Source organism: Schistosoma haematobium, chromosome ZW (assembly GCF_000699445.3).
Source record: "Schistosoma haematobium chromosome ZW, whole genome shotgun sequence".
NCBI classification, from domain to species: Eukaryota; Metazoa; Platyhelminthes; class Trematoda; order Strigeidida; family Schistosomatidae; genus Schistosoma; species Schistosoma haematobium.
This window is the reverse complement of record NC_067195.1, coordinates 5,110,611-5,182,699: the sequence shown is the minus strand read 5'-3', so window position 1 is coordinate 5,182,699 and position 72,089 is coordinate 5,110,611. Positions and strand designations below refer to the sequence as shown.

The window sequence follows — 72,089 nt, the reverse complement described above, 5'->3', positions numbered from 1 at the left end:
ATATTCATGGTAGATCCCTCCTTCTTTGCTTTTTAGGATGCTTTGATGATCTTGGATCCATGAAACTTACATCTTGTATGAGTACATTTCGTGTTTTCTTTGGACAGCATCAGAGAAATTTCCTGAGTTTGTAAAGCGTTTTTCTCTTCGTGATCTGAATCTATCCTTTTCTGTCTAGCTTGGGTCTAATGGGTTTCGCTTGTTCCGATCATTATCAAGTTGTATCTCCTCATTTCTGCAGCTATTTGACTAGTTCTTCTAGTCACCCATATTGTCCGGACTGATTCCATATACCTATAAAAATTGTTACTCTGGCTTTTAAAAGGAGTATCGGCTTCGTGACTTTCGAAGAATCTCAGCTTTCACCATGAGGCGTCATAATTCTTCTGAATGAAGATCCTTGAACACTGAGGTCAGATTATATATGGCTTAATATGTTCATTCTGATTGGTGTTTTTTTCAGCAAGGTCGTTTTCTAGAGGATGTGGTTGTTGATCCCACGCCCAAATCTACCCCTCTGACTGGGCATGGGACCGGCAGCAACCCTAGTAGAGCTACAGGCGGAGTTTCAAAAGTAGTATACCTTTTATTTATTAAATTATTAATAGTATATCTGTCTATTATTTAAATGGTTTAATGTAATATTTTACGAGGAGTATTTTTTAGAGAGTCGTAAATATTTGTTTTCTATTATTCGCATATACTATTCGAGAATATATAAATTTACTAACATATATATAATGATGATATTCCCCCCTCTAAAAAATTCAATTATTATTAAGTTACTAATAAAAAAAGAATTTCGAAGCAATCTACTCATTGTCCATATTCTGAAAAATATGTTAAGATCTTGGCATCACAACTCAAAAAATCTCGATCGAACAACAAGATTTAATCTTCAAACTGACAAGCTATGAACAGAGATGGATGGTGGCTGGCAATGTAATCCAAAGAACGTATTTCGTCCTGTTTGAGACTCGTCAGCTAAATGTAACGGAATCCATGAGTTGATGTTTGCTCTAGGACTCAGTACCGTTCGCTTCAAATGCCATCACGATATCTACTTAGCCACTGAATTCAAATGGCCAGTTTATGATGTTTTTGTTTGTTAATAAGTTATTAATTGACGTCTTGCACATAGGGAAAACAAGATTCTCCAATCGAATCACACTTGACGGAGAAGCTCTGGAAGATGTAAAAACCTTTACATATCTGGGCAGCATCACTGATGAACACGGTGGATCTTATGCAGATGTGAAGGTGTGGATCAGCAAGGCAAGAGCAGCATATTTTGATGAAGGTTTGTTCATTGAGCTGGATGGTTTGGTCGTGAATCTTTCATCATTCTTCTGAACGATATCATCGGCACAAACCTCAGGTAGAAATCTGAAATTACCGTATGGCCGTTTCGTCCTAGTATGGGACTCCTCAGCAGTGCACATCCACTATCCCGCACCAAAGGAACTTGAATCCAGGACCTTCAGTCTCACGCGCAAACATTTAAACTGTAGACCACTGAGTCATCCGGGATCCAACGGTGTTAAGACGGTCACGTAATTCCGTGGATTGGTTGAAGTTAGACATTAACAGAGTTGGATGTCGGCTCATTGGTCCAAGGGTTAAGCGTTCGCGCGTGAGATCGAAGGTTCTGGGTTCAAGCCCCTTTGGTGTGGGATCGTAGGTGTGCACTGCTGAGAAGTGCCGTACTACGACGAAACGGCCATCCGGTACTTCCAGGTTTTTAATGGTGGTCTGACATCAATCGATTCATGATCTCAATTAATAATACACTATGTTTCCACTTAAGCTTTAATGAAATGAATAATGAATTAAGAAATGTTTTATTAATGATTATCATTGATCACGTTTAGATTATGATATGGTAACATTACATTAAGGTAATTCAAATAATATCATTCAGATAATTAATCTCATAACTAATAGTAACATAGTCATTAATTGTTTATTTGTTTGTTTCATAAAGAAAAAAAAACATTAAACTGGGTGTGTACAATGAAGATGATTTGATCTATTTCGGAACTAATAGTAAATTATTTATAAGCACTGACTTGATCATACTATTTTGTTGACTTCAATATATGTAAATACCTCTATTAACCGATTATATACAGCGCTGACTAGTGTTGGAAACGGTTAGAAGAAAGTTAGGGGTGGCCAACCCAAAACGTGGTATCAGTGCTTCAAGTAACTAGCTTCTAGTCTAAGTCATGTTAGTAAATGCAGACTACTTGATTGAGGTCCGCGTGACTATCGTAACCAATGGTTAGAGACTCTGAATCACATATTTCTGAATCGATCACAATAACGTACGTGTATACACACTTTGTCTTCCCTTAAACTGTGAAATTAAAATTGTTCTATATCTTTCTTTCTTTCTATACTATATCTTTATATAAAATCTTTCCTTTATATAAAAAACCACTGAGTTAACTGTTTCTAAGAATCTGGTGTTTGTCTTGCTGTGTCAATGAGGTTTGGCAACTTGAACCAATGCATATATGTACCTGGTTCTACATTGTTACTGACTGACTGTATATAAATTGTATGAATTATGTTAAAGTAATTTTTTTTTACTTATACAACATTGAAATGGGTAAGGTTTATTGTTGAAAATCATTTTAACTCAATTAAAGTGTGTATTATAGTTGCCTAGATAGTAAAATACTTTAATCCTTTAATATAGATACAAATTACATTTAAAATGAATTCAATTATATAACAATCATCTTTAAATTACATAGTAACTAATTTATCATTACAAAACGTTCGGTTAAATAGTTAAAAAGTGATTCTTAAATGGTTAGTTTATAATGAGAATGAAAATGTGGGATATTTGATACTTAACATGATAGTTTAAAGAAAATGTACAAATAGTAAACTTTAAAGGGGATTGGAATTGATTTGAAGGTTGTTATGTGAATTGAAAGCCTATTTACCATTAGAAATATACAGTTAACTGATGATCTGTGATGTAATCAATAATTTTTTTTTAGTTAAATTTAACTTATGAATAAAAGTAACTTTAGTTGTAATATCAAGGCAAACAACATAAGATGAACATATGCTAATAAGTGACTGGTCAATAACAGTCCTAAACATCAATGGGAAGTTTCAAGTAAACATTACTAAGTGAATTTAAACTTCATCACATTGCACAATCAAGGAGCTATTAGAACTCAATAGCTAAGTGAATAACGTGATAGTATTCAAGCAAATGATACTGTGTTCAAGTCCCAGACTGAACATCAACTCCTGGATACAGTTACATCCAGTTGACGAGTCCCAAATAAGAGGAAATGTACCCTAAACTGGATTTCACCACCTCAATCCGAACAAGATACATATATGTTAATAAGTGACTGACCTATTACAGTCTTATACATCAATGGAGAAGATATAAGTAAACAATACCAAGTGAATTTAATACAGTTCCTTTGTTTGTTTTCTTTCAAATAAACATTTAAAACAATGTCAATTAGATTTCGTTTTGTTCTTTCTTTCCAAAATCATTAACAAACCTAAAGTGAATAAATCGTTATTGGATAGCTATTAAATGTATTTCAATTAATTTATTTACCAAAATCCTATTTAGTTGTTTATAAGATAAAATAACGATATAATGGAATTTTTAGCCTCATACTTCTATAGTACATTTGTAGCTTAGGTTGTGATGTGAGTTACTTATATCCATATAAGTAGTATATAACAGTGGTCAGACATTGAATGTATTTCAGTAAAAGATCGAGAAGAAAAGAACGGAAACGGAACGGGATGCGATCGGTATGAAAATGCATAAACAATAAAATATGAAACAATGGATTGATATTTGAAAAAGGAAGAGTGAAGTTTGAGACGATGGACTGACATTTTGCAAATCAAGTATTTATTGTATGGTTCTCAGATTCTATTGAGATGCTGTGTAATTTCGTGTCAAATACATTCGATTGTCCCCCAGTTGTGTTCTTGTTAACTACAAGGTGTTTAATTTGAAATTTTGTTGAATTCTTTGAGTTAGAATGACTTGATTATGAAGATTTTGTTATTGTTGAGGAAAGCATAATCAATGATTACTTCAAACAAAAGTGAGTCTCCCAGTTGTACCACAAACGTTTAGCCATTTTGTCCTGATGATCTCGTTTGTGACCAGTTATGTTTGTAGGTTTCATCGTCTTTATTTATTTTAGTATTTCTGCTAATTAGATTGTTCGATTGATATTACATCGTATGGTTAATGAATATCCTTCTTAAGGTTTGACAGATCAGAGGAATGTCGTTATTTTTATTTCAGTCAGTCATTAGTTTGAATTTCATGCCTTTCTTTATGAATTCTGTAAAGCTGTTAGAATTCACCTAATTTGGAATTTTTACCTTTTTCTAGCCGATTTCATGTTCACGGTTGTTATTGTGTATTGATACTAGTGATAGTTTAGTGAACGAGAACAGAAATCGAATGCACCGCATGACAAAATTACAGAATGTCTTAGTAAAATCTGAGAACTATGCAGTAAATACTTCATTTGGAAAATGTCAATCAATTTTCTCAAACTTGATTGTTCCTTTAGTAAATATCAGTCAATCGTTTAAAATTCAATTATTCTTTTGTTTCTACACCAGTCATTTTTTTGTTCTCATTCTTTTTTTGATATTCTTAACCTTCTACCATTAGACATTTCTTTTTCGATTGATAATACATACTACTTATATTTGTCGACATCCGTAGTATACACCACGATAGTATATCATGGATTTATTTACTAACTATTCATGATTTAAATAAATTATTCAAAAAATTGAAGTGATATTTTAGATGTTAATTCATTGTTTATTGAGTAAATAAAAAAACATCCTTCTTATTTCATTTCTCAATTAAATGTACAGCATTCATTATCCATTTGACTATCAAAGGAGTACTACTTTGTTTGTGAAATAGTTATCATGAGCTTAGATATTGAGGAATCAGGCTAAGAGTTTCCTGTCATTTATCTTCAACCACCAGCGTACGTTTTATTATCCTCTCAATCGTTAACAAGGTTTACCTGTGATCTTGAGGGAACTAATGCTATCTAGAGGATTCTGTTCCTTGTCACCCAGTTACACATTGAGAGATACTACCGTTGAGCTGCTTGGGGCATGAATGATTACTTCAAAAACTGAAATGTATACAAAATGGATCAATAGACTAGGTTGTTGTTCAAAACATTTCATCCATGTAATCATTAATTGCTTGTTAACATGAAATTTTGATTTGAGTAATACCAATATCTAGAAGAGGCTTATTTATTTATTCGATATCTTTTCACAAAGTCTTCAATGACTATAAATTTTCATTGAGATCCTGAACCGATTAATGTTAGGCCACCATTGAAAGCCTGGAAGCACTGGACGGTTGTTTCATCCTATTGTGGGACTCCTCAGCTGTGCCCATCCACGATCACGCTCACGGGATTCCAATCCAGGGCCTTCGGTCTCGCGCGCGAACACTTAACCTACTGGACCACTGAGCTGGCATCCAATAGTTTTCAGTTTTGTCGTGGAACAGTTTCATTGATTTATTTAGACCCGAATTTTCTATTGACCACATAATAATCGTGTTGTTTTGTTGTACTATTTCAGCTTTGATTAATTTTAATTTGGTTATTTATTTACTGAAGAAGTGGCTTACACTAAGTCACAAAACGTCAAAAAATCTAATTTTTCTACTCATTGGGATATTACAAATATACATATTTATTTATAACCATTTATCCAATGCTCAATTTATTCAAAATTATCAAATCAAACCTTTATAATGATACCTACAGTCTCATTTCATGCTATTTTTAGCTTACTATGTAAAAAGCATTCAAAGTTTAGTTATTTCACGTTTTATGTGTCTCTGTTATATATGTAAATATGTATATATCCAAGATAATTGCCTTAAAAACATGTAATTAGAGATGACATAGGTATAGATTATAATACCGAAATTTGTAGTTGATAATCCTAGTACTGCGTTGTTTCAGAAGTGTTTAAAATGTTTTACTGTTTTGCAAAAACCAAAGCTTCATTAAAAAAAAAGACATTTCAGCGAAGAAGCTTTTCTTTAATGCAGCTTCTTCTCCATTCATTTTATTGTTTTCTTATAATATTTTGGATCTTTAAGTTGTAAATTTGTGAATATTTTTAATTAAATAATTGTGTGTAGTGACATGTTGTGAATTTGCCATTCTGCGAACATTCATTCTGTACTATAAACAAAGATGCATAATGGTTAGAAGTGCAATTCTATTTGAGACTGGTCAACTGGATGTATCTGTATCCAGGAGTTGATGTTCATTCTGGGACTCGAACACAGTATCGTTCACTTCAAATACCATCACGTTATCCACTCATCAACTGAGTACTCATAGTCACTTGTTTGTGCAATGTGGTGCAGTTTGAATTCACATAGTATTGTTTATTTAATTATTATCATTGATATTTAGAGACAAAAGTATTTCGGACCGTTTGTTCGTTCGTTTGTTTGTTTGTTTGTTTATATTTTCTATTGAAGAAATACCATGGAATCAACGTTATTATATCAAGGGAAGTAAATTTTAGTTAATCAGTTAATTAATGATTATACTTTGATGAGTTTTCAACAATAAAACATATAGGAAAGGAAGTTAATTATAAACTTCTGTACATGCCATTTAGATAAGAATAAACAAATAAACAAAATCAATCAATCGTTCAATTCACTTAGTATTGTTTATTTAATTCTTCTCATTGATGTTTAGGACTGTAATTGATCAGTCTGTTATTGACATATGTGTATATTGTGGGTATTGCCTCGATATTCCTATGAAGTCATAAGCATTATTAACAAAGATGGATAGTGACAAACAGTTGAATCCAGTTGAAGACACATTTCGTCCTATTTAGGACTCGACAGATGGATGTATCTGTATCGAAGAATTGATGTTCAGTCTGTGAATTGGAACCAGTATCGTTCACTTCAAATACCATCACGTTATCCACTCATCAACTGAGTACTCATAGTCACTTGTTTGTGCAATGTGGTGAAGTTTAAATTCACTTGGTATTGTTTACTTAAATCTTCACATTGATATTCAGGACTGTAATTGATCAATCACTTATTAGTATATGTGCATGTTGTGGTTATTTCTTCGATATTGCTTTAATTTACACCCGACATCAATCGGAACATTTCACTAAACAATACCAAGTGAATTTAAACTTCACTCGATTGCACAATCCATTGGTTATTAGGACTCAGTAGTTAAGTAGATAACGTGATGGCATTTCAAGTGAACGCTATTGGGTTCTAATCGCAGAGTGTACATCAACTCTTCAATGCAAGTACATTCAACTGACAAGTTGAAAATACGATGAAACCCACGTCAAATTGGATTCCAATCCTACTCGATATCCATCTTTGCATACAATCAGTCACTGATTGATTTTAATGAAAAATACTCTGATCTAATTTATATGATCTGGTTGATTGTAATTTGAAATGATCTAGAATGTGATTTAATTTCTTTATTTAATTTTTTCTGCAATTTATCATTTCTAATTTACTTGATGTTGACATTGATTCTCTTGATGTGTTATACAACATGACAGACAATTCGTAAAACGAATTTGTGGAGATATTTATAGATGCTTATAGTGTGCATTACAAACTGATCTTGATAACAAACATTAACAAAGATGGAGGAACTCCGAACAACTGATTCTGTTTTTAGTATAAAAGTACTGACTAGTGTTCATCTACGACACCGATAGGAATCAAGATTAAGTAATTATTGTCTGTTAAGCACTTAACTATTAGGAGATCGAGTTTACATTCAATATTTTATGTGACAAATATCACAGCGTTCCGGAAATATACAGAAGCCTGAAGTCATCCAAAATACTAATAATACCCTAGATTTTCTGTACATAATCGACTCTTGTAGTAAAGCGTTTTCTTTTCTTTACAGTTCTCGCCTTTTCTGTAGTGTGAGATAGTTAATCACTGATGACAGTAAAGGACGTGCCGCTCGATTTCATGGATTAATTTAAGTTAGACATTAACATCGTTGCATCTTGGATGGCTCAGTGGTCTGGAAGTAAAGCGTTTTCGCGCGAGATTGACAGATCCTTGGTTTGAATCTCGCGAGGTGGGGTCGCGGATGAGCACTACCGAGGAGTCCAACAATAGGACGAAACGGTCGTCCAGTGCTTCCAGATTTTTCATGGTGATCTAGTTTCAATTCACTCATGATCTCAACTATCGAAATTACTATAATATCCACATTAACTCCCTCTCATTTTATTAACTTATTCAAAAACATAATCCTTTATTAAGATTCAGAACTGATAACTAATTGTTGAGAACCATAGAAAACTTGGAAACACTCAATAATCAATTCAGTTTTGTATTGTCTAACTTAGATAGATTCACAAAATTCAACAATTTTATCAACTTAGTTCAAGATAAATTTTTTTTGGGGGGGTTAGGGTTCTTTACAAAGTAAACTTTCAAGCACATATTCTTTTTCCGATGAATTATCACTGAATTACCAATGAGTTTAATTGAATGTTATGAGTATGTACGTGTTATTAAATAATTATATCGAATGGATTAAGTGATAGTTGCGAATACTTAATCCGTAAATTATTGAAAATTTTATTCATATCCTATTAAATGAATATTTGATGTTATGGTAATTGATAATTTAGAAGTAAACAAGATTATAAACTAGACCCAAATTAGACGACTACTAGAAATCTGAAACTACCAGACAACTGTTTCGTCTACTTTAGAATAATTACATGCCTAAGTTTGATTTACTCTTACTATAAGTAATTAACTTCAAAAGGAAACTCTCAAGATCCTTGTCAGTAATTGTGATTAGTAGAATTCAACTGTATTATATATGAGAAATGTATCCGTTAAATACAACGGAACACGGTCACCCAATTTTGTGGTTTAGTTTGTATTAAACACACACATTATTGAATTTCAGTTCAGTGGTCTAGAGATTAAATGCTTATGTACAAGTTCAAGGGTTTTAAGTTCTATCTTTTGTAATAATGTCATGAGTACATACTACTGAATTGCTTCATGCTAAAATGCAATAACTTTCTCGTATTTTCAAGTTTTCAATGATTATTTCACTTAGATTGGTACTGTAGTGAATAACAACACAAGTGGGGACAATTGACTGTATTTGACACGAAATTGCACAGCATCTCAATAAAATCTGAGAACCATACAACAAATACTTCATTTGCAAAATATCAATCCATCGTCTCAAACTTCACTGTTTCATTTTGCAAATATTAGTCCATTGTCTCCGATTTCATTGCTCATACATTCTCATACAAACTGCGTTCCGTTCCGTTCCCGTTCTTTCCTTATCGATCTTTTACTGAAACACTTTCAATGTCTGACCACTGTTATATACTACTTATATGAGTATAAGTAACCCACACCACAGTATATGTTCTCAATAATAGAACAATGAATACATATGATGTAACGAATTTAAATGAATGAATTCATAGTATGAAAATATTTTTTTGTTGTTGTTTTTGTTTTTTGCCTTCAAATAGTTACTACCAAAAATCTCTTAATTCTAACATCCACAAACAAAATACAACTATTCATATTACTTTTATATTGTTTAAAATTACTTAAACAATCCATTAATATAACAAAATAATGTTACATATAATTTATTCATTGCACAATATATGATGATGAATAAGATATAAGTTTTATTGTATCTTCTTTCTCTTTTTCTTTCCCCCCCCCCTCGGTGTGTGTCAATCTCTTTCTCTTTGTCTCTAGGCCAATAAATAAATAGTGAACAATAGTAAAAAGTCATTGTTGAACAATTAACTTTTCTTCTTTCATTCTCTTCTGTTTTCTTTTCTTTATTATTACAAGAAAAGTAAGAAAGAAAAAAACGACAACACAATTTGAATGTTACACTTGATTATGAAGTCGATTGACTGATATAACTACTTATATTTATATATTTATTTAAACACATAAACATTGGTACAAGGAGGCACCGAATAGATATGCGCCAAATATGAGAGCTGGGACACTGAGAGGGTGCCCAAACCGAAGCAGGCTTTTTTCCCAAGGAGCCACACACGGAGCCTTTGACCTAAAGGTCTAATCTTCAAGACATTGGAGAAACGTCAGGAGATGCAGTCCCATGGTAGCCGATGGCGAACGTTAGGTTCATATGCCATTAGTTCCTTCAGGATAATAGAACCCATGTGCATTAATGGTTTGAAATCACGGTTTTCCAAATCCACTGGGTTGGTCCTCCATATCCACCAACTTGGTTATAGCGACAGACGTTCGCTTTTCGTCCTCTCACTTTCGTAAACAACACCCTCACCATGGGAAGGTAATAAGTAGGAGTTCTCTGGAATTGGTTGTATGTACGTGGCCATATGAGAGCATTTCAAGAAGGAGGGCTGACTCTTTCAACTCTCGGCCGTACCAGGACATTTGGGGGCTATACATATATATTCTGTATTAAGAAGAAACAAGTAAACGAGATTATCAAATTATAGGCTTAGTCCCTATAGATTTTAACATTCTTCCGTTTTTTTCCCTTGTGTAAAGATTTTGAATAAAGATGGACTATAAATAGGATATAAGAGATGTAAGTGATACAATGGTTAGCTAATTGTATATTTATTATCTTATTCTGATTATTAGCCACTTATATAGTGAAATCATTTTAGCTTGTTTTCGTTAATATTTTTTATTCTATGGACAACAAGATGATTTCGTATTGAACAATTTTGATAAAGAAGTTTTAAGAAGTGGACAGGATTATTCATTTGTTTATATCATTTTTTGATCTTTGTTTTGTTAAACTTATATTACACTATCAAATGTAAATAATTGTGGATTAGTTAAAGTTAGACATTAACACCAGTGGATCCCGACTAGCTCAATGGTCTAGAGGTTAGGCGTTCACGAGTGAAACCTGGTTTCGAATCTCGTGAGGCGGTATAGTGAATGCGCACCGCTCAGGAGTGAACAGACTTCAATTGACTTATGAATTCCGCTATTATAATTTAAATAGTTGAGATCATAAGTAAATTGAAGCTAAACAATAATATCCACAATAAAACGCTTCTAACATTGATCAACATATGCTCACTAGTGACTGGTTTCAAGAGGTATTTCCTGGAGTTCTAGTGAGGAGCGATGACCAGTGAAGTTCTGTTGTGAGATAGTCACTGATAATAATGGTGGATATGTCTCTCAATCTTGTTTTGTCCCAGCCGGCTCTGTGGTCTAGAGGTTAAGTTTTCGCCCACGAAACCGATAGGTCCTGAGTTCGAATCTCACAAGGCAGGATCGTAGATGCGCACTACTCACAATGAAACAGCCGTCCAGTTTTTCCAAGTTTTCCATGATTATCTAGCTTTAAATGACTCATTAATTTCAACTATCAAAATTACTACAATATCCATAAAACCTCTCTCTGTTAATAATATCAAGATTGGCCTAAATTTATGAAATTAAAACTTTTGTATACAGGTTATTGTAGAAGATATAATTTCTATTAAGTTCAGAAGAAGAAGAAGACGACGAAGAAAGCTTAAATCGAATATACATATATGAAGATATACTTCTTTTTTTAGTTAGGCATTGAAGTTCAATTATTTTAATATTATGACTTATACTAAAAAGGTCAATTGTTTAAATCCTAATAAGATTAAAGTATTTGGCTAACCTTAATTCATTATTCAAATTTGTTTAAATACTGTTAGTTTAATATGAAATGAGGAGTTAAATGATTCGTTAGTCAGTGGCAAAACTACAATGTTAAGATGAACCAATCAGATTTATGATAACAGGTCTGAAATTTTAGCGCGAAATTCATCCATTCATTAGGTTAAATAAAATTCTCGCATTATAAAGCTGATGTTAGTTCGTGATTAAAAAACTTTAAATCTAATTCCTAACCTTAACCATCAACTGTAAATCATAATCCTTATTCTTTAAACTTCTTTATAACTCTTATTTAGCCCTAGTAAGTAAGTAAACACTCTCAAGGTCACTCAAAGGTCGTTCATAAATTATAATCTTACCAAATTTATCATAATTAGATAATTTACATTAGTGAAAGGAAACCTGAAAAGAAGTGAATATAGAATAATTTCCACATTTAATAGTTAGATTTCTTCTTGATCAAATAGTGAACGCTTCGATTTTGTAACGGACATGACACTGTTAAACTAATATATTAGAATGCATATACCATTAGTTGCAAATTCAAACAGTTTTTAATATTCTATGGTTCATATTTTGTATAGCCGGTCAGTGCTTGTTGCTTGTTGACATTATCAACCACTACTGATTACCACTTCATATTTGACTTTCAGTTATTAATATTATAACTAAGTATTAGTGATCAGTATAAAGGTTGCAGAGATTATTAAGCTTTTGATTGAGATCATAAACAGATTGATGTTAGACCACCATTTAAAACCTTGAAGCACTGAACGGCCGTTTCATCCTATTGTGGGATTCCTCAGCAGTGCGCATCCACGATCCCGCTTCACGAGAATCCAACCCAGGACCTATCAGTCTCACGCGCTAACGCTTAACCCAATAGACCACTGAACCGGTATCCAATGGTGTTAATGTCTAACCTCAAACAATCCACGAAACCGCGCGACTATCTATTGTACTGAGGTAGAAACCTGTCTCTACCCGAAACAGATTAGCTCCACTGGTCGTTACTTCTCACTAGAACTCCGAGAATTCCGTCATGAAGCTAGTCACTAGAGAGCACATATTAATTATCAGTATAGGGTTATGGAGATTATTAATTTTTTTGATTGAGATCATGAACCGGCTGATGTCAGACCGCCATGGAAAACCTAGAAGCACTAGACGACGGTTTCGTCCTATTATGGGACTCCTCAACAGTGTGCAACTAAGATACCGCCTCACGAGATTTCAACCCAGGACCTATCAATCTGACGCGTTAACGCTTAACCACTAGACTGCTGAGCCTGTCGGGATCCAACGGTGTTAATATTTAACTTCAACCAGTTCACAAAATTTCGACACCGTTAACCATTATTCACCATCGAGGAATCCCATACTAGGACGAACAGGCCGTCCAGTACTTCCAGGTTTTCCATGGTGCTCTAGCTTCAATTGACTCATGAATTAAACTATTAAATCACTAAAATCCTTTTGATTACCAACATATGAAATAGTACATTCATCTAACTATTTCGAAGACTAAATGTTTTTTTCAAGAATTTTTTAGTTAATTATAATAACAAGGCTATTACAGATAATAATTACATTCAATTCATTGTACACAGGAGGTGGGGGGAGGGGAAGGAAAATCTAATTTTTTTTAAAAAAAAATAGTGAAAAGTATACATAATAGAAATTATGTAATAGTTACATATAATGAAACCTATAGGAACCTGGAAGTGCTTCCAAATTTTCAATGGTGGTCTAACATCAATCGGTTTATGATCTCAATCAAAAGCCTAATAATCTCCGCAACCTTTATACTGAGAATTTTTGTTTCTTTTTGTTTAGTAAACGGAATACGTCCATTTAAACATTAACCTAAGAAAGATTGATTCAGTGAAGAGTACTCTTTTCGGTGAATACATTTTCAAAGTTATACAATCACACGTATATATACTTCCATATTTTTTCATGATGATAAGAATTACAATTAGAGTGATAATAAACTTTTGTTAAACATGGTAACAATGAAGTAGAATAAACAAAGGTATTAAAAAAATTGTAATCAAGGAAACTAATAATTTCACTTGGTGTTGTTTTACTTGTATCTTTTCCCATTGTTATTTAGGACTGTAATTGATATCAGTCTCATATTGGCATATGTGCATCTTGTACGGATTGCCTCGATATTGCCTGAAGTCACAAGGTTTTTAAGCAAACCCTATTTATCATACTTTTTCAAAAATTGTTTTTTTTTAAAATTAATTCATAAGTTTTATTGATTATTTTTGTTTCTAGCTTACTTCAAACACTAATAGCCAATCTATTTCTTCTGAAAATATCCTATTACTATATGAATTATCTAACTGAATACTGGAGCTTTAGTATCTATTAATTACCTTGTAAAATTGTATGGTATCTGTTTGTGTTATATACGGATGAGAACAATGTATGGTAATTTTTGAGAACTATTTATGGACCATATACGATAGATTGTATAATTATTAGGTAGATTAACAATGCATAATCATGTTCCTCTTATTATAAGCGTCATTTTGACCCATAGACTATTATTATACGATTTACTGTTCTTGAGTTCCGTCCAGTTTACTAGTTACAGTCTCCCACATTCATAGCCACTTTTGGATAGATCATGTACAAATGTTGTTTTCCATTTTATGGTGTGATGTTGCCTATTTGGCTTGTATATGAACTCAGTATATTTGAAATAAATAATTCATATCACAGAGGCTGAGATCGGTCTTCTGATCTTAACAGGCAGAGTTAGGTGGGAAGTAGGACCGATAAGGACTCTAGAATGCTCGTACTTGTTTTATGCGTGATTTGTTCATTCGACAAATCACTGTTCTCTAATTGGCGATATCATTACATTATATATTGATAGGGACACAGGGTACAATTTATAACAGTTTGATGTATCATATCACTGAAATATCTAGAAATCTCGCTAGTAACAGTCTTCATTCTATTTGATTAACAAACAAACAAAACAAAAACAAAAGAAATGAAACACATTCATGGAATTCAAAATAACTTTTTTTTAGCTTTGTCTACTAATTTCCCTCTAAAGTAAAGATTATGACAAGAATGAATTTCATACAGTGTTATTTTGAATATATATTTAAAATAGTTTTTGAATATTCACCTGACAACTAAATTTCACAGATTGGAATCATGAGTCAATTGAAGCTAGACCAACATGGAAAACCTGGGAGCACTGGACGGCCGTCTCGTCCTAGCATGGGGGTCCTCAGTGGCAGTGCGCATTCACGATCCCGCACCCCGCAGGGTTCGAACTCAGGGCCTATCAGTCTCGCGCGCGAGCGCTTAACCAACTAGACCACTGAGCCGGCATCCAATGGTGTTAATGTCTAACTTCAACCAATCCACGAAGTTGCGCTACCGTATACCATGCTGAGGAGTCCCATGAAACGGATATCCAGTGCTTCCAAGTTTCCCATGTTGATATAGCTTCAATTGACTCATGATCTCAACTATTGACATTACTATAATACCCACAAAAACCCCTTTTGATACTAAGCTCTATATATTAATTGCTAAATTATAATAATTGAAATCACATTAATAGCCAACCACCTTTCGTGGTTTGTGGTTGGTACTTTTAAATATTACTCACTCAATAAAGTGTACTAAAATGCTTATAAAATTTATTTATCCGGTGTAACTAAACAATTTCGATTCTTATGAGTATGGGGTTGTGGGAGATTTTTGAGTTCTAACTGAGATCAGGAATTGATCAATGTTAGACCATCATTGAAAACATGGAAGTACTGGATGACCGTTTCGTTCTAGTATGAGACCCCTCAGTAGTGCACATCCATTACCCCGTATATGGTGCTCAAACGCAGGATCATCGGTCTCATGCTAGGCGTACACTTAATGGTGTCGATGCATACCTTCAATCAATCCATGATACTGCACGACTATCTTCCATTGTTCCCGGTAGATGACTGCCTCACACCCGGTATGTATGGACTCTACTGGTCACGGCTGATCACCAAAACTCCGGGAATTACCCCTCATAGCTATTCACTAGTCAGCACATGATAATTATCAGTATGAGGTTGTGGAGATTGTTTAGTTTTAATTAAGATCATGAACCGCGTGCGCGATCATGGATGCGCAGTGCTGAAGAATCCCATTGTAGAACGAAACGGCTGTTCAGTGCTTTCAGGTATTACATTCTCAGTACCAATGAATATATCAAGTGAATTACGAAGATAATCAGAACATTATTAAAATCGGTAGACAATTTCAATAAATTATTGTGTAATCCAAATACTATCAATTTTTAATCTTTATTAGGAATGTTAAGGACCGATGAAGAATCATTTTGTGTAAAAACTGTCCTAAAATAATAGATCCTACAAATTTTACTAATTTCGATATTTTTCAAAGTCCAACAATAAGACGAAACGGCCGTCGCGTGGTTCCAGATTTTCCATTGTTATCTAGCTTCATTTGACTCATGATGTCAACTATTAAAATTACTATATTCTCCACAAAACTTTTGATATTTTTCAAAGTGTTCATCATTTGAAAGACTTCAAATACATTAGTCGCCATTTAAAAGCTTAGGACTAAATTACATATTATCTAGCCAATATGTGTTAAAAGAATGCTGAATAATTAAAACTCTATAAGTACCAACAATCAGTGTCCTCAGGTGAATATATTTTGTCAGCCGAAAGAACTGTTTACTAGATACAATCCAATTATCAGAGAGGGGTTTTGTGGATATTACGGTAATTTTAACAGCTGGATTCACTAGTCAATCGGAGCTAGATCACCATGGAAAACTTGAAAGCACTCGATAGTCGCTTCACCCCAGCGTGGGACTCCTCAACAGTGCGCATCCACGATACCGCCTCATGAGATTCCAACCCAGGACCTATTAGTCTCGCACGCGAACGCCTAGCCTCTAAACCATTGAGCAGACCGGGATCCAACGATGTTAATGTCTAACTTCAACTAATACACGAAATTACGCCACTGTCTACCATTTTCATCAGTGAATTACTATCTCACAACCGACCTGGTTGAACTCCAGTGGATGTCAGCTCAGTGGTCTAGAGATTAAGCCCTCGTGAGCAAGACAATCTAATTACTTACTTACTTACGCCTGTTACTCTTCTTGAAGGAGCATAGGCCGCTCACCAGCATTCTCCATCCAACCCTGTCCTCAACAATCCTTTCCAGTTCCTTCCAGTTGTTATTCATCCTTTTCATACCTGCTTCTATTTCCCGACGTAATGTGTTCTTTGGCCTTCCTCTTTTCCGCTTCCCTTCAGGATTCCAAGTTAGGGCTTGCCTCGTGATATGGTTTGATGATTTGCGTAATGTATATCCTATCGATTTCCATTGTCTTTTCCTAAAACTCTGTTATAACTCAATAGTTTAATAAATAACATTGATATGTCAAACCAGTTGGTTTATTCATTGAATTTTTAATGGGAAAATAGACTCTTACATCTATTCAACTGAAAGATTCTAATGAAGATTTATCGATGTAGTGAAATAACGTTATTATCTCCTTGATTCTATGTTGCTTATGACATTGATCGATACAATAGCAACAACAAAAAAGTGATTCAAAACTGAAAATTAGTTCAGAATAAGTCTACTTGTTTATTTATAATTGCTTTTCCGGATATATATATACTACTTAAATCATTATTATGTTGTTAATGGTAACTAGTTATAAGTGAAACCATACCAAGTTTCTATGGTATTTTTTGATGAGTTTTGAACCACAACTACGGCTTTGGATTTGTCTTTTACTCATAATAACTCTGTTATCTAAATTATATATACATATATTTATCCCTTTGCAAGTGAAATTAAAAACATTCTATTCTATGATGATACATTATCATTATTATTAATATCAATAATATTGTAGATGACTATATAAATATCAATTTGGAAGATACACTTAACTAAGATAAAATTACCGGAAATTGACCTGCTTCTATTCAATGGTTTACATTTATTTTTATTTCAGAAGATTTTTTTATGGTTATTATTAGTAATTTCAATGATTGAGATTATGAGTTAACTGAAGTTAGACCAATCGAGTCTGTTGTGAGATAGTAATTCACTGGTGATAATGGTGGATATGTCGCTTAATTACATGGATTAGTCGAAGTTAGATATTATTACTGTTGAATCTCAGTCGACTCAGTTGTCTAAAGGTTGAACGTTTGCGCGTGAGGCCGATAGGTCCTGGGTTCGGATCTTATGGGGCGGTATCGTGGATGTGCACTGCTGAGGAGTCCCATAATAGGACGAAACGGTCTTCCAGTGTTTTCTGGTTTTCCATGATGGTCTAGCTTCAATTGAATCGTGAATTCAACTACTATATTACTTTTCAGCTAAGTTTAAAATTTAATTTTTACATTATAAATTATATCATAAATATGATGAAATATTATTTTATCATGCAACTATTCTCATGGATGAATGAGTCTTTTAAAACTACTATCAATTATAAATTCATTTTGTATTTTGTTCGTTTGAATCTTCTCATTGTTGTTTAGAGTTGCAATGGATCAATCTCTTATCAACATGTGTACATCTAGCGCGGATTGCCTCCATATTACCTGAAGTCTCAAGTAATATAAGCGAAGATGGATGATGGCTAGTCGTGGAATACAGGACGCGTATTTCATCCGGCTGACGAGTCTCAAATAGAACGAAATACGCGTCATGAATTCCACCTTTAGCTACCATCAACCTTTGCTCACCAATAACTACATTTAAAAAGTTGTTCATTTTTGTTTGATTGCTTATTTCTATTTATGAGTTGAATTTATTGAATATGCACAACTCAAGTATGTTTGTTTAGATAAAAAATATCATACAGTAACAAGATATTGTATATTGTCCAGCTTTATCATGAATATATTACCGTTTCTATCGGTTGTTAATGATTTACCTAGGTTGAAGTTTCTAAGTTCGATCTTTGGGAGAGATTATAAACTAACAATATTTCAGAAATCAATATTAGGATAAAGCAGATATCTGTGATTCTCTGATTTTTAGTTGTATCGTAACGTATATTACTCTACATATTATATATAACATTTCCATATTTCAGTGGTTAAGATCATGAGTCAGTTGAAGCTAGACCACCATGGATAACCTGGAAACAATGAACGGCCGTTTCTTCCTATTGTGGGATTCCTCAGCAGTGCGCATTCACGACCTCGCCCCCTGCGAGATCCGAACACAGGACCCACTTGCTCTCGCGCGCGAGCACTTAACCACTAGACCACTGAGCTGGCCGGCATCCAACGGTGTTAATGTCTAACTTCAACTAATACACGAAATTGAGCGACACATCCACCATTGTCTTCAGTGAGTTACTATCTCACAACATACCTGGTTGAACTCCACTGGTCACTACTTCTCACTAGAACTCCAGGATATACATGTTCAAGCCAGTCATTAGTGAGCATATGTTGTTAAAAGAGTTATATGCCTAAGATAAAATGTACAATATATATTAATTGACTGTAGGGTATACTAGTCGATAGTCACGGGGGAATAATAATAACAAGGTTTTTTTATTATCGTGTTATTGATAATGATCAAATTATATGTAACAAGTATAATAACACATTGGTTAACTATTATTACCGTATGTTGCATAACACTTAAAATATAATGAATAATGAATTTGGATATTGATAATACACACATACAAAAACAACAGGTAAATAAATTTCATTGGTTGAGAGCATGATTCAATTGAAGCTAGATCATAACAGAAAACCTGGAAGCACTGGAAAGCCGTTTCATCCTACTACAGGACTCCTCAGAAGTGCGCATCCATGATCCTGCCTCGTGAGATTGGAACCCAGGACCTATCATTCTCGTACTCGAGCACCTTATATCTAAATCACTGAGTTGGTCGGGATCCAACGATTTTAATATCTAACTTCAACTAATCCACGGATTTGCGCCACCATACACCATTGTCATCAGTAAGATATTAACTCATTATAACTCACTACAACTTACTAGAATATCCACAAAACACCTCTCTGATTAAAAAGCAATAACTACCAATATTAGTAAACTAGATCAATTATATCATACGTTATAACTGAAAACTATTTTACACTAATACAAGCAAGATAACAGGCTAAGCGCTCGCACATGAGATTGATAGGTACTAGGTTCCAATCTCGTGAGGTGGGATCATGGATGCTCAAAAGGACAAAACGGCCATCCAGTGTTTCCAAGTTTTCCATGTTGATCTAGTTTACAATTGACTTATGTTCTCAATTATTCAAAGATAACAAGTATTTATTTATATTTTTTTCTCCTATAATATCAGATGATTATGACAATCATATAAGAAGTGACTTGAAAGAAAAAAACAGTTATTACATAATCATTGTGATTACCTAATAATGCTAAAATGACTTATAGACTATTCGTTATAAATGATTAATTATAATAAATCATGTCATATTTCTTATTCTGATAATAAATATTCATAATCTATATAAGATATATAATTAGGTTTAATACATACGTTGATAGAATATAAAGGAGAGAGAGAAGTTCATTTAGTGATTAGTTAATTATTAATAATAACTAAAAGATTATATCCAAAGTTGAAAGGTTTCTTTTTTAACTAACTAAGAAATGATTAATTAATTGATTGATTGATTGATCGATTGATTGATTGATTGATTGATAGGCCCATTTATTGATTTATACAGCATAACTATAAGTGGTGACCTGCTTAAATGTCTGAGTTACTTGTATTTTCCCATTAAGATATTTCAATAAGTTATCTAATATTTAAATGAAGAATAGTCTTATCGATAAATTCTATTCTAATTCTACAATTCATATATTCAAATTAGTAATGTAGAAAAATGGTCCAGGTTAAGGGCTAAGTGTATCGTTTAAAGCATGTGAATTTAGAATTGTCAAATAAAATAGAATATATTCACATGGTGTTATTAGCTTGTATCTTCCCATTGATGTTTAGGACTGAACTTGATCAATATTTTATTGGTATATGTACATCCTGTACGGATTGCCTCGATATTACCTCAAGTCATAAGCATTATAAGCAAAGATGAATGGTAGCTAGTAGTGGAATCTAGTTTGACGCGCGTTTCGTCCTATTTGAGATTGGTCAGCTGAATGTATCTACATTACAACGGTTGAAATTCACTCTGAAACTCGAAACCACAAATTTTACTAATTTTGATATTTTTCAAAGTCTCCCAATAAGACAAAACGACTGTCGAGTGGTTCCAGATTTTTCATAGTGATCTAGCTTCAATTGACTCATGAATCCAACTATTGAAATTATTGAAGAATACATTGAAAGAATGATGTTTGGAAGTGAATAAGTGAGGGAATGTGTTGTAGTTAAACATATTTTAGTGAACGATAACACAAGTGTGAACAATTGGATGTGCAGAACATCTTAGTAAAATCTGAGAACCATACAGTAAATACTTCATGTGCAAAATGTTAATCAATCGTTCCAGACTTTATTGTTCTTTCGTCTCCATACCAATCATTCTCTGTTCTCGTTCTCTTCTCTTTGATCTTCCTAACCTTTTGTCACCAGGTATTTCACTTCCGACTGATGATATATACTACTTATATCTGTCGACATCAGTAGCACACGCCACAATATAACATCATGAGAGTGAACTAAACAAGGTAAAAACTAACATAAAAAATGAACTACAAATCCAAATAAATAATCTAATATGACACGAAATAATACAGAATAATTGAATGAAAGTAACATTAGTTAAAATCATTTAAAACAACAATCAAAGTGGAAAATAAAGCAGTGTTAAGGATAAGGTACAAGATACAATGCAATCATTCAAACAGTTATATTTCAAACTTAAATGAGTAAATTTATAATTTCATCGTTAATCAAAAATTAAACTATGTAATACTTTAATGATGTTGAATGGAGGAACAATGTAGTTGAAGGTGACGAATTCTGTCATGTTATATACTATCAGTAGGTTGATCTTTTTTTCAAAAAGCATGATTGTCATTCTGAGTAATTTCATCATGATCAATGTCTGAAAGAAGTGTACTTTGTAACATGTTTCTATGAGCACTTAATGAGTCTAGTGTGTTTATCTTGTTCGTGATTAGTTATTTTTTGCATTATGTATCATTTGTGAATAGCTTTGTATTTTCCTCGATTGTTTCATCAAGTTGATTTCTAATCATATGATTAGTTGCTAAACCCCTTATAGATTGATACATTGATCCTATAACAATATCTTTACCGATCGATAACTGATCTGAATTCCATGTTTAAAAAATTTCTTTGGTACTTTAAGGAATTCTCTAATCTACAACTTTGTGGATTCCTTGATCGAATTCATGGCATTTCTGTGGTAGTCTATCTTTGCGTTAATTTAGAAAGCTACATAACAGCTTAAAAATAAGCAAAATATACAAACAAAAAGCCCACAACAAATGATTGTGAATATTGATTATTGAACATATAACCTTCAATCATTGATACTTCCCAGTTCATGTCAAGCTATACAATTTAAACGTAATTCCTCTAAAAAAATCGACTTAATCTTAGTAGTTTGTATTAAATACAACTTAAGTTAAAGTAATTTTTAAACAAATTAGAAATCCTAAACAACTGTCAGTTAGATTTACCTACAATCTTGTAGTAAATGATGTTTTAAGCAGAGGTTCATGGTCAAACAGATCAACAAACAATTACTTAGGTCAGGAATATCATTTAATATATCTATACTAATAAATGCATAAAATTTGATCAACACTAATCACTAAGCAGAACAATATTGATCCTCACATGTGTCAAGTTAGATATGTAACCGATGAAATTGAATATGCCTTTGTGATAATTCTTTCTGTTACAGATACCAAGTAAACTACGTAACGTTTTAAATGGTTGAGTATTATCTGTTTTTTGAAGAGGAACGAGTATATAGTTTTGATAACTTAGTGATATTTGAGATGGTGGAGAAGATTTGTAGCTCAGGTGGATGATTTTGGTGGAGTTTTGTTCTCTGAGCTGGATGGTTTGGTCGTGGAGATTTCATCGTTCTTCTGAACGACATCATCAGCACAATCAGTACAACCAAAACAAAGAAGTAAACAACGACAAATTTAAGGTTAATAAGAACCAATCAACGTCGAGGTGCACAGAACAAGCTTTGAGACACATATGGAGAAATTCAAACACTTCACTTCTGTCTGAAGTTTGTGCTGATGATGTCGTTCAGAAGAACGATGAAAGCTCCACGACCAAACCATCCAGCTCACAGAACAAAACTCCACCAAAACTTAGTGATATATTTCAATGGTTAAGATCATGAGTCAGTTGAAGCTAGACCACTATGGAAAACCTGAAAGCACTGGACGGCCGTTTCGTCCTATTGTGGGATTCGTCAGTAGTGCGCATCCAAGACCTCGCCCCTTGCGAGCCTCGAACCGTAGCTTCAACTGACTCATGATCTTAACCATTGAAATTACTATAATATGCACAAAACCCATCTGATATTAGTGATATATGTCGATTGTAATAGTTTTATCTTGAACTATTCGTAAATTGTGTACTCAGAGTAGTTAACTGGTTAATTAACACAACTGATTTTCATTTATTTAACAACTAACACTAAACCAATGTACTCAAATACAATTCTAATCTATTTTCTCAGTTTATTGTATCTTCATCATCAGTATTTACCTTCAACCTTTGTCTTGATGCTTAATAAAATTATATTTCTTTTTTTTAAAAAAATAGTGGAATTCATGAGTGGATTTAAGCTAGACTATCACGAAAACTCAGGAAACACTTGACGATACTTCAGAAGTGTGCATTTGCGACTCGAACCCAGGACTTATCGATCTCGTGCATGAACACTTAACCTCTAGACTACTTAAACAGCTGGCATCTAACGGTGTTCATTTAGAACACTTACTTACTTACCTATGCCTGCTACTTTCAATGGAGCATAGGCCGCCCACCAGCACTCTCCAACACACTCTATATTTAGGCCTTCGTTTATAGTTCCATCCAATTCTTGTTCATTTTTCTCATGTCTATCTCCATTTTCCGACGTTATGTGTTCTTTGGTCTCCCTCTTCTCCCTTGGCCTTGAGGACTCCATGTGAGGGCTTGTCTTGTGACGCAGTTGGGTGCTTCCCCCAATGTGTGTCCTATCCACTTCCAGCGCTTCTTCTTGATTTCTTCCTACACTGGGATCTGGTTTGTTCCCTTCCATAGTAGGTTGTTGCTAATGGTGTCTGGACAACGGATTCGAAGTACTTTTCATAGACAATTGTTAATAAACACTTGTATCTTCTCGATGATTTCTTTCGTAGTTTTCCAGGTTTCTGCTCCATACAGTAGAACTGTCTTGACATTTGCATTGAAAATTCTGAATTTGGGTGTTGGTTGGTAGACGGTTGTTTTGAATTCCAGATGTTCTTCAGTTGTAAATATGCTACTCTTACTTTGCCGATCCGCGCCTTCATTTACATTGACCCTATTAAAACAAATTTATATATTTAATAAATACATTTAACAGGCCTATATTTTCCAACTATCTTTTTTTCCACTTAGTAACTATTTCATAAATTATCTGATAATTAGTTACCATATAAATGTTTTAAACAATTTGATTTTTCTCTTTACAAAACTGTTAGAATCATAGTAACTACAAAAAAAAGGAAAAAAAAAAGAAAGACTGAATTCAATTCAAAACAGTAAATACGTTTGTATTGATAAAACAAACTAAATAACTCCACCTACATTAACACGATTTTTATCTAAATGAAAATGTTAATCTATAAAACTTGTTACTTATAACAAATAACTTAGTAACATACTACTGATTATAATGTGATTATTAGTTAACTGTTAAAGCTTAGTTATATATTAGTTTAGTGAACTTGGAATATTTGACTACAATTCGAATCGTGTAATTATCTTTATTGACATTGCTTTGTTGCCTTGACATTGCTCCACTGCATTGTGGATTAGATATGTAGGTTAAAGGCTCTGAGTGTGGATCCCTAAGAAAATCATATGTTTCGGTTTAGGTAACCAGGCAGTATTCCAGTCTACATACAAATTGAATGATTTATGTGGCTCATATCTATTTGGTGCTGTTTTGTGCCAATGTTTATATGTTTAAATAAATATCGACTTATACAATGTCGTCAATCCTCGAATATTATCATCGACTTGTATTGCGTTAGTGAATAGTGGGAATATATAAGTCAAACACGATAATGGATTTTTAAATATGTATATTTCATACAATTGTTGATCAGTAAGCGAATCAAAACGAAATAATGCACGGTGGAGAAGGCAATATGAGCTAACTCGATTTAGCCAAACGTGAATCGATATTTATAATTGAATAAAACTAATTTACACATGATAAATAGGATAAAGTAATTAACATACATACGACCATATAAAAAAGCAGTCAGGTTTAATGAGCGAATAATTGACAAAGTAAAAATGTGTCTTGAGAAGAATGGATAGATTGATCTGACCACAGGCTAGAATAACCTATATAAGCTTGACATAGTAACAGCTCCATACAATAGGTTTAAAGTACTTCACTATTATGTCACTTATTTTAATTAAATAAACAAGGCAGTATAATGCTTCATTATTCCATTGATTTTTCAATATATTTTCTTATTGAACACATATGAGTACTGAGTTAATTGATTGAATTCCTTTTATTGAGATCATGATTTGATTGATGTTAGACCACCGTTGGAAACGTGAAAGCACTGGACGGCCATTTCGCCCTATTGTGGGACTCCTCAGAAGTGCACATCCATGATCCTGCACGCGGTTTATGATCTCAGTCAAAGAAATTAATAATCTCCACAACCCTACACTATTAATTACCATGCGCTCACTAGTGACTAGCTTCGTGAGAAAATTCTCGGAGTTCTAGTGAAAAGCCTGGACCAGAGGAGCTAATCCGTTTCGGGTAGAGACACGTATCTACCTCAGTACAATAGGAGATGGTCGCGCGATTTCGTGGATTGGTTGAGGTCAGACATTAACATCATTGAATGCCGACTCAGTGATCTAGAGATGAAGCGTTCACGTGCGAGACTGACCTGCGTTGGATTCTTGTGAGGCGGGATCGTGGATGTGCCCTGCTGAGGAATCTCACAATAGGATGCAACAAATGTTCAGTGCTTCAAGGTTTTAAATGGTGGTCTAACATCAATCGGTTCTTGATTTCAATCGATAATATAATAATCTTCACAACCCTATACTGACAATAAACTTTAATTTTGTGATTTGTTTACTCAAAATTAATCAATCCTTGGTAGAGTTAAATGATTTGCGGTGAAATCAGTAATGTCTCACTCTTAATATATCCAATTGTTAATCGTTGCTTGAATAACTCACTAATGACGTCTGTGAAATATTAAAGGACTAAATTCACTAGGGTGCACCAGTTTCCTCATGAATTCAGGTACATCTTTTTGACGGGTGTTTCTTGTCGACTACCTCTAACTGATTAGTTTCTTATCGACATATGTCCATCCTACGCGGATTGCTTTGATATTACATTAAGTCACTGGTATTAAAAGCAAAGATGGATAGTTGCTAACAGTGGAATCTAGGACGTGCATTTCGTCCTATAAGCTAGTGACTGTCTTGATTCAGTAGCTAAATAGATACTGGTTTTGAGTCCCAGAGACAACGTCATTTCTAGGATGCATGCACGTACATCTGACGAGTTCCATGTAGGATAAAAAGAAAGTCATAATCAAGATGAAAAAACCAATTTGTCTGCTTAAAAAAACACTATCATAAATAATAGTTTCACTATCTATTTCATCATAGATGAACAAGTATGGCACTATGTAAAAGTATGAAACTCATTGATTACTATATTCACCCAAACACATTAGCTTGAGAATTGTTAAAACTCTATTTTACAACAACAAAATTTAGATTCTGAAATAATAAGTAACAGAATTATTGTACATAGAAAGCTAGAAATACTTAAAGTAGATTAAGGAATGAAACCAAATATGTTATAGGATTACAGACTGAATAATAATCATCAGTATAGGGTTGTGGAGATTACTGATTTTCCGTTGATATCATGAAGGAATGAATGTTAGAGCATTATTGAAAGCCTGGAAGCACTGGACGGCTGTTTCGCCCCAGAACGGGACTCCTCAACAGTGTACATCCATGATCTCGCACGAGGTGCCGAAGGTCCTGGGCTCGAGTCCCGCATGCGCAGGTATCGTTGTTCATTGCTAAGAAACCTATACTAGGGCTAAACGACCGTCTAGTACTTTCAAGATTTCAATGGTAGTCTAACATTCATCCATTCATAATATCAATTGAATAATAATCATCAAAAGTTACTTTCACAGCATTACAGAATACTTTAAATAATTTTAAGTGAGTTCCTCTAGACACTTATGCAACATTTCTCTAATTTCTAACTTGATAAATTACAGATGTTAATGCATATTTTATTCTGTATAAATTTATCTCTTTGACAAGCTTGTACAATGCTTCACTAATTTCTGTTGTAACAGGTAACTTTTCAATTAAAAAGTGGAAAATCTTACGATCCTTACTTAAGACTGATTCAGCAAAACATGAACTGTAAGTCTTGGAGTTTTATGTCACAAATTGACATAAAATAATTATGCAGGAAAAAACGAGATTTTTATAACTTGTTAGTTGGATGCTACATGTTATGTCTGATCATCGCTGATTATTGTGTCAGAAACGCTTATCACTTATACTCAAAACGAGGGATCTCTGCAATTCCCACGACGCGAAAGTAAAAACGCAAAGACTGGTATAAGTGATGATTTATTAACCCCAAAAACACGACGACGAGGACCTTAGTCGAAGAACACACTCATTTACATATTGATTGTACACACACTTTGATTAATCATTAGGATGAAATCACATCTATAAAAAATACTCAGTTATGACATATCTCATACTGAGCATAGTTCATGTTAATTGAATACAACAATATCGTATGTTATACAGAATACAATATCATACGAGAAAACATAAATACTACACTGAATAATCATCACATTGAATCAAAACGGAAGTAATCTTAAATAAAACTCATAATGAGTGAATCAATCGAAAATTGACTTTTCTTTCCATCATATTAGAGAAGTATTGTATAGTTATTTTTTCCTAATATAGGATTGTTTGGAAACACTTAATCAAGACCCTTATTGAAGATTGAATCAAGGGCCTTCTAAAATCACTGAGAAACTACAAGTCACACTGTTTAGCTAACTGTAGTCAGAAATGTACTTACGGTGAGACTATAATTTATGAGCGAACCAATCAGATATAAGATCACGAGTCTTGGATTTTGGCACAAAATTCACTCATACATTTGGTTAAATAGAGTTTTGGCATTATAGTTTATGTCAGTTCGTGATGAAAACTCTAAATTTAATTTCTAACCTTAACTATCAACTGTAAATCATAATTCTAATTCCCCACACTGGTTTATAATCTTCATTTAGTTCTTTCTTGTTAGTAGTTGAATATTTTCAGGGTCATTTTGGCATCTCTCAAATGCAATTGATCAGTCTCTTGTTGGCATATATGCATCCTGTACGAATTGCCTCAATATAGCATTAGGTCACAAGCTTTTTTTAAGCAAAGATGGATAATGGCTAGCGGTGGAATCCAGTTTGACGAGTGTTTTGTCAGCTGGATAATCTCCTTATTCTTTACATATTTTTGATTACAGTGAAGAACTCTCAGCTTAAGATATACAAAATATTTCAATAAAATTCTCCTTTCATATAAATTTAGCTTGTGAATAATCAAAACATTTATACATTATTCATTCCAACCATTCTCAATCCCATGACAATGATAAACTTACTTGAAATGTATGGATTTTATTATAATCGTTTATCTTGAGCTGGTGCAGAAGATTTGTAGTTCAAGTGGACGATTATGATAGAGTTTTGTTCTTTGAATTTTGTGTTGATGATGTTGTTCAGATGAACGATGAAAGCTCCACAACCAAAACCATCCAGCTCAGAGAACAAAAACTCCATCATAATTATTTATCATTGCACTAAAGGATAACAATAAGTTCTTTTTGAACTTTTCATATTAGATCGTAAACATTTTATGAAAGCATATAAGTTCATTTGATTAACAGATCTAATTAGTTAAATAAAACGAATTCAAAGCAAGGAACTTCACGAAATGTATAGGAAATGGCGACTCAGAATATTCAGCAGATCATTACTTTATAATAATGATGGAAGGATATCATTTAAGTTCTAGCATTGCATCACTATGCAGTAAATCAAAAGTTAAGCTTTTGTTAACCGTAAATAGAGGAAAATCAACACCTTTAACCCATCATAATGTATATAATGTTATCTGTTGTGTCTTATTTTTATATTTTAGATCATATAAATTATTTCACTAATGTTAAAAAGATGTAATATAACTACCACATGATACCCTTTTACTTATTTTATAGATGACTTTAAAACTCAGAATCTGTCTTGATTAAGTGACCTGTGTTCACTAAATGTTCGATTATTGAGCTTCTTAATGAGCGTTTCCCATCTGTTTCTCTAGCCAGGTTGGGTGATGTTCTTGAATTATTTTGGATAAAGTACACATCGACCGACTCATATACCTGCCTTCATATGAGCAAGTAAATCTTTCTTATTTAGTATTTTAATGAGTGTATTCCATTTAATAAAAAATCCAATGATCTTTCGACAGTAAAAGAATGTAATGGGTTTCTGCGTTATTCTATCAAACTTCCTGAGGTGAACGTGAATGTTATCTTTCTTAATGATTGTATTAACATGCACAAATATCCAAAATGTTACTGGGAAATTCTTCGAAGAAACCATATATCTCCAAACTCTAAATCTCTTAAAGGCCATGCACCGAATGTTATCGATTCTATTCGTTCACATATCCCACTATTATAATTTACCACTTCTCAAAGATCTCCTGTGTTATATGAGTTAACACCTAATGAACATCATCTTTTCACTGATTATGTTATTGACAAAGACACATACACTAACAATTTTAAAAAACCTTAGAAACACAACTTATATTTTCGATCAATCCTGAGAGATATGTGTTTAATCATTGTTCAATATGTTTAACAAATATACAGTTAGAGGCGTTATCTTTCAAGATAAAATTCAGTGACATAAATGAAATGCAAACACTCAACATGAATATCGATTTTAAAGGTAAAAGATCTACAAACGTTCTATAGAGGAGAATTTTATATTCTTTAACAAGAAAGTTTTTCACAGTAACGTTGCGAATAGTATTCTCCAACCGATCATTGTTCATCAATAGTCTTATGGATAAATTATCTCATCCGACAAACTCTATGTGCATTTATAAATTTACCTGCTCATGTCGAGTCAGGTATATAGGTCGTTCGATGAATATTTTATCCAAAATAATTCAAGAACATCACCCAACCTGGCTAAAAAACAGATGGAAACGGCTCAATAAGAAGCTCAATAATCGAACATTTAGTGAACACAGGTCACTTAATCAAGACAGATTCTGAGTTTTAAAGTCATCTACAAAATAAGTAAAAGGGTATCATGTGGTAGTTATATTACATCTTCTTAACATTGCCCAAGTAATAACCAGATTATGTGTCTAAAAGAAATCGGTACAACCTCTTCCTCTACCATGGTCTTAATATCTCGTAGTTTCCTTTTTTTCTTCATATTTTTTCTTCCTTCCCAACATTCTGTTTCTTCTTCCATCTTCTCCATAAACCTTCTCTTTCCAACTTGTTTATTTTTATGTGTATGTGTGTCTTTAATCTTCCTAATTACATTTCATCTTAATTCCAACATTTTATCTTATCATACTGAATCATCCCTTTTTTGCAGTGATAATTTCCCTACCCATCATTATAATGAATATTTGAATCCTTAACAATCAAACGATTATTAGTTGTTTCACTGGTTGAAATCTTGAGTCAGTTGAAGATAGACTACCATGGAAAACCTGGAAGCACTGGACGGCCATTTCGTCCTAGTATAGGACTCCTCAGCAGTGAGCATCCACGATCCTGCACCCCGCGAGATTATTAGTTGCCTTGATCACAATTTTTTTTAAATACCTTTGTTTATTCTACAGCATAAAAATTATTCCAACTGTAAACATCATTTAACAGGCCAATAAATATTTACTTTATTTTAAACATTCCATTAATCAAAAACAAAGCTAATATGATAACATTAAAAAAATGATTACATAGTGGAGAAGATTTGTAGCTCAGGTGGATGATTTTGATGGAGTTTTGTTCTCTGAGCTGGATGGTTTGGTCGTGGAGCTTTCATTGATCTTCTGAACGACATCATCAGCACAAACTCCACTCCACGACCAAACCATCCAGCTCAGAGAACAAAACTCCATTAAAATGATTACATCAATTGCCTGAATCAAACTATATATATTCCTCATTATCTCACTTACCTTAAAATACTAAAAAGTATTTGATTAGCTTATTAGAAATCTTAGTTAGAATATTTCTTAGTTCCACTAATATCAAACTATTTAATATAGTGTATATGATATCAGATCATATGGACTTCACCGGATCACTCTACACAAAACCAAATCGACCATATTTGCATCAACAAAACGTTCAGGAGGACTATAGAGGACGTGAGAACCAAGAGAGGAGCTGATATAGCATCAGATCATCACTTACTGGTCGACAAGATGAAATTGAAACTCAAGAAGCACTGGACAACGGGGCGGACAATATCACAAAAGTTCAATACGGCCTTTCTTCAGGATACTAACAAACTCAACAAATTCAAGATAGTCCTCAGCAACAAGTTCCAGGCCTTTCATGATCTACTCAATGGAGAAGGAACTACTGTGGAGAGCAACTGGAAGGAGATCAAAGAGGCAATCACTTCAACATGTCATGAGGTCCTGGGTCACAAGAAGCACCATCACAAGGAATGGATCACTGTTGATACACTGGATAAGATTCAAGAAAGAAGGAACAAGAAGGCAGCAATCAATACCAGCCGAACAAGAGCAGAAAAAGCCAAGGCACAAGTTGAATACACGGAAATAAACAAACAAGTGAAGAGGAGCATCAGAACCGACAAACATAAATATGTGGAAAATTTAGCAACGACGGCGGAAAAGGCTGCAAGAGAAGGAAACATGAGACAACTGTATGACACGACAAAGAAACTCTCTGGAAATCGCCGCAAACCGGAGCGACCAGTGAGAAGCAAGGAAGGCGAGGTAATCATCAACATCGAAGAGCAACAAAACAGGTGGGTAGAACACTTCAAAGAACTCTTGAATCAACCAGCTCCACTGAACCCACCCAACATCGAAGCAGCACCCACGGACCTCCCAATCAATGTTGGCCACCAACAATTGAAGAAATCAGCATGGCCATCAGACAAATCAAGAGTGGCAAAGCAGCAGGACCAGACAACATTCCAGCAGAGGCACTAAAGGCAGACGTAGCGGCAACTGCAAGGATACTCCACATTCTCTTCAGCAAAATTTGGGATGAGGAGCAAGTACCAACAGACTGGAAAGAAGGACTTCTGATCAAAATACCGAAGAAAGGCGATCTCAGCAAGTGTGATAACTACAGGGGCATCACTCTTCTCTCAGTACCGGGAAAAGTCTTCAACAGGGTATTGTTAAACAGGATGAAGGACTGCGTAGACGCCCAACTTCGTGACCAACAGGCAGGATTCCGTAAGGATAGATCGTGTACAGACCAAATCGCAACTCTACGGATCATTGTGGAACAACCAATTGAATGGAATTCATCACTCTACATCAACTTCATTGACTACGAAAAGGCATTTGATAGCGTGGACAGAACAACACTATGGAAACTTCTTCGACACTACGGCGTACCTCAGAAGATAGTCAATATCATACAGAGTTCATATGATGGATTAAACTGTAAAATCGTGCATGGAGGACAGTTGACAAAGTCGTTCGAAGTTAAGACCGGTGTTAGGCAAGGTTGCTTACTTTCACCCTTTCTCTTTCTCCTGGTGATCGACTGGATCATAAAGACGTCAACGTCTGAAGGGAAGCGCGGAATACAATGGACATCTAAGATGCAGTTGGATGATCTAGACTTCGCAGACGATCTGGCCCTTCTATCGCAAACGCAACAACAGATGCAGGAGAAGACGAACAGTGTGGCAGCAGCCTCAGCAGCAATAGGTCTCAATATACACAAAGGGAAAAGCAGGATTCTCCGATACAACACAGAATGCACCAATCCAATCACAATTGATGGAGAAGATTTGGAAGATGTAAAAACCTTTACGTATTTGGGCAGCATCATTGATGAACATGGTGGATCTGATGCAGATGTGAAGGCGCGGATCGGCAAAGCAAGAGCAGCATATTTACAACTGAGGAACATCTGGAACTCAAAACAACTGTCAACCAACACCAAGGTCAGGATTTTCAATACAAGTGTCAAGACAGTTCTACTGTATGGGGCAGAAACCTGGAGAACTACAAAAGCCATCATCCAGAAAATACAGGTGTTTATCAACAACTGTCTACGCGAAATACTTCAGATCCATTGGCCGGACACTATTAGCAACAACGTACTGTGGGAGAGAACAAACCAGATTCCAGCAGAGGAAGAAATCAGGAAGAAGCGCTGGAAGTGGATAGGACACACATTGAGGAAAGCACCGAACTGCGTCACAAGACAAGCCCTCACATGGAATCCTGAAGGTCAAAGAAAAAGAGGAAGACCAAAGAACACATTACGCCGAGAAATGGAGATAGACATGAGAAAAATGAACAAGAATTGGATGGACCTAGAAAAGAAGGCCCAGGACAGAGTGGGTTGGAGAATGCTGGTCAGCGGCCTATGCTCCATTGGGAGTAACAGGCGTAAGTAAGTAAGTAAGTAAGATATCGGATCATTGAAATCGTTGATCACAATCTGACTTGATCTGTAAAAATACAGAGTCTTGTAGAGACTACTAAATATTTTGTTCGCATTATGGACTGACCTCAGTTAGACAAGTATTAAGAGCTGGAAAGCATTGAACGGATGCATCTCAATGGTATATGGCTCTTGAGAAGAGCATATCTACTACACTACCGGGGATCGAACCCGGATATCATTATGAAAACGTAACCCTTATACCACTGAAGTGGCATCTTGTGGTTTACATGACCGGACTTGGTACATGGAATTTGATCACCAATAATAAACAGATAGCAACTTGATACTGATTATTGCTAGTTGATCAAATAAAGTAAGCATCTCAATCCTACATGATGTCAATCACTAACTGATAAGATCAAAGTTAACAACTCACTTAATAATACAACCTATCACAGTTACAAACTATGCATAACGTGATGATGAGTTTCATTTAGTATGAAATCAAGGTTTATTTTCTTCTTTATCACCTACAACCATCACATAAACATGAAAACATTATCCTTTTGATGAAGCTTTTTTTCTCCAGCTCAGAAAATGAAACTTCACCCACATCATCCACTTGACCTACAAATATTCTCTACCTTATCGGAAAATTAAGAACAATCAATAAACAAATTTTAACATAGATAATAGCTTAATTCATGGGTTGATCTAAGCTAGATCATCAATGAAAACCTGGAATCACTGAACGACTATTTCGTCCCGCGCACGGGATCGCGGATGCGTATTGGTGAGGAGTCCCATACTAGGACGAAATGAGCATCCACGATTTCACACGAGGGAGTCAAACCCAGGTCCTTCAGTCTCACGCGTGAACGCCTAACCTCTATACCACTGAGTCGGTCGGGATTCAACGGTATTATTGTCTAACTGCAACTAATCCAGCTAGCTTTAATCAATTCATGAATTCAACTATTAAATTACTACAACCTCCACAAAAAATACTCTCTTTCGGTTAATAGTACAAAATATTGTGTTTACAACTAATGTAAATAATAATTTAATTGAAATTCATTAGGAATTAAATTTATCTACATAATTATTCATACTTACTTACCCACTTACTTACTTACTTACTCACTTACTTACCCACTTACCTACTTACTTACTAGGTTGCTTGCTTACTTACTTACTTACTTACTTACTTACTTACCTACGCTTGTTACTCCCAATGGAGCACAGGCCATCGACTAGCATTTTCCAACCCACTCTGTCATGGACCTTCCTTTCTAGTTCTATCCAATTGTTGTTCATTCTTCTCATGTTTGCCTACATATTTTACAGGTTTATTTAAATGTTTTTCTTGTTTTTCCTGAGATATACAGATTGGTAATAAATGAACATTAGTTGTTATTGAACAAAACAGGAAAAAAAAAAACTGGAAACACCTGACTTTATATTGTTACTATGCATGAGAACAATATCATTTCCGTAAATAGATAGTAAACATGTAATGAAATAAACAATTAAACTATACTATTGAATGATTGTTTAATCAGTAATAAATGAAAAATTAAATACAGAGTGTTAACTTCCTGATATTGAGATGTATGTGTAGATTACCGCGTAAAATGTGTTTCTAACTTTAGTTATATATGCATAGATCATTAGACTTATATCATTCAGTTCAATAATTATTTAGTTAGTTAGTATTTAGGTAGAAAAAAAAACAAAACTTGAAAAATATCAGAAAGGGGATTTTGTGGATATTATAGTAATCTCAATAGTTGAGATCATGAGTCAGTTGAAGCTAGATAACCATAGAAAACGTGGAACCACTAAATATAAAACAATCCAGTGATGTACAAATTGCTCATATGAATGAATTACAACTTCACAAGAAAGAAAGTCTTATAAAAGGAATACTTTATCTTTTTGTACAACCTATGACTGATTGTTCTTTGATCTACAAAAAGAAGGTACGTAAAGAAACCAATTTCATTAAAATCATGAACCGAACTAAGTAAGAACCCCATTGAAAACCTGAATAAAATAGATGGCTACATATTTTTGATGATGATGATGATGATGATGATGATGATGATGATGATGATGATGATGATGATGATGATGATGATGATGATGATGATGATGATGATGATGATGATGATGATGATGATGATGATGATGATGATGATGATGATGATGATGATGATGATGATGATGATGATGATGATGATGATGATGATGATGATGATGATGATGATGATGATGATGATGATGATGATGATGATGATGATGATGATGATGATGATGATGATGATGATGATGATGATGATGATGATGATGATGATGATGATGATGATGATGATGATGATGATGATGATGATGATGATGATGATGATGATGATGATGATGATGATGATGATGATGATGATGATGATGATGATGATGATGATGATGATGATGATGATGATGATGATGATGATGATGATGATGATGATGATGATGATGATGATGATGATGATGATGATGATGATGATGATGATGATGATGATGATGATGATGATGATGATGATGATGATGATGATGATGATGATGATGATGATGATGATGATGATGATGATGATGATGATGATGATGATGATGATGATGATGATGATGATGATGATGATGATGATGATGATGATGATGATGATGATGATGATGATGATGATGATGATGATGATGATGATGATGATGATGATGATGATGATGATGATGATGATGATGATGATGATGATGATGATGATGATGATGATGATGATGATGATGATGATGATGATGATGATGATGATGATGATGATGATGATGATGATGATGATGATGATGATGATGATGATGATGATGATGATGATGATGATGATGATGATGATGATGATGATGATGATGATGATGATGATGATGATGATGATGATGATGATGATGATGATGATGATGATGATGATGATGATGATGATGATGATGATGATGATGATGATGATGATGATGATGATGATGATGATGATGATGATGATGATGATGATGATGATGATGATGATGATGATGATGATGATGATGATGATGATGATGATGATGATGATGATGATGATGATGATGATGATGATGATGATGATGATGATGATGATGATGATGATGATGATGATGATGATGATGATGATGATGATGATGATGATGATGATGATGATGATGATGATGATGATGATGATGATGATGATGATGATGATGATGATGATGATGATGATGATGATGATGATGATGATGATGATGATGATGATGATGATGATGATGATGATGATGATGGAGTATAAATATGTAAACAATAAGATAGAATATATAAATATTTTGAAATTGGTCGTTTAGGCTAAGATCAGTCTAGAAAGCCTAATCCTTTTTTTGTTTATTAAAGGATGGCTAAAATGCATTTAAATACATGCATACTGACATGCACCCATAAATCTGGAACAGTACAATATACATATACATTTGTTTAATGTATAATTCAATCACACGTAAATATGTACAATATATTTAATATACTTAACAATGATACCTATTTTATGGTCTACTTCTTCCTGTTTCTGCCTGATTAGTTGGCAATAGGAATAATATGACAGAACTTGCCAAAATAATAATATTAATAATAAAGTGACTATAACATCTTTGTTTTAAAAATGACACTAATTGTTTGTTTTGTTTTTCATAAAACAATTTTATTTTCTATTCAGGTACTCTAAATAAATGGACAGTAATTTGAATCGATCAGAGAATTCCGATATTGAAAATATTGATGAACTACCTGAGGAGAATAAGTAAGATTCAATGATATTATTAAAAATAATACTTATTAGTAAGTTATAGTTCTATAATATACCCTTGTGAGCCAGGGTAATTTTACATTGGTTTTCAGGAGAATCAGACACCATCCAGACTTTCACATGACAACCCAATCAGTACAGCTCAATACCGTTTAACAGGAAAACCAGACACTGCTCAGGCTTAAATTTTATAACCCAACCAGTACAGCCCAATACCGCTTCACAGGAGAACCAGACACCGTATAGGTTTCAGCACTACAATCTGATTAGTACAGCTCAATCCTATGGTGAAACCACACAGGTACCAAGCACCATGATCGACCATTCGCACCACTCATATACACATTCACGTCACATGTTTAGTTATTCAGATCAATGATCACGTGAATCAATTTCACATGGCACGAACAGGCCAAAGTTGACCTATTCCGCTTACACGACTGTCAAACTCATTAATGTAAGCAGTTATGATATGCCTTACAACGTCCCAATGAGAATGGCTTTTGGGAACACTGAAAAGCAACCAACAGTATGAAGTCGGTTAACCATCAAACCAATTTTGTGCATGAACAGTTAGCAAAACTTGTCAAAGTAATGCCGAACCATCCACAATACCGATGGCGAACCTCCAATCTCATATGAAATCTTCAGCTCTACATAGCCGTATAGCTTATTAGTAATAAAGCAAGAACAAAGATTGGTGAAGAATAATATGAATTCATTTTATTTCATTAGGTTCTCGTCAGTTGCTTACAACCTAAAATATTTAAAATTCAACATTATTACAGATATTGACATATTTATACATAAGCGAGTGATTAAGGATGAATAAATGTCTCATGGTGTAGCGAAGATTCCAATAGAGTTAATGAGGTCATAAAATGTTTGTCTCGAATAAATAGAGTTTGAGAGGGAAAGTTCCAGAACATTGAAATAGTGATTAGAACTCATGAAAATAGATTTATGGCAATAAAGAAAATATGAATTGAAATCAGTCAGTTATGTATGATGTAATTTAAACTTCAGAAAGAGTTGGAATAATGACGCAACAAATTAATTAATTAATTAATAGAAATAAATGAATAAAAAGGGGGGGTATTTTCACCAGGGTAAAGAAAGATTTATTACTGTCGCTTTTTGTATACATAGGTCTGGTTTTAGACGTTTGATTGCTAATGTTTCGGCAAATTTCAGAAGGTTGGAGCTTGATTGTTTATTAATCACCTTGAAGGATTTCAATGTATCGACTTCGTGTTCTGTGTCAAGGAGATGTCTTGCGATGGCACTGTTGAATGCTTTCAATCCATTTGATGTTAAACTTTTCGGAATATATTTTTTGAATCGGATGTAGGCTCTTCTTTCTGTTCTATCACTGTAACTGCTTTGGCAGATACATGTGAATTCGTATACACAATTGGTAGTAACATGAAAGGAATACTTGTCGATCCTTGATTGTGTCAAAGAACATGTTGTTTTGGACAGGACAATCAATTTTGCTGTAGGATAAGTTCTTGTCAATGCAGTATTTAGTCTCATATTGATTGATCCTGTGACATTATCACCTTTGAATTAAGGTTGAATAAAAATAAGCTTTTTATTTGTTGTAATTTCTTTGGGTTTTTCATCTTCACGTTTGCCATATTTCTCAATAAATTTCAGTGAGTATCCGTTATTCTTTAAACATTTTTTAATAGTCATAACTTCCTCTTCTAGTGCATCGGTAGTACATATTCTTTCTGTTCTGTGAAACAGTGTTTTGACCAGTGCCCTTTTGTAACTGATTAGACAAAAGCTATTAAAATTGAGATAACTTCCATTCCATGTGTCTGTTTTATAAGCTGAACGTTGAACTGTACCATCCTTTCTTCTTTTCATCGCGATATCGATAAAATGGAACTTGTTTTCCTTTTCATGTTCCATAGTGAAATGGATATTTGGATGGGCTTCGTTGAAAAACTTTAGCATATTTGTTGCATGTTTTTGATTATTACATACGATGAAGGTATCATCAAGATACCTCGAATAATACATCATTTCACCAATCGCTCCTTTGAGCTTGGTTCTTTCGAAGTTAGTCATGAAAATATCTGCTAGGACAGGACCTAACGGACTTCCGATTGCTACACCATCGGTTTGTCTGTATATGATATCGTTGAACTGGAACTGGAAATCTTTTGTACAAATGAGTAACAGTCGTTTGAATTCTGGTGCTGGTAGAGGTAGGATGTCAGAATGCTGACAAATTATGTCTATGGTTTCACGAAGTGGAATTTTTGTAAACAATGATGCCACATCAAAAGAAACCACAAACTCATGTGATTCATCCTATCAGCAAATACAAATGAATCATTTAGTGTATAGGTGGCTAATCGTTGACGCACTGGTTCTAACTTATCTGCCAACCATCGTGCAACTTTGTGGTATGGTGTATTGACCACTGACAAAATAGATTTTAGAGGATAACCTTGTTTATGTATTTTTGGTAATCCATACATGTGGGGCAAACGAGACCCACGAGGTCGTAGATTATTGTAAGTAGGATTATCGATCAACTTTTTTCAGATCTCTGAGTACTTTGGTGATTCTTTTCTCAGTGGAATCAGTTAAATCTTCATTACCATTAATCTATTTTCATGAGTTCTAATCACTATTTCAATGTTACGGAACTTCCCCTCTCAAACTCTATTTATTCGAGACAAACATTTTATGACCTCATCAACCTTATCGGAATCTTCGCTACACCACGATACACATATATTCACCCATTAATCATCCTCTTATGTATAAGTGTGTCAATATCTGTAATAATGTTGAATTTTAAATATTTTAGGTTGTAAGCAACTGATGAGAACCTTGAGAAATAAAATGAATTTATATTATTCTGTACCAATCTTTGTTCTTGCTCTCTTTAAGATAATAAAGGGAACTATGTGTATGTTATTAGTAATATCTGTCATTTTTGTTGTTTAACAGTAGAGCTACTGAAATGTTCGATATTTTTGGATGTATAATACTCGATTTTGCTAAGAATTATAGAAAGACAAGTTTTGCATATCAATTCTTATACAACTTAAACTTGAATATTTATATGATTGACTGATAACGATGAACAAAACTAGTGAAAACTAGAAAGCATCTTGTCCTAGTATGGGGATGTATCTACGATCCCTCATTCGGTAATCGAACACAGAACCAACTATTTCATACTGAAATGTCAAACATTTGGCTATGAATTTAAATAAAACCAGAACAAATAATGATGCAGAATAATATGAATTTATTATATTTTGTGATTTCTCGCCAACTGCTTACAACCAAATATGTATTATGGTTTTATATTGAGATAAGAAATAGTATGAAACAATGGACATAAGTGAATGTAAAGAATTGAAATGACAACGGTTATCAATGATAACTATATGTATATAAAATTTGATAACGATAGACGGTGTGCTACGGGCTAACCCCTCCCCATAACTGACTAATTGAGCAAGAACACAAGAGTGAGTGAGAAAAAGTATTGTACTACCGAATAAAATGAACAAATACAGAACAGGTCAAAGGTTATTAAGTTTAGAATCGAGGATACATTAAGGATGAGTGGTGTTCAGAGACAGATATGATAAATTGTGTGATAATTATTGACGTAATAAAGGATTCATAGAATTAGAAAATTGATAAGATGGGTTACGTAATAATTGAATAGAATTTGAAGAGTTCACATAATTTAAGAGAATCAAGTGAGCAGAAATGTGTGAGTGAAAGAGTGGTTTAAGAATTCGGTAATGGGAGAGGAATAAAACTAATAACCAAAAACAAAAATAAACAAACAAAAAAAACAAAAAAATTGGACTACCAGGGTAGTAATAAGTTTATTACTGTCTCTTTTTGCATACATAGATTCGGTTTGATCTTTTTTCATCGTGATCGCTTCAGCAAAACGTAGAGCAACCGTACTTTGTCTGCTAATAATTTTAAAAGCCTGAGAGATATCAATGGTATGCCTGGTGTCAAGTAAATGCCAAGCTATTGCACTATTGAGAGCCCTAGTCCCTCTCAGCCTAAATTTCTTTGGAACATACTCAGAAATGCGAAAATGTATTCTTCTCTCGGTTCTTCCAATATATATGCTATGGCACGTACATGTAAATTGGTAAATACATTTGGAGCTACTGAGAAAAGAGGACTTGTCGATTTTAGTTTGTTTAAGTGAGCAGTTCGTTTCCCATACTATCATCAGTTTTGCTGCTGGATAGGTCAAGTTCAACGTGGAATTTATTCTATGATTAATTATTCCAGTAATTTCATCTCCTTTGAAGTGTAAGTATAAGAAGCAATGTAATGCATACATATTTAGTTGTAAGCAACTGGTAATGAGAAACCACGACAACATAATGAATTCATATTATTCTTTATCCATGTTTGTTCTGGCTTTATTTAAATTTATAAAGCGAACTAATTGCATGAAACAATTCACTATGATCTTTTTGTAATATAAATTCTATAAAAATTTTACAAAATCTTACACATTGAAAATAGTGGAATTGATAACATGTTTTATAGGGAGTATAGTAATTAGTAACAGGGAAACAATCTTTAAAGAAGTTTTTCACAATGAACATGACTTATTCAGTATACAGTAAACTGGAGAATCATGTATCTATTTATATTCGATAATTTTGATGTTTGACTATATATTTCTTTGAAAAAGCTTGGATCAGATTGCTAGGCGAAATGTTGAATTTACTTCAAATTCTTTCACTGAAATTTTACAAATACAACATTCTTCCTCTTTAATATCTCATAGTAACTTGGCAACTAAATACTATGAAAATATTCAATCAAATTTAGACGAAAGTTCTTATTTATCAGTATAATAACGATGACAATTAAAAAACGGTTGAACAAGTTACTTATCATTCGGAAGGAAGAGATGAACAATTTGTGATGGTCTGTTGATTATCAACTTAATGTTTTGCATCAATTAAGTGATTTATTAATTGATCTTACTTATCTTCTACCGAAGGTAAAGTGATATTCAAAAATGTAATGATGAACATATCTAATTGTGGGTTTGATACAAGTGACTACATAACAATAATCAATGTGGTAAATACAAGTAGATGAAGTGAACTTAGGGGGGAGGGTCTATCATCAATTCCGATTCTAATAATCGGTTTGTTTTAAAATAGAGCTTGTAGTTTTGTTGTAAATAGTACTTTTTGTAGAACTTTTTCATACTCGTTGGGTTATTAATTCACTGAGTGTTGTTTCAGAATCGTTACTTTAAGAATACTGGCTTTTTAGGAACTGTAGTTATCTATGACTTTGACCTATCCTGGGTCATGTGTTTTTTGATAAATTTCAATAGATAAGTGTTCAGACTGACTAAGTTGTGAATGAGATTTAAATCCTCTTCAATAATATACTCGGAGCAGATACGTTTCGTAAGAAGTATTCAACTCTTCAACAGATTACTTTTGTATCTAGGGTGAACGTAGAAATGTAAAAGTGAGTATATGGATTAGTTGATGTTGAGTTATGATGTATACTTTCTTTTAAAATCTCATTGAATCTTCTTGTTAACAAGACGTCTAAAAATGAGGTACTAGAATTACGCTCTTAGTTCATTAATTAAATGAATAATTATCACTTTATCCATCCCATCTTTCATATTTTTTTGTGAATCATTTGTAATCACTTACATAAACAATTTCATTTTACTAAAGCACAGTAGCTTAACGTTTAAATGGGAATTTTTGATTCACTGGGTCATATTCTTTACAAAATCTGCCTATCTTAAGACATATTTCAGTTTTTTATATACTGTATCTCAATAAATATAGATTCAATAGTTAAGTTCATGAGTCAATTGAAGCTAGATCACCATAGAAAACCTGAAAGCACTGGACGGCTGTTTCGTCCTAGCATGGGACTTCTCAGCAGTACACATCCAATATCCCGCCTCGCGAGATCCAAACCCAGATTCATCTACTCATATTTAAGACTCATTTAATAAAAGTTATTATCTGGTCATCTGGCTATAGTTAGTTGAAGAGTGGTCGACAAATTACTCAAGTCATTCCCTGTTTACTATGGATACACATATATTATAACTTACAGTGATCTTATAAAGTGTTTTTGCATTTCTGTAGATTACGGTTTTATAATTGGAACACTATTTTTAATAAACCAATTCTGTACTATATAGTTGACACAGGTGTTTAATTAAACATCTTAAAATCTCATAGTTGATTAAAGGATATCTCGATAAATTGTCCAATTTCAAACATAATTTTCCTCATGAATTGATGTCAAATACAGAACTAAGTGAAACCTACTTCGAAGCATATCAACTTCATTCACTTAAGACCATGCTATAAATTGATTAAATAGGTTTCAAACATCATAGCAAACATAAAATTGAAGACCGACAAGTCAACTATTAATTCTCTATGATCCTTGAAACTGTAGTCATTCAACACCTAAAAGTACTGTAATTCTAAACAAAATACACAATTATTGTTAATACAAGGTGTTTTGGAGATTGTTGAATTTAAATTTTCTAGACGTAATTCCAAGAGTTTCATTTAGACAATGAAACAAACACTACCAATGTTAATGGTTTATTGTAATACAATGTTGTGAGTTGAATGAAGTTAGAATCGTTAACTACTAAATCTTAACTCTAAGTGTTGTGACTTGCGGTGTCTAAAATTTGATAATGATAGACGGTGTGCTACAGGCTAACCCCTCCCCATAACTGACTAATTGAGCAAGAACACAAGAGTGAGTGAGAAAAAGTATTGTACTACCGAATAAAATGCACAAATACTCATATATATATCCTGTAGGTTACGTCTGATCGCCACTAACTAACCTTCTCATTAGGCTACTTCTGGTTACCTCTCTATATCATCAGGATTATAAAAATAACTCACTATACAGGATCCAATCCTTAATTAGATTATGGATTGTGCACTTCTGATGAATCGCATACTTGGATAAAGCTATTCAATAATCCCTGATATTTAATAATTGTTTAACATGAATCACTTCGTGATACTCTATTACCAAAACCATTACTTTTCATCAATCCTATTTCTTTGAACATATCAATTTAATTTTATCAATATCTATAGTTACAATTGACACACACACATACATACACACAAACAGATACACAGACACACTGGTACTGTTACAAATTCGTTTTAACCAGTAAACAACGTTATATTCAATTCGAAATATCTATGCGCCACAAAATCTTAACAATATAACAATATTAAGATTAGTGATAAAATATAAGCGACTAATCAAAATGATTAAGCGCTCGTACATGAGGCAAGATCGTGGATGCATTCTGTTGAAGAGTCCTACAATAGAACGAAACAGTTGTCCAATGCATTCAGATTTTCCATGGTTATCTAACTTCAAATAAACTCATGAGCTCAACTATGAAAATTAATCAGAATTCATTGAAATAATGAAATTATCCCTGTATTACATAAACATAAAACATAAATACTTGTTCATTATTAACGATACATTTTTGGCTAACTTTGATGTACTTTTTTTAGAAAGAAAGAAAAAAATAAACATTTGAAAGAGAATCACTAGTTGTACAGATATACAACTAATGTTTGTTCGCTTGTTCGTTCGTTCGTTCGTTTGTTTGCTTGTTTGTTTTTCTATTTCATAATCCTATGTAAGTTAAAATAGTCCAATATATAAGAAGGATACATGATTGAAGTTTGTTAAATAAATGAAAATTGAAAAATTAAATAAAGCGTAAACAACATGGTTTGTAGAATAATATATTGTTGTTGTTGGTGGTGGTAGTGATGGTGTTGTTGTTTTTCTCTTTGTTTAAATTCATTAGGGGATAAAATTGTAGGATGAATTTTTAATAATTCATTTCAGAACATAACATGGATAGAAAAATGTCAAACATATATATAAATATTTCAATAGTTGAAATCATGAGTCAATTGAAGCTAGACCACCATGAAAAACCTGGAAGCATTGGACGGCCGTTTCATCCTATTATGGGACTTCTCAGCAATACGCATCCACGATCCCACCTCATGGTGCTCGAACCGAGGACTTATCAGTCTCGCGTGCGAGCGCTTAACCATTAGACCACTGAGCCTGCCAGTATCCAACGGTGTTAATGTCTAACTTCAACTAATCCATGAAATTGAGAGACACATCCACCATTGTGTTCACTGAGTTACTATCTCACAACAGACCTAGTGGAATTCCACTGGTCACTGCTTCTCACTAGAACTCCAGGAAATAAATCTTGGAGACCGTCAATAGTGAGCATATGTTGATTAATATCAGAAGGGGTGATCTAGCTTCAACTGACTCATGATCTAAACTATTGAAATTATTACTACCAAATGGTAAATTCTTTGTTTTTCCAATACTATTTCCATTGATCTCTCTTTTTTTTAGTAAATACGGTTATATCTCAAATTTATATGCTGGATTTTTAAAGGTTTAGGATTGGCCTTTGCTTAAAACTTGGAGTATATAGTCTAATACTGACCATAAAGAAGAAGAGATGCCGAATTATCTAAAACTAAAGTGTGAGACATACGAACAAATTTCACTATGTATTTTATGGTTAAATAAAGTTAAGTTGACAAACTTTAATTTTTATTAGAAGGGGTTTATTGTGAAGATTTTAGACATTAAAACCGTTAGATACCAACCGGCTCAGTGATCTAATGGTTAAGCGTTTGCGTGCGAAACTGATAGGTCCTGGGTTCGAATCTCGCGGGGAGGGGCAGGATTGTGGATGCGCACTGCCACTGCGGAGTCCAATGCTTACAAGGTTTCCATGGTGATCTAGCTTCAATTGACTTATGATTTCAACTATTGAAACTTTAATTTATTTAAACATTTGAAAATAGTTTAATTTTTCATTCTTTTTAAAAATATTTTCAGTGAATTTGAAACATTAAAAGTTCTTCAACAATCATCTACTTCAAAAGAATCAATTCAACAAAAATCATCAAAATATAAAAAATATACTAATTGGATATGTAATTGTAATAGAACTATTACTAAACAATGTATAAAACGTCAATTTAGTCGTAGTAAAACAACAATTGAAGAACATATTTGTTATCCATGGTTAAGACGTTTATTTTTTCATTTATCCAATTATTTTCCAAATCTTCATACAACTAGATCTTCAAGAAATTATCGATCACAAACATCGACATCATCATCATCAACAGTAATAAATCGTCGACAAAATAATAAATTACCATTAAATAAAAACATTAACACATATATTTATAAATCACCAACTAGATTATATAAAGAGAATGATAGTCAACAATTGTATAAACACAATACTATTGAATGTATTAATTCAATTACAAGAATGTCAATGAATGATCTTAATTCATCAGATACATCTTATCTTGCAGAAGATAATCATGATGACATTAAAAATGATACAAGTAATAATATGAATAATAGATTTAAACGTAGACCATTACAAAGGCAAAAATCTAATGGATTTATTGATTTGGATATAGAACCAGAAATTAATCTTAGAGATAGGTAATGATAATTGATTTTATAATAGATTATATTTTTGATTGGAGAACGGTAACACTAAAAGCAGCAACTCAAGGTCTGAGGGCGAAGTCGTACTGCTGACTGTACAAAGGTGTGATAACAGTAAGGTGTTTCCTTCAGACAACCAGCATCTGCAGCGATGCTGCCTTCCCACAAGGAGGGGTGGGGTTAGAAAACGTCGACCCTAAAAATGTCACACCTCACCTTACCTCACGGATTTTCGTCTCCGGCGGTAAGGCCCTTTGAAGAACGGAGCTAACACATTAAAAACCTTCCACGAAAAGGCCGTGCGCGACCGGCCTCAAGCAGTTGTCCCTTGGGCTCTGCGGTCACGCTCCCAGGTCTTTAAGACCAACACTAATCCAATTTCCTTTTCAGGTTCCTCAATAAATACCCTTCCACAGTGTGGGCAGCCGGGAAGTGATAACCGCCCTCATACCCGTAACAGCACATTCAAATCCTTCCTACACCTCCTAATACCTCTCTTATCTCCATGACTAACCCTCCTCACGTCTCTTTATCACCTCACACCGCTAGGGCAAACGATTCGAGTACGCCGAACGTTATTCCTGGTCTCCTGAAACCACGCTCCGAACACTGTGCCAACTAGGACAGCTGGCTTCCTTAGCTAAGACTTTAGAATCCCGCGCCATCGATGTGTGCTGCGTCTCCGAAACGCGCATACAGGATCCGAGTAGCGTCATTCATTTGACCTCACCATGCCAAAATAAAGAACCGACTCGATTCACACTTTGTGTATCTGGAAGCCCTGATTCTGCTCCTCGTGGCCTCGCCGGCGTAGGTATAGCATTGAGTCCTAGGGCAGAACTAGCTCTCTTAGAGTGGATCCCAGTAGACAGTCGTTTGTGCGCTGTCCGACTAAACGGAACAGTAAGGATCCGAAAAGATAGGGACACTCGTCGTAGCCTCTTCGTCGTCTCTGCCTACTCTCCCACTGACTGCAGCTCAGACGATGTAAAAGATGAGTTTTACAGAAAGCTCTCCGACCTTCTCCGAAAAGCTAGGCGCTCGAATGTAGTAATAATGGCCGGTGACTGTAATGCTCAAGTAGGGAAAGACACCTGGGTGGATCTTATAGCATCGTGGCTCAAAGAACAGATGATGGCGACCGTCTGTCGCAGCTATGCTCAGGTAACCGCCTGTTCCTTGCAAATACTAACTTTAAGCATTAGGAAAAACATCTTTTAACATGGCAACCCCCTCATTCGTCCCAACATTTGACCCAAATACATCACATCGCTATCAGCCACCGATGGAGGGACTCGATAGAAGACTGTCGCTCATTCTGGAGCACATGCTTAGATTCAGATCTAGCTCTAGTACGAGCGCGTATGTCTGCGTCTTACTGGACGTAGGAAAGACGCTGCAAGTAAACCTCTTAGGCCCCTACTTAATGATAGTCAAGCTAAGAGTATATTTCAGGAACAACTAGGAAAACAGTTAGGCAGCCATGTATGTGATGCCCACCCCAGGGCAGCATTGAGTGATATACGAAAAGCTGTGGAAACAGCAGTGATATCTGCTAGTACAGTAAACCGTAAGGTTAGGGAGCAACACTGGATCTCAACAGCATCTATCTCACTGATAGATGCTCGGAAACTCATTCCACCTGTCTCTGAACATGATGAGGAGCGGAGTCAGCTTAAGCGCAAGCTGACAAGAAGTCTACGCAATGATCGTGAACAGTGGTGGGTAGCGAAAGCAAGAGAGATGGAAAAGGCAGCGGCAATAGGTAATAGCAGACAATTGTTCAGACTTGTTAAGGAAACCGGTATTAGGAAACCGACTGTAAGCGAAACACTCTCAGAGAAAGATGGACATATCATACATTCTCAATCCAGGAGATTGGATCGATGGGCAGAACACTTCAGGGATCAGTTCAACTGGCCTTCAGCCACACTTCGGTTTCCCACGATCTCCAGTCAACCTGAATGGCAAGTTAATGTAGGTCCTCCGTCTCTTTACGAAGTTGAAAAAGCCATAGGAAATCTGAAGCGAGGGAGAGCAGCAGGCCCTGACAGGTTTACTCCTGAGATTATTAAGGATGATGGTTCAGTATTAGCAGTGAGATTAACTGAGGTCTTAGGTAGAATTTGGGAACTGGACGTAATCCCATCTGACTGGTCTCAATCACTGATTGTGCCAGTCTATAAGAAAGGACAAAAGTCCTCTTGTGACAATCACAGAGGAATCAGTTTGACTAATATAGTGTCTAAAATATTAGCTTCAATAATACTTCGACGCCTAATCAAAGCTCGTGAAGAGCAGATTAGAGAAAACCAGGTCGGTTTTCGACCTGGACGTGGTTGTATAGATCAGATATTCACACTACGTCAGGTTCTAGAACACAGACACACATTCAGACGCCCCACAATGGTAGTATTTCTCGACCTTAAGGCGGCATTCGACTCTGTTGATCGTGAGGTTCTATGGCAGTGTTTGTCACTGAAAGGAGTACCAAAGAAGTACATCAACCTTATAAAGGCTCTCTGCTCGAACACAACTGGTAGAATGAGAGCTTATGGTGAACTGTCATCATAATGGATTACCTCAAGTGGTGTTCGTCAGGGCTGTCCACTCTCTCCATTCTTGTTCAACTTTGTCGTCGACGTACTTTTAGAGATAACACTTTCCTCGTCTAAATTTACAGGGGTTGAACTTCTACCGGGAGATTCACTTGTTGACTTAGAATATGCTGATGACATAGTTTTATTTGGTGAAGACGCTGACAAAATGCAGAGTGTTCTGACCACTATAAGCAACAGTGCAAGCATGTTCGGGATGCGATTCCCCCCTCGAAATGCAAAATTTTGCTTCAGGATTGGGTTGCATCGACACCCGAACTAATGATAGGGAGTGAAGTAGTTGAGCGTGTCGACCGCTTCACTTATCTTGAAGTCTCATCAGCCCTTGTGGTCTGGTGTGTGACGAAATCTCAGCACGGATACAGAAGGCTCGACTAGCTTTTGCCAACTTGCGTCATTTATGGCGTAGGCGAGATATCCGTCTATCAACCAAAGGACGGGTTTACTGTGCAGCAGTTCATTCCGTCCTACTTTATGGCAGTGAAACATGACCGGTAAGAGTAGAGGATATTCGTAGGTTACTAGTATTTGATCATAGGTGTCTTCGAAATATTGCTCGTATATCCTGGGACTATCTAGTAAGTAGCGCAGTTGTCAGGAAACGGGTACTAGGTAAGGATGGCAAATCGATTGATGACGTAGTGAAACTTCATCAGTTGAGATGGCTGGGACACGTGTTACGTATGCCCAACAACCGACTGCCTCGACGTGCGATGTTCAGTGGTATAGGAGTAGGTTGGAAGAAAGCTAGGGCGGCCAGACCAAAACATGGCACAAGTTCATGAAGTCACTGACAAGTGGATTGAGTCATGTTGGTAGGTGTAGACTACCTGGTTGGGGACCGCGAGATGATAGCAACCGATGGTTAGAGACGCAGGTGCATAAACTCTTTGTGTTCTCCCAAATTTTGATCTCCTTATTCCTCCTTGTCTCTTTTTTTTTCTCTTCCCAAATTTATTTCACTGTATTATACTCTTTAAATAACATCTCCAAACACTCATTTTCCTGATTACTGTTTATACTCTTATTACCTCTACCACTACGGGATTTGAATCGACCACTGCATCTCTGTGATAATGTGGTTTGGCAACTCGGACCGATGTACGTACGTACGAAGTTCTACGTTGTTACTGACTGACTGACTATATTTTTCTGTTGTAATTTCATTGATATGACATAATACTGAAAATTAGAAGTATCTGTTAAACTATATTACATAAATGAACAATTTTATTGTATAACTTTAGTCGTTGAGTGTGCTTTCGACTGGAAGTTACATTTTTTGGACGAGCCAATCAGAAGCGTTTGAGAGATTTCAGGGTCACTGCGCTAATTTCAATGCTTGATGCTAACGTACGATCGGTTCACAGGGAATTTTGTACAAAACGTGATAATTGAGAGGCTATGACAAATAAAATGAATCAATCAAATAGAAGATAACAGATCTTAGATTTTGGCGCGAAAGTCTTTCATCCATTTGGCTAAATACATTTCTGGCATTAGAGCTGATGTCAGTTTGTGACGAAAACCCCTATATATCATTTCTAACTAAGGCAAATTATGAAAATTGTTGCCACCTGGATAATAAAAGTGACAGTGACACTGACTGCAGCTAGGTACTACAATATATACGGATGATTGAAGAGCCGTTCAGTGATTCCAAGTTTTCAATGATGGTCTAACATTCGTCGATTTTCAGTATGGGGTTGTGGAGATTATGAAGTTTTTGATTGAGATCATGAACTGATTGATGTTAGATCACTATTGAAAACTTGGAAGCACTAGACAACCGTCTCTTCCTATGGTGGAACTCCTCAGCAGTGCGCATCCATTATCCTGCTTAACCTTAAAATAGATTTCGTTATAGGGCTAATGGAAACTAGTGAATATTGAACCATTATTTTTTTCTTAAAATATGTAATTGTTCCAGCTAATTTCCATTGAATCTAGAATTCAACCTGAGAGCTTTCAGTTCTCATGAATAACATTTTTATACTCGGTTGGATAAAATTATACCCAGATAATAAATCCTTAATAGAATGGAATGTACAATAAAGTATAAAAGTTATTAAACTATTATCATTAATAATAAAAAAGGAAGTATACAGCTGCCAAGCTGATTCTCTCTGTATCAAACAAATAGATCATTTAAACAGACATGTGTTGAAGAATTCCCGCCTTTTTGTTGCTTCCAGTTGTATCTACTAATGTACATTTACATACCGATGCACATACTTCGAAAGAAGAGAAAGGAGGGTTACTGTTCACATTTATGAGTACATTCTATAAAGGCTAAGGCTAAAAGGACACGTATTCAGTAGTGCAATCGCACGCCATTTGCTTAATAGTGGCTATATTGCTGATACCTCAAATTCTTTCAGGTTAATTAATAAACAAAGAACGTCGAATTTACTACAGTTTTCCAAAGGAATTGCCATAAAAAGACAAACCAAATCCATATATCCAAAAAGATTCAGTTACCAACTTTGCTTTTCATGGTGAACTCATTCATAAGTGATTATTACGCAATTCTTTTTTTCATGATACTAACTAGAAACGCTCACTTCTTATCTATTCTAGAATATCAGCGGTTTCGTGGAGATTTTAGTAATTTCAATAGTTCAAATCATGAGTCAATTGAAGCTAGACCACCATGGAAAACCTAGGCGGGATCGTGGATGCGAACTGCCACTGAGGAGTCCCATACTAGGACAAAACAGCCGTCCAGTGCTCTTAGGTTTTCCATGATGTTATAGCTTCAACTGACTCATGATTTCAACTGTTGATGCTCTAGAATATTCTTATATTCAACCTATAAATATTCAAATTATTCAACATATCAACATCTCTAATAGTACTTCCATAGTTATTTAGGCAAGAACAAACAAATCAGATATAAGATGACAAGTCTTGGATTATGGCATGAAATTCACTTATCAATTAGGCTAAACAGCGTCTCGACATTTTAGCTGATGTCAGTTCGTGATAAAAAAACCGTAAATCTAATTTCTAACCTTAATCATCAACTGTAAATCATCATTCGAATTCCTCACACTAATTTATAACGCTTATTTGGTCTTAGTTATTAGATAGACACTTTCAAGGTTACTATAGTGTCACTCAAAAGGTCGTCCATAAATTATAGTCTTATTGTTATCTCTCTCTTTTCATTAATTTTTATCAGTATCTTTATTCTTTTCATAGATTAACTTCTAATTCTTCATTTGAAAATAATAATCTAAATATACAAATAGGTAAATTAATAACTCCTAAAACAGAATCCATTATACAACCTATTCAACATTATCAATCCAATGATGATCTAATTCATGTTAAACAAAATAATAGTTTATATAATAATAATCGACTTCAAGAAACACATAATATTTTATCACCATCATCTTCATCATCATCATTGATTATTGATAAAATCAATAAATCACAATTAATTAAACCAGTATTATGTAATAATTATCCATCAACAAGAATAAAATCTCATCATAATTTACAAATAATCAATAATGAACAAAATATGATTAAATCATCGGATATTCATTTAAATGATAATATAATTAAATCAATAAATCGTCGAGCTTATATGACACGTTCAACTAATTTAATATATGATACATTAGATGAACCAATTGATAATTATAATATAAATGATCAAAATAAAACAATTTTATCTGCTTCTACACGAATTTATAATGATAATAATATTAATAATAATTTAGGTTATAATGATATACCTGGTAAGTGAATCATAAATAAAATATATAGGAACTGTAACAGTAGGGTTTTTGGTGAGACTATAATGTACGGATGAGCTAATCTGAAGAGTTTGGGGGTGGGTTTTAAGGCCAAGACACCAGTTTCTGTATCTGGTGCTTATGTGTGATCGATTCACAGTAGATTTTAGATAAAATGTGATAATTAAACGGCTAAAACAAATGGGATTATTAAGAAGTTCTTTTATTTGTGATCGTGATAATCAAATAATTTGTGAACCTTGTGTAGACTACCGTAATGTTGTCTTTCAATGTAATATGTATTGCAGGAAGAAGTCTGCTAAAATAGGATTTTTTGCTCGATTAGGATTGATAAATGTTGCCACTTGGATAATAAAAGTGACAGTAACACTGACTGCAGCTAGGTACTACAATATATACGGATGATTGGAGAGCCTACAGATGACTACATAGACTTAGTTATTTGCATCGTGTCGTTATCCACAAGCGGCATCTTGTGGACCCAACAACCTGAGTGCACACAAACAATATCCAAGTTATGTGGTCGGAGGCTCAAAGAGTTTCGCGACCTTATCATGACTCAGGAGGCCGATTATTATGGAGACATACAAATAATTTCCTCTACTGTATGTATACGATTTTAGAACCTCTTTCTAACCATGACAAGTTTTTAAACCATGTAGAAGTGTAAACGCTTTATTTCTTTGGTTTTGTATAATATACTTTTACTGTGTACTACCTGCTTTCTGACCGGTCAATAATTCTCAAGGTTACTTACAATTTGTTCAAAGATCGTTCACAAATTATGGTCTCGCCAATCCTCAAAGAGTGTTCAATAACAGGGAATATTTCAGTAAACAATTTGTCTTCAATAACTTCATCATCAAAGTTATATGTCGATAATTGTTGTATTGCAATAGATGATATAAAGTATAGATAAGAGGATTAAGCATTACTGTAATATGTGCTACTTATGTCTGTCGATATGAGTGGTATGTAACACTAATCGGAATTGGAAAACCTGGCATTAGAGGGCTATGAAAGTCTACTTAAAAAAAAACAGTAACAGAATTAGAAAGGAATTGCGGATCGAAAAAAATCATACAGGATATGAAAGACCAATGATAGAAATTTGCAAACGAAGTATTTAATGTATGGTTCACATATTTTACCAAGATACTTTGTAATTTTGTATTAGGATTCATTTGGTCATCCTCATGCATTGCAATAATATATGATCGAATAGTGAATTTCCCAACTCTTATGATTTAGATATGTCAAAATTATCATTTATAATTTGGTAAGGTCATTTAGAAACAAATAGAAGAATTCATTGTAGTGTCAAATTACAGTTGAAGTAATGACAAATTAAATCAATTCACAATGGGAGAAATGTTGCTCAGTTAATTGAGATAATAATAATAATGATAATTTTATGATATGTGATTAGAGAGGTTATAGAATCTAAACTAAGGTTTGGACTGAAGAATAACTGTCTAGGTAGTTCAGATACGTGCTATTGCCCAGTTGAAACTAAAACACAAGGTGATTAAGTAAATGACGGCTCTAGATTTCATTATAAATATAAATGTACATTATTACGTAAACAAACATTACCACCTAGTTATTCAACCAATAATAGTTCAATCAGTAATCAAATCAGGCGTAACAAATAAATGTTATTCTATCCTTTTTGGATAGATCATATACAGACTCGCTCAAAAGATAATATTTGGTTGCTTTATAACACAGAGTGTTTCTAATTCTGGAAGAGTGCTTCAATTCACAATTAAAAATGCACAATTCCAGTCAATGCAAGCAACACAACAAATCAATATGGCTGCCACCAAGACTAAGTATCAACTAAAACAACATAAATGCAATTCAGAAAGAAACACCAGAACTTAGTGAAGGCGTAAGAAAAATAAAAACCATAATAATAAAATACAAGTATTACCATCTCAAACGGAATCAAAAAGACTAAAAAACTATTCAACTGAAGGAATCAATAAGGACGAATTACAAGTGTATACATGGAGGGATTTTCACACACAAAATCTTCAAAATGGATCTTACAGAGGTGCTATCAAATTAATTAAAGTAAGAAATTCATATAAATTGAGAAAGATGAATGTGTAAATTAAGAATGAAGCAAAGCAAAAACCCCGATTGATTTCACTATGTAGAGGAATCAGGACAATTAGCCACTGTAATCACATAAACCATGAACATATAACTATAGAAAATGGTGTTGAAGTTACTGAAAACAATTGGTCACTCTAATATTCCTAGTATCTTTGATTAGGTAGGAGGTAATCAACAGGAAACCCTGGACCTAAATCTTATGCCATTTAGCACTTACCAGCAACGTTTGTCTTTCTTATGATAAAACTAAATCAAGATATGTTATCACTAAACTACCCGAACTGCAAATAACCACCTGATTAATCACTAATTAGTGACCATTATAGTATATATCCTTGTTAATTCTGATCAATGGTAACCACTCTAAATAAGAAGCTGGATAACACAATATCAAATCCACTAAAGAGAGAGTGTGTATCAGCTACCCCTTCCCTAGAAATTTCAAATACACATTGCTAACAAGTATCAAATAGTATGAAACACAAGTCATAATTTCTTGTCGACTACTCGCAACCACCACCTTACATCTCCACATAATGCATTTAATGTCGAGTCACCTATATATACATCAGGTTTGTTTCAAAAAGACATTTGTCTTTTAGTAATACAATATTTAAAACTTTACTTTTTTCTTTTCTAAACTTCCTAGAAAATCAATATTGTATTCAATTTAAAAGAGTAAAAGCTCGACGTACCAGTTCAAGTTCACAAAACGATTGTAATAAAATAATAAAAAATAGAACATTCAATAAAGAATATTCTATACATGATAATAATCTCCAATCAAAATTATATACATCAAATCGTATAAATGATAAGTTAATACAATCTAATCTATATTGTACATTAAATGATTTACCACATGATCAAGAACCTGTGAAAAAACATTTAGAATCATGGTTAAAAGAAACCGTTACTAGAACAATACAAGGAAAAGCTCTGTAGGTTTTACTGTTATTATTATTTTGTTTTTGATAAATTAGTTTATAGTTGAGATCGTGAGTCAATTGAAACTAGATCACCATGGAAAACTTCGAAGTAATGAACGACTGTTTCGTCCTACTGTGAGATTCCTCAGCAGTGCACATCCACGATATCCTCCGTGAGATTCGAACCGAGGACCTATCAGTCTCACGTGCGAGTGCTTAACCATTAGACCACTGAGTTCAACCAGGTCTGTTGTGAGATATCAAATCATTGAAGACAATGGTGTATGGTGGCGAAACTTCGTGGATTTGTTGAAGTTAGACATTAACACCGTTGGATGCCGGCCTAATGGTTAAGCGCTCGCGCGCGAGACTGATAGGTCCCGGGTTTGAATCCCACGGAGGGCGGGGTCGTGGGTGCGCACTGATGAGGAGTCCCATACTAGGATGAAACGGTCGTCCAGTGCTTCCAGGTTTTCCGTGGTGGTCTAGCTTCAATTGACTCAAGATTTCAATTATTGAAATTTTTAAAAATCCCCACAAAACCCCTTCTGACAATAATAATTATTATTATCAACATATCACTTACAGAACCTTGGAAAAATGTTTTTTTTTAAGAATTAAGGCCATATAGCCGAATATAACAATGTGAATCATTAGTTTTATCCAGTTTCTACATGTACTGGTTATTTATCTCAAAATTCCTACTATGCTTCTTTTTTTTTCTTTAAACAAAAGAAATAATAGAACAAGAAGAATTCATATGTCTCATGTAAGTAGTGGTGAAGAACAAAGAGAACCACCAGAAACAGTTACACCACAACCGCATAGTTTTGATGGACCAGTAACACGTTATCATGATGAATGTTTATTTACTACAAGTTATAGTCAACAATCTATTCAAAAACCATTTAATAGAAGTTTAAATATATCAACAGATAGTTCACAAATTAAACCACCATCTATTACTAGAGATAGTATTGATGGTTATTTACCTTATTATTATGAAACTGTTTTTGAAAAACATCCAGAAATAAATGATCATCATAATATAAATAAAACTGGTGAAAAAATTAATTTATCTTCATCTAATCGTAATAAATTATATCGGAGAAATAGTATCAATCCTATGTTTGATATAAACAATAAAAATCTTAAATCTACTCAAAGATCATCTTTTAGTCAACATAGGAATTTTACTATTATCAATCCTAATAATAATACTAATAATCAAATAACTAATGATTATACAGATCATACATTACCATTAATTATCAATAATGATCGTTTACAAATAAATCGTGTATCATATGAACGTGCCAACTCACCAAAAGAATCAGATCGTATAAAGGAAGAATATTTATATCAATATAATCAATCCGATATTTATAATAATAAACCAATTGTGCATAATACAAATAATGTCAATGATAATAATTTATCTTATTATTGTGCAAACATTACAAGTCAAAATACAGAAAGATTATGTAACACAATAAATCCTAACCAAAGATATAGTTTTAACGAGAAAGTTAAATTGTCTAGATCACCAAATGTTACATCTTTACCAGAGAAATATCGTTTAACACATACTTTATCAGATGAGAATAGAAATAAAATGATATTTACAACAATGAGCCCTGTTAATACATCACAATCATTACGTAAATTAGTAAACATAAAAAAATCTCCACAAACATCAATTGATAATACTGGTCAACATGTAAATTATGAATTGTATAGACGTGGATCAAAATATTCTCATATATTAGATCCTTCATTATCTATGGATTGTAGTGTATCACATCAACCACATCAAGGTATGTATAGTGAAAGACGATATTCACGTCATTTAAAACCATTGGATGCTTGGCAAAATAGACAATCACACAGTATGGAAATTGTTTATTCCACACCAAGTAATCAACGTTCATTATCCAGTCCACAAAAACGTAGTCCATTATCGAAACAATCTGCTATTCGTAAACTTCCAGCTATTTATAGTCGATCATTGCAACATTCAACTTGTTCATTTCCTGTTCAATGGGGTGGTTTTCTTAGTGGACCAACATTATCATTAACATCAGCATTTGATTCATCAAGTTTAACACCGGATTCATTAAATCATAGACAATTTTTTCGTAATTCACTTGATTCTCATGAACCAACACAACTTATATCAGGAATACAACATCAACAATACCATCATCGTTCACAAAATTCATATAAAGATAAATTTTTCATTTCACAAGATCATACTTATTCTGCTACAGAATCTCCAAAAAATCTTAATCCATTAAAAGAAAATATTAATAATAGTAGAAATATTAAAAGTTTACAACAATCACATATTAATTTATCACCATGGCCATATAATGCACATTCAGTTACACGTAAAGTACATAGTTTTGAATTAAATCCTAATATACATTGTCAACAACAACAACAACAATCATCATTATCATCTGATTCTATTAAAAATACTACAATTTTATTAAAAGTAAAAGATAATCTATCATTACCACAATCAAATTCTTCATCAAGACGTGGTTCAGCAAATAGTAATAATTCTGTATTCATATTAAAAGAATTAAAATCAAAATTAAATAATGATAAATTACCTAATAATGATTTCATTCCTAATAATAATAATAACTGTACTGATAATACAATATTAAATTCTTCTTCTTTATTACAAAATTATAAAACTAAACCATTAGAAAAACTTATACCACCAGATTTAATATTTAGTCCAGCATCACGACGTGCATCAATGATGGATGAAGATATATCATCAAATGTACAAAATTCAATATTGAATATTACAGATGATCTACATGAAGTACATTCAAATCATAATAATAATAATAATAATAATAATAAATTAATGCCAACTAACTTATTTGAATTCAATCATTCAAATTCATTATCATATCAAAATTTAAAATATAATCGACATAAATCAGCTGATACATATTTATCATCAAATAAATTAAATAATTTACATAATTTCTATTCGCATAGAAACAGTACAAATGTCCCACAACAATATAATAATAATTATTATTATATACCTTTAAATCAACAAAATATTACACCACCACCACATTCACCTTTATTAATCAATAATAACAATAACAATAATAATTACTTTTGTAATAATGAAGATGATTATGTCAATTATCCATATCAATCACATATACATGTAACAACATGTTGTTCACAAATTGATATGAGGAATATACAAAATGAATGGGATTTTAGATATAATAAAAATCAAAAACAATTAAATAATTATAATTCTGATTATAATTTAACTAATCATTATAAAGATAATAATAATTATTATTGTATTAATAAAAATAGAACATCTATAAAACAAATACAATCAATATCAGATGAAGAATATACTAATCATAAATCATTAATTAAAACAAAAATGAAAACACTTAAAGGTAAAGATTATCTTTTTAAAAGTACACGTGGTAGTGATACAAATATTATTGATCCACAATTACTTAAACCTTCATTAGGACCAGTTATTGATAGTAGTGATGAGAATACAAGTGATAATAATAATAATAATTATGATGATAATGATGATGATGATGAAGGTGTTGAACGATCACAATCAATAAGCATTCCATCTTCTATAACAAATTCATTACAATCAAGTATATATTATAAAGATAAAAAATCTAATAAAACAAAAGATATTAATCATAAACAAACTAAAACTGATAGTCATGCAGCTAGACGTAAAAGTTTTCTAGCAAATTATTGTCAACAAACTATTCAACAAGATGATGAACAAAGTAATGAAGATATAAAATTTAATACAAATGAATCAGATAATGAATTTAATATAACAAAAATTAAATCAAATCGATATGAATCAACTAGTGGATTGAATAATTATAAAGTTAGATATCATACTGAAGATAATAATGATAATGTTAACAACAGGGATTTAACATTATTACAAATAAATAGATCAATAAATACACGATGTAAATCTAGTGATTCTGGATTAAACTACATGAATAACCTTATTAGTAGTAACAAAGATTATAAAAATTTGTCAAATACACGAGAACTCCCATCAATCCATCAACAACAGAAACACCATCACCAGGATTATCATTCGATCAAAAGAAAATCTCGAAGAAAGTCAAAATATCATTAAGAATTAATATTATTATAGTGTATGAACATATTTGATTTTCATTGAATAAACATCCAACTGGGGATATTCTAATAAATGAATTTAATTTGTTGTGTAAATCATTAATTGATACTGGCGTTTTGTTTAAAACAATCTAAATCAAGAGAATGAAATATTTTGATGTTAGTTTGATGTGGGTTGTTTTTTTTTTTCAACCTCTAATTTTTTCACAATTACATTTTGATCATTTTAATTTTGAATAAATTAACTACAAATGTAAATACAACATTAATGTTTGTTGATACGCAGATTTAATTTCGAGCTACATTTAAAATTGACCAAAGCTATAGTTTATTTCAGATAAATATTACTTACGAACGCAGATCTAAGCAATTAACACTTTAACTTATTTAGAGAATATAAATAATCTATTTGAACTAAATCATTTATGTAAGAGCTAGTGATATACTAATCAGTGATTCAAACAGAAGTATGTTAATTAGGGTTCGGAAACCTTACTGACCATTTTAACCAACAATTTCTATCTACAAACATTCTATGACAAATATAACTAATGATCATATCACATCATTTCGTTTATTAAAGATCTTAACTGGTAGAACACAGTGAGTTTAAACAACTAAAAGATAATAATGATCATTATCATATGTGAATTTCATGCATCAAATAAAGTTACAACTTGTGCTACTTAGTAGATTATAAAATCTTTTCAGTAAGTGATATTGTCCAAATGGATCTTGTGATCACGCTCGGAGGTCAGTTCAACTTTAAATTCCATCCTATTTTCCTCAAAAAGAAAACCTATAGTAACGGTGACTGGAAAGTGATAATCGCCGTATACATCTAGCAGCATTCAGATAAACTATACCCACGACTATGCTTTTCCTATTCTATTCTAAACCATTTCCTTCATTTTATCTTGTCCAATATACATAAAAAATTCAGACGACTAGAGAAAACAAAATGTCTTCTTCGATCTCCTGGAACTTCACTTTTAAGTACACACCAGAGCCTGGATAAGACCAAATGATAAGCTTCAGGAACTAAAACGTTAGAATTTCGTGTCATCGATATATGCAGTTTCCCCAAATTCTTTATCAAATGAGATGCTTGGGACATGTACTACATATCCCCGCCCACCACCTTCGACGAGTGATGTTATTTGGCGTGGGACGTGAGAAAGCTAGGGGTGTCCGAAAAAAGACGTCGCACCGGTCTACGAAGTCATTGATAACTGGACTGAGCCAGCGTACTAAAAACTTTATGCCGAAATAAAGCTCATCTAATTTGAACTCACTGCATTCCCTGCTTATAAATGAAGAACACCCTCTTGGAACTCATCAGCGTCAAGCCTAGATTCATTGTACAAAGTGAAGTAGTCGAGTGTGTTAACTACTTCACTTAGCAGCCTCATCAAGAATGGAAGTCTGATGGCTAATTGGATCTTGGTAGGGACGTAAGAATGCCTGCTTTTATCGAACGAACAAAGAACGAGTACACTGCACAGCAGCCTATATTCCTGTGGCCACGAAATATGGTCTGTAGAAGCAGGATACATGAGTAAGCTCCGAGTGTTAACAGAATCCTTTGAAACAGTGCGTATATGGTGAAACTTCAACTGACCAGTGTGGAGGCGAGGAGTAAAGTGAAAATGACAAGTTGGTAAGAGGTGATAAACCTTCATAAGTAAAAGTAGTTATTACAAATGCGAAGCATTTTCAGCCACTGCCTACCCTGATATTCAATAGTGGCTGGCAATATTGGGAAAAAGACGAGATGACAAACTAACACGTGATATTAGCACAGAACATTTTTGAATGCTCACCTAAGCTATGTGGAGGCTTCCTAGTTAGAACTCGAGCAATATTAATAAACTATGGTTGGATACTTTGAATGACGGGACCAAAATTTAGCCCGACTCATGTAGTTACGTCCATTTCTTCCTCATCTAGATTTTGAGTTTAGTGTCATACAATACTTTGCACATTCTTGAACCGTATTCCCCATGAGTAGGTCTTCAAATCACTAACTTCGACCCATACACATTCATGCCAGGTATTACATCCATCGTTAACCACTTACGACCGGGAGACACTTGTTTCATACTGGGTGATAACTTGTCGAGAGTATGTATGCATACACATTTGTAGCCGTTATATATCCATTCAACGGTTCATCACTTTACACAAATAGCTTTGTTCACGTTATCACTCAAAAATAAACGAGAGATACCTAGTTTACGAAAATAAGCTCTATCTAAGAAGCGCATCATATCCATTACATTAAACGCGCTTCTGCCGAAGCGATGAGCTAATTGGGTTTCAAGACATGCTTTCCATGAATCATTCATGCACCAACCAATATCTTGATAAATTCAATGTCTTGCCAAACTGCGAGTAAACAATACCTAAAATAATGATAGCAACTGACTGGAATAACTTCACATAACATCCCCGAGAACCCCAGAATTACTCATTTCAATACTACATGAAGTGAAAGACAGTCGATTACGACTCCGCTAAGAACCAAATCTCAGGAACATTTCCAAAATAGATATCACTAAATTTCAAAGGCGAACCTGAACATCAAGAGTTTTGCTTACGAACTCTTTCCTGCAGAAGTATGACTTATCTACCTACTTCCTAGACAGATCTAATGACTTGGCTCCGTTAAACTAATGTTTGGTGGTGAAAGCTTGCGAATAAATTTTCTGACTGGATACACTTTTTTACAACCAACCATACGAAATGAACGAAAGACTTGTCACTAATGACTCTTAGTATTATAATTACAATCCTTTAAGCATTGGAACCCACCTATGAACTGACTTTTATTCCAACTAAATATTGGCTCATATGTAAGGTTGGCATTGCCACATAAATAGATGGTTACTTGAGTCACCAGTAAATTCTAAGGTACGGTAACTCCACACGAAGAGTTAGTTAAGGTAACTCACCAACAACGGACTTTATGCACTCAGTGTAGGAACACAGTTTGTGTGAGGGCTAATGAAGCGTGTTCCAAAATGAAGTTGACGGAGCGAGTTAGGGATTTATGACTTATTGGCTGAAACCGAGTATCTTAATATTTGATAAGTGAAGAGAATAGAGAGGTTCTCAATTTTTCCGTAACATAAGACCCCAAACATATGTTCACAAACTGATATTTCATCTAGGCCGTAGCTCACAGTGACAACATAAACCTGTTTGATTCTGAACATATATGCTAACTCAATACACCATGAATGATATATTAAACTAAACTAGACTTGATCAAATTCCCTGAGCATTCCAATAATTATGTCTTATGAGGTGAAAAAAACAGAGAACACTCCACATGGAACCATTACAGTGCATCAGTACTAAGTGGAAGACATTGATAACATATCTATTAGCATCATGAAATCATACACAAATATAAAAGTAATCACAAAATCTAAGGTTCAAATCTTTAGACTTAGTTCATAAAGCCCGGTATGAAGCATTCACGTCAATTGTGCTGGGTTAGGTTCACAGCTGGGTTCCTGAGGCTTTGCGGAGAGATCACTGTGTGCTTCTTGCCCTCCAAATAATTGCTAAAAGTAAACCAAAAATAAGTTCAGCGACGAGAAATTATCCAGGTCATATAAAATACTGACACCAAGTAAAACAATCGGACGGTCGGGTTTTCCGCAGACTTAAAGCATAAGTTTGTTAACTTTCTTACACAAGTTTCCAACCTCTGTTCAATCACACGCATTTTTACTACCTTTATGTACTTGCTCACCGATAAATTAGGAAATTCGACATTTTGTTGATTATTTTATTTAAACACATAAACATTGGTACAAGGAGGAACCAAATAGATATGAGCCACATAAATCCTTCGATTTATGTGGCTCGGATACAGCCCTAAACAAATATAGATATGGAGAAAGTAGGGTTTCGATGAATAGCCAATATTCTGAACTAAGCTCATTTACCTCATCCGAACGAGTAACACACTCTTGACGGACTCAAGGCATTAGTGTTGTTTCCAGGGTATGAGTTTGATCATATCCTGAAACGACTGGCCGACACCCCTTACACACTCACGCCTTAAACTTAATGATCATGCTTTTAGATTGATGAAACCATCACAAACCCAGTTTCCGAGAATACTGGGATGAGAGCACTTATGCAGTGTTAATCGTTAAAATTCAGCGACAAGAATCCATAGTAACGCTCTGGCTTTTCTATACAAAACTTAAAAGGGTTTTGAATGCTTTTCTCATTTGCTAAATAATCGAAATTAACGCCTGAACTAATGATAGAGCGCGAAATAATCGACCATTTACCTTGGAAGTCTCATCAGTACATGTGTGTTGGGATTTGACGGGATTCTGGCACGAATTTAGAAAGCTAGGCTAGCTTTTGGAAACTTGAGTCACTCGTGGCTCAAGAACAATGTCTGCCAACCAAAGGACAAGTCTGTAGTGTACCAGCCTGCTCCACAAAATATGGCCCTTAAAAACAGATAGTACGCCTAGGTTAGTAGTAATTGGTCATGTCTTCAGGGTATTGTTCGTATACTTTAGAATCATCCAGTTAGACGCAAAGTATTAGGTAAGTATAGCGAATCGGTTGATGAAGTAGCGAAACCTTATCAACTGAGATAGTATGCAAAAGTATCACGTACCCACAGCAACCGATTACCTCGTCACGCAATGATGGCTAGTGAAGGATGGAAGGAAGCCAGGGGTGACCAAGTCAAGACACAGCTCTAGCTTATGAAGACGCTGACTACTGGAATAGGCCATGTTAATAGGTGCGGAGTACTTGGATGGGTTCCGGGTGATTATTATAACCAACGGTTAGGCTGAATGACAAAGCATCAAGTTGTCCACGTTGGCGAAGACGAGATTATCGCCTTACCTTAGATCTTATTTGTTTAGATTACTCAATTTTTCCTAGATTTCAATACTTTATATTTTTTGAAACTTAGATCCAATCCCTAATTTTTACTACCGTCATTACCGTTACGTCTACTACTCTGGGGTTTGTTCTGAAAATTCAACCCAGCTGTATAAATGGATTATGGCGACTAGAACCAATGTACCGACGTGCTTGATCTGAAGACGTATTTGATTGAGTGCCTAGTACAACTAAAAAACAAGACTTGATAACTGTAAATCAATCGCGCCAAGCTGAGTGGGGATCAAAAGGGACTGGAACATCAAAGATATGCATAATTAGTGCAAAGAGACACTCTGGAAAAAGGCATCTGAAAACTACTTCGTCAGCTTAGTATTCGATTAGACACCGAAAGCTTTACCAGTCTGAACGATGTTTAGTCACATATATATTATGAATTTACTAAGTAATCAACCAGCCACTTACGTTGTACATCGAATCAATGTGATCACCACTTGAAGCGATGGCACTTAGTCTTTCAATTTCAAAGTTCAGCTTCTCAACGAGTTCACACAGCTATAAATATAAGCATTGATGATCCCATCTTACCTGCAAATTTTCATCTAAGGTTTCCTTTAAAGCCACTCGCCTTTGTTCCGCGACGGTTTCCCAATACTTTTCAGGTGCATGCTCTGGAACTTAAGAATATTTATTAGAATGTTACCTGAACACAACCAAGCATTAAGGTCTATGACTTCCACTTGAGTAGCAGTTTCCTTATACTCTTTCGAGGAATTAAGATGCTGATCTTTCTGGCTTTTAAAGCGCAAAGCACCACAATGCTGGCAATGAGTTTCAATAGGGTCTTGGAAAATAATAAACGGAGCAACTTTGTTGACAACGGGTTTATTGGCAATTGGTTCCTTTACAAAATGTTTAGCAGGTATTATTCCAGGCTTTTTCTCAACTGAAAGCTGTGTCTAAACCACAATGATGTATAGAATGATCCGTACTTTCTTTGGCTCTATATGTTCGGACGTATTCAAAACCCGTAATCCCCTGCGCTGAGACTCCATCATATTAACGACGACTGACTTCCCGCCCAAAATGTTTGTGATTTATACTCGTGCCGGCTAAACAAATGCACTGTACGTATCAATTCTTCAAAATTCAAACCTTATATTGTAGAAAATTTTCTTGTGAGTCACAATGAACGCAATACGTCTTGAATATATATAAGAGATCTACATCAAACGAGCTTCAAATGGTTTTGAATAAATACAGATAGAATAAAAGAATCATCTCTTCAACAAGCCTACGTGACTGATAAAAACGGATCACTGATACCTTCTAACAGGGAAAAAAAGGAGTTTTGATAAATATGAATGGAATGCTACCCTGAATCATTAGGGAAATACCAACTCTTCACTTAAAGAACACCAGGGATTTTATGTAGAGGACATCAGATATAGGGAGTTCCGACAACCCACGTTGGCACTTTGAGCTAGTAACCTGAGTTTACCCACTCTCCAAGAGTTCGAACCTAGTTAAGTGACCAGATGATTTCCATGTGTATTTGTGATATCACAGATCATGTTAAGGTCGCTGCCCAAACTCATTTAGTGTAATGGACATACACCAAGTGTTTTCAGGGATTCCATTTGGCACTCAAACTCCAAATCAAGATGTGATTTTGTATTTCATCTGTGGATGAACTATAATGTACTTATTTTCTTTTCGGGGTAAAGGGAAGCAAACCATGTTGGCATACTCTAACCAGAGCAGAATAAAACTATCTAACACTAGATAAGAACTCTGACTATAAAGCTGGAAAAAATGTATTTCTGTGTTTGACACGTAGGGGTGTGATTTTAGATTTCAAAGAGCCACGAGATTCGAATATTTTTTACTGATTACATTCGGTGGAAAAATAAATATGACTGCATACGGTGTTTAATCATGATCAGTAAACTCTACGACATATCGATGAAACGCGATTTTGTACATTCTGAGTCGTACTATATGGCTTATTTCAAGACACCCCTAGAGGATTGCTGAATATTCTTTCCCATTTTTCAGCGCACGTTTCAAATCAGAGAACCATATTGTTTATTCTGAAGCTACAGACTCAAGTATTTAGATGTCTTTCCGTAGACCAACTACATATCCAATTTCGTGGCCGTTTAGCTGCTGAAATAAATGATTTAACACTGAAGTAGCCCACGTATTCAGATATCTACTAGTTCCTTCCAAACGGCTAGTTTTATGTACTACCCGTGAAGACATCACTAGTGATTCTGCCAGAGCTTTCGCTTCGCGGACTGAATCTGAAAACACGCACAATTCTTGAGTTAATTCTGAGTGATTCGTCAAGACAATTCAAGAATTTGTAATCTATCCGAAAGTCCCCATGAACTTCATGTGAAGGACTAGATTTCCTCCTTTCTTGTCAGTTTCGTTAAATATGCCGTCACATATGTTGAGAGAATGAAGATATACACAATGTGGGCCAAAATCTGATTATTTTAAATAACATTATGCAGTCGCTTTCACTTACAACATTAAATCTTGGCGCAGAATATGGCAGACACCCACGTAAGGTCCACATTGAAGGCTTGATGTGTGAACATCCCTCCATGTATACACTTGTAATTTGTTCCTATTGATTCCTTTAGTTGTAAATTTTGCGCGTATCTAAACTGCGTAGGTAGTTATTCTTCGGTCCAAACCTTAGTTTGGATTCTGCAAGCTAAGCCTAGTTTGATTCATTTGTTGTTGGCACTAGAGGTGTTTAACACATTATTTCTAGAAGCAGTTAATGCAGTGATGCTCACCCAAGGATTAGAAATTTTTCAGTCACCTCTATCATGAGCCCTAAGCTACTGAGCAATGGTACTATTGAAATTTCATCAACAAAATATTAGAAAGGTCTTTCTTGTGTTCTTTTACTTGTTAGTGAAAATGACGTTCAAATATTTTCGTGCACTGATAATTCTGACGGTGGTCTAACCAAAGATTCAATTTTGAGATGCTTGAATCTTATGGAAGAAGTAAAATATCCATATAGAACTATTGCTATATGTTAAGCATTTAAAGCTGACATACCTCTATTAAAAACCAAATATCATTCACCCAGTATTTTTCGGTAATCTATAGATTCCATGTACTTTTGCAGTGTTATTCGGCGATGTGTATTACAATGAAGTGTTTGAATGAACTGATGATTCCTTTGTACTTGTTGAATGCTGGACTTCGAATTCTAAATACAGTACGTTCGTTTGTGCTTATATAGTACTTCTTTATCCGATTACGTTATTTCTGCGAATCTTATTTCGTACTATAATTCAAATACTCCTAATTATCATATTGGCGTCGCGATAGAGCCTATGATGGAACGGGTAAACATACATTCAGATTTTGATCCTTTTGAAGATTAATTTGAAAGGTTCGAACTCTGAGCTATGGCCAAGGAAGATGATGAGGATGTTATTAATGTGGCACATATCCTTACATTGATCGAAAAGGAAGCTTGCAGCTTATTAAAAACTATGGCTTTACCAGAAAAGCCTATTTCGCTTTCATATACAACTCTCAAGGATCTACTGCTAGACTATGTTAAGTATACAAATTTCGAATGTGGTAAAGGAGGAAGATTTCGTAAAATGATTCATCAGGTCATCAAAAATTCCACTACGTTACTACGTCATCACAATCCAGTGTGTACTCAAGGTTATGCAGATGATTCGTTGAGGAGTTGCGATGCGGTTCACGGGGATGAGCACAAGTTTGATGAATGTTTGTCCTGCGACAGGTTTTACTTATTTAATTCATGTGTATTTCATGATTCTAAATGCTTAAAATGTGGTAATATTGGACACACTCAGTCATTTTGTCATACTAAGGTTCATTCCGCCGCAACTAATGCTAAGACTTGTAATTCTGATCCTAATAGGTTGGGTGTTTTTAATGATCATTTATCTTTATCTACAAATTCGAAAAGCGGTACAGAGTCACATAGCAGACTAGAATTAAATGAAACTCAGTATCCTTGAGAGACAACAGTTTCTAATCAATCAATTTGTCAGATTTCTCATGTTATTGTACCAGATATGGTTTTTCCTAATGACTCACATATTCCTGATGAAAGTCCTTACAAATGTGAGGAAAATATGTTGAATGAACTCAGTCGTGATCGAAAACCTGGTGTAGTTTTGATGGATGCTGATTTTTCTAATGATCCTTTACTCTGCAATGACATTCTTAATAAATTTGAGGAAAATATTTCAGAAGAACCAAATCTTGATGTCATATCAATTACTATTTGTCCTCATAATGCATTTGTTTCTTGTGGGAAACTTGTTCAGTGCGAAGCAGGAGTACTCAGTGAGCTTGTAGCGTGGTGTCGAGTTGGGATTGACTATGAACACATTCCAAGTAAATCAGAAGGCGAAGGTTGAACGTAACCAAATAAATCCATAAAATCCCCGAGAAGCCAAATATCAGAAGACAGTTAATGGACCAAATCGAGATATATTCGCTGGCGATCTCGTGGCATCGAAAGGATACCAAGATCGTGTCAGGATACAAGCTTGGTTACAGAACGTAACCGAATTCGCGCGAAGTCACAATCAAAAGTGTATTTATAAGAATGGAAGCACAATATAGCTGTCATTAGCACAGTCAAACAAAAGCACATTAAAATAAACACTGGTACAGTTGGTTATAATAATGATTGTTTTTATTAAACCAGTCGTGTTCTCGTGATAAATGTGTCACTACAAGCTCGAGTTTGATTACGATTCGGATGAGTTCATATCAACTGTTGTTTATCCTTAGCACGAAGTCACTTCTAATGTTTACTCTAGTCTATGTGAGATATGCTTTGAATGAAGCCACATCATTCTTAACTTAGGGATATTAAGACCCAACATTATTTCGTGGGTGGATTTGACAGCCATATGCTCAATCACATACTATGGGAAACCTGGAAGTACTGGACTGCTGTTTCATCCTACTATGGGATCTCGTGAGGCCTGATCATGGATGCGCGCTGTTGAGGAGTCCCGCAATTGGACTAAACGGCCGTCCAGTACTTCCAGGTTTTCCATAGCAGTCTAGCTTCAATTGACTCATGACCTCAACTATTGAAAAAATAATAATCAAGGTTAAAAGAAAAATGGAAGTCACGAAATAATTAATAATCATCCACTTCAAATTATTGTACCGATTAGATAACTGTTATATCTAGATAGGTTTTTCTTGGTATACCGCGTATAACTTGAGCACTAGAACACTAGAACCCTTCCAAGTCTAAATGAGAAGACAGAAGACTAATGAAAGGAATATTATTCCAGACAGTGTACATTATAGTACAAAATAGTCAGGTATCTATAGTTTTGGGGAAGAACGAAATCATCATTACAGTCCTCTGATCCGTATACAGGGGGTTGTTAGCATTGTTCAATCGGGAAGCTACACGTAGGAATTCTAGAATATTCTTCCAAAATGTGATTGGATGAAATATTTTTGGTTCGTTCTGAGACTCTTACAACTTCTTCGAGCTTACCCGTATTCCTTCCTCACAATAACATGAACGATATATTATACCGTGGCGATTATATAAGTTGCCTACTATGAGTATTAGTTTTAACTAATATAGTAATCTATAAAACAAATAAGGAACAGGATATACCAATCAATAATTCTTTCCCTCTTTCTAAAATAAAATAAAATAGTTTAAACATCCGATAGATAGATAGATAGATAGATAGATAGATAGATAGATAGATAGATAGATAGATAGATAGATAGATAGATAGATAGATAGATAGATAGATAGATAGATAGATAGATAGATAGATAGATAGATAGATAGATAGATAGATAGATAGATAGATAGATAGATAGATAGATAGATAGATAGATAGATAGATAGATAGATAGATAGATAGATAGATAGATAGATAGATAGATAGATAGATAGATAGATAGATAGATAGATAGATAGATAGATAGATAGATAGATAGATAGATAGATAGATAGATAGATAGATAGATAGATAGATAGATAGATAGATATAGATAGATAGATAGATAGATAGATAGATAGATAGATAGATAGATAGATAGATAGATAGATAGATAGATAGATAGATAGATAGATAGATAGATAGATAGATAGATAGATAGATAGATAGATAGATAGATAGATAGATAGATAGATAGATAGATAGATAGATAGATAGATAGATAGATAGATAGATAGATAGATAGATAGATAGATAGATAGATAGATAGATAGATAGATAGATAGATAGATAGATAGATAGATAGATAGATAGATAGATAGATAGATAGATAGATAGATAGATAGAT

At 34.1% G+C, this 72,089-nt stretch overlaps 2 protein-coding genes across 2 annotated transcripts; one reads left to right on the top strand and one right to left on the bottom strand.

Annotated features, from left to right (window-relative positions):
* The first annotated feature begins 44,499 nt into the window (after positions 1–44,499).
* MS3_00002638 (uncharacterized protein) lies at positions 44,500–61,088 on the top strand. The gene is made up of 3 exons (XM_012936276.2): positions 44,500–47,213; positions 56,381–56,672; positions 57,396–61,088. The coding sequence occupies exon 3, from the start codon at positions 57,421–57,423 to the stop codon at positions 60,841–60,843; it is 3,423 nt and encodes a 1,140-aa protein (XP_012791730.2). The 5' UTR covers positions 44,500–47,213; positions 56,381–56,672; positions 57,396–57,420; the 3' UTR covers positions 60,844–61,088.
* A 3,123-nt stretch (positions 61,089–64,211) lies between these two features.
* On the bottom strand, positions 64,212–66,793 carry MS3_00002637 (uncharacterized protein; the record flags this gene model as incomplete). The annotated part of the gene is made up of 5 exons (XM_012936269.3): positions 64,212–64,417; positions 66,201–66,290; positions 66,324–66,406; positions 66,439–66,694; positions 66,728–66,793. 5 exons carry the CDS (start codon positions 66,791–66,793, stop codon positions 64,328–64,330), a joined length of 585 nt encoding a protein of 194 aa, XP_012791723.1. The 3' UTR covers positions 64,212–64,327.
* Between the last annotated feature and the right edge of the window lie 5,296 nt (positions 66,794–72,089).

Bases quoted from the DNA above. Each gene is read 5' to 3' on its own strand.
- MS3_00002638 (XM_012936276.2), top strand. From the start codon at position 57,421: ATGTCTCATGTAAGTAGTGGTGAAGAACAAAGAGAACCACCAGAAACA.